Below are 53,504 nucleotides of genomic sequence, written 5' to 3' on the forward strand. Positions count from 1 at the left end.
TGTCTGGTTCCTCTGCCTTTTCTAAAACCAGCTTGAACATCTGGTAGTTCACGGTTCACATATTGCTGAAGCCTGGCTTGGAGAATTTTGAGCATTACTTTACCAGCGTGTGAGATGAGTGCAATTGTGAGGTAATTTGAGCATTCTTTGGCATTGCCTTTCTTTGGGATTGGAATGAAAACTGACCTTTCCCAGTCCTGTGGCCACTGCTGAGTTTTCCAAATTTGCTGGCATATTAAGTGTAGCACTTTCACAGCATCATCTTTTACAGACTTAGTTAACTATTCTTAAATTTTTAAAGTAGTTTTTTTGGTGGGCTGTGCCACTCAGCTTGCAGGATACTTTTTAAGAATTTATTTATTGATTATTTTTGGTGGCACTGGGTCTTCATTGCTGCACATGGGCTTCCTCTAGCTGTGGTGAGCCAGGGGCTACTCTTCATCAGGGTGCATGGGCTTCTGATTGCAATGGCTTCTCTTGTTAAGAGCACAAGCTCTAGGGCATGCAGGCTTCAGTAGTGTGGCTCTCGGGCTCTAGAGAGTGGGCTCAGTAGTCAAAGGCATGAGGAATCTTCCTGGACCAGGGATCGAACCTGTGTCACCTGCCTTGGCAGGCAAATTCCTATCTTCCTTCTCTGCCACCAGGGAAATCCTCCTTAAAATTTTAAACTGCAATTAAAGTGCTGGTTTGGCTGATGCTTATGAATTCTTCAAATATCTTCAAGAGCGGATCAGAAACAAAAATGATAACTGAAAGTAATGAAGTTTAAATTTCAGTGCTCTTTGCTTGCATGGCCTCTTCCAAGGCCATTCTTTTGCCTGTATGCCTTTTTAATAACTTATTATGCATTTTTTTCTTAAGTAGGGCCACACAAATTGTTTCAGCTGCGGGCCACACAAAATCTGGAGCTTCTTGCCCCCCGCTTTCTTGGACCATTGCTTTCTTTTGTTATCATCCTATGGTTTCTGTAATATTATTTGTATTCCTCTCTGGGTTTTCAAAAATCCAATCAGACTGGAAAGAAAAAGAAATGTCATCTTAGTCCAGTTGAGGTAATTAGATCTGGGTCTTCAATCAACTGACTCTTGGTCAGTCTTAAGATTTGCTTGTGTGGTCCAAGGGGATTGTCACCAGGGCACTGATGATCAAGCTGAGCTCCCTTTTTATAATGTCCATAAGAGTTTTAAAATCATACCTTTCTCTAAGGTTTTCATTGTTTGTAATGTGATATTGTCCCTCAAAGTCATGAGCTTTCAGTCTCACTTGAATGGCCTTATATAAACTGCTGTCCTGTCTCATGAGCTTCCCATGTGGCTCAGTGGTAAAGAATCTGCCTGCCAAAGCAAGAGGTGCAGGGGACATGGGTTCAATCCCTGGGTTGGGAAGATCCCCTGCAGGAGGAAATGGCAACCCACTCCAGTATTTTTGCCTGGAAAATCCCATGGATAGAGGAGTCTGGCAGGCTAGTCCATAGGATTGCAAAGAGTTGGACACCACTGAGCGAACATGCACGCACACATGTCCTGTTTGATACATTGATGGGTATTTTTGCAAGTCATGTATTCCTACTGATATATTATTTTGTGATATTAGTAGGGCCACCTGAAGTCTTCACTTCTGAGAGGAGGAGGAATCGAGTCTTTGGGGTTAGCAGGACTCTAAGATGGTTGGCTAATTAGCTCTTGGAGTCCCTTCTTGATTATTGTGTGTGAGCAATCCAGCCTGTCAGCCTATCTTGTTCTTCACACAATTCCCATTGTTTGGGGCTATTTGACTCCTCTCAGGTCAGTGAATTTCTTCTATACCCAAGTGGGAACGGTACTTATATATATTTTATAAATAGGCAGTTAGTTAATGCTTCTTTTAAGCAAAGTATCCATGTGTTTTTCTTATGAAAGAAAAAAAATTAAACATATCCTGTACTAGTCACTATTCTTGTGTGTTTGAACTAACTTTTTGTGCTCTTTTTCTACTTGGAAAGAGGAACTAAAGAGCCTCTTGATGAGGATGAAAGACGAGAGTGAAAAAGCTGGCTTAAAAATTCAACATTCAAAAAACTAAGATTATGGCATCTAATTCCATCACTTCATGGCAAATAGAAGAAGGGAATGTGGAAACAGTGGTAGATTTTCTTTTCTTGGGCTCCAAAATCACTGCAGACAGTGACTGCAGCCATGAAATTAAAAGACACTTACTCCTTGGAAGGAAAGCTGTAACAAATCTAGACAGCTATATTAAAAAGTAGAAACATCACTTTGCCTACAAAGATCCATATAATCAAAGGTATGGTTTTTCCATTAGTCATGTATGGATGTGAGAGTTGGACCATAAATAAGGCTGAACGCTGAAGAATTGATGCTTTCAAATTGTGGTGTTTGAGAAGACTTTTGAGAGTCCCTTCAACTGCAAGGAGATCAAACCAGTCAATCTTAAAGAAAATCAACCCTGCGTATTCATTAGAAGGACTGATGCTGAAGCTGGAGCTCCAATACTTTGGCCACCTGATGGGAAGAGCTGACTCATTGGGAAAGACCCTGATGATGGGAAAGACTAAGGGCAGGAGGGGAAGGGGGCAACAGAGGATGAGATGGTTGGATGGCATCAGCGACTCAATGGACATGATTTTGAACAAACTCCGGAAGACAGTGAAGGGAAGCTTAGCGTGCTGCAGTCCATGGGGTTGTAAAGTTGTACACGACTTAATGACTAAACAACAACAACATGAACTCATGGCCTTTCACAGATGCAACTTGCTCCAATAATTGTGATAATAACAATAGGAAAATAATTATCATGTTATTATTAATGCTGCAGTTGTCACACCTTGGCCAATTAGAGGTTGGTGCCTTAGACATAGCAGCGCTGCTGATGCTCCTTAAAACCTTCTGGTGTTCTGGCAGCAGGAGGACATTCCACCTCATCCAGTCTGACATTTTTCTTTTCCCAAGACACAGACTCAGTTCTCCTCCTTTGCATGGAGAAGGATACAGAAGGACCCTGCTGTTAGAGCCTTCTTAGTAGTCACTCATGAATGGAAACATTTCTCTCTTCAAGTTAGGAGTTAACATTTATTTTTCCAGTATAACAGAGCATGTTGCTGTACCTTACATTTATTATGCTGACAAATACATTGTGGATAGTTTTTTTAAATGCCTTGGCGCCCCAAAAGGCATTAGATTGGGAAAGACATAGGACCTGGGTGTGCCTCTGGATTGGGAAGGCAGGATCAAATATCCTGCTTTAGTCACTTCATCAACAACCAAGTGAGGTAAGCGCTGTTGTCATCCCCGTTTTACAGATGAGGAAACAGCTTCCCCACCTGCTTTTATGTTGTAGACATATGAAGAAAATAGGGCTTGTGTGGCATGCTGAGCTAAACACATGGGTCTGGCAGGCACCAGAGGTGCAGGAGCTAAAGGGGCACTCATCCCAGTTTGCCCAGGACTTTCTGTTTTTTTGACTGCACAGCATGTGGGATCTTAATTCCCCAACCAGGGATGAAACCCGTGTCCCCTACATTGGGAGCATGGAGTCCTTTTTTTTTTTTTTTCATTTATTTTTATTAGTTGGAGGCTAATTACAATATTGTAGTGGTTTTTGCCATACGTTGACATGAATCAGCCATGGATTTACATGTGTTCCCCATCCTGAACCCCCCTCCCACCTCCCTCCCCATCCCATCCCTCTGGGTCTTCCCAGTGCACCAGCCATGAGCACTTGTCTCATGCATCCAACCTGGACTGGCGATCTGTTTCACACTTGATAATATACATATTTTGATGCTGTTCTCTCAGATCATCCCACCCTCGCCTTCTCCCATAGAGTCCAAAATTCTGTTCTATACATCTGTGTCTCTTTTTCTGTCTTGCATATAGGGTTATTGTTACCATCTTTCTAAATTCCATATATATGCATTAGTATACTGTATTGATGTTTATCTTTCTGGCTTACTTGACTCTGTATAATGGGGTCCAGTTTCATCCATCTCATCAGAACTGATTCAAATGTATTCTTTTTAATGGCTGAGTAATATTCCATGGTGTATATGTACCAGAGCGGGAGCATGGAGTCTTAACCACTGGACAGCCAGGGATGTCACAAGAATTTCCCATTTTTAAAACTAAAGGTCTCTTGTCTTGGAAAGCCCTCCGGTCTCAGTGAAACCAAGATGCTTAATCACGCTTCAGAGGTCTCTGATCAGCTTCTCTGTCTATACCAAACCCAGCCTGTCTGACTGACCTATGTGTGAATATCTCCTTGCTCCTGTGACCTGTTAGTGATGTACTGACGTGCCTGGATATTCCATGTGAGGCTCAGTAGTCAGCCTGAGGTTGCAGAGCTAGTAAAAAAAGAAACTGGATTGAACCCAGCTCTATGTGACTCCTGAGCCCAACTCTAATCATGAAGCTTTGTCCTTATTGCCCATTCCCTCACCCTTTCAGCTTTTCTTTACCCTAAGATGCTTAGTACTTTGATGGTCTAGTCACATTGAACAAACAGAGGGTAAAGGAGCTTATTCTGGTTTTTCTCAAACATAGTTGCAATTTTAAAGAGTACCCTGGGTTCATTGCAAAGCTATTTACAATAGACAAGAAATGGAAGCAACCTACATATTCACTGACAGATAGGTGGAGAAAGATGTCACACACACACAGACACACACACACACACACACACACCACAGTGGAATACTACTCAGCCGTAAAAAGAATGAAATAATGCCATTTGCAGCAACATGGATGGCCTAGAGGTTATCATACTAAGTGAAGTAAGTCAGACAGAGACAGACAAGTATCATGATATAGCTTATATATGGACCCTTAAAAAAAAGATACAAATGAACTAATTTACAAAACAGAAACAGACTCACATATCTAGAAAACTTATGGTTACCAAAGAGGAAAGGGCAGGGAAGGGCTAAATTAAGAGTTCCGATTAACATAAACACATTACTATATATAAAATAGATAATCAACAAGGACCTCCTGCATAGTGCAGGGAACTATGCTCAGTATTTTGTGATAAGCTATAAGGGAAGAGAATCTGAAAAGGAATATATGTATGTATAACTTAATCACTGTGCCATATACCTAAAACTAACACAACATGGTAAACCAACGCTACTTCAATTAAAAGAAGGAAAGCATCGAAGAGGATCTAGATACATAAAGAAATAGATTGCACTTATGGGCAGGAATATTCAATATCATAAAAATATCAAGTTGAGAAGAATTGGCCTATAGATTTTATGCAGTTCTAATAAATATTCTCAATAAGGTTAAAAAAAAAAGAGTTCCCTGAAAGAGGACACATGGACAGATGGGAGAGAGAGAGAGACCTACAAAGAGTAAACAGTGCCCAGTCTGCATGCCTTGTAAGAACTTTGAATTTTTCTCTGGAGCCACGGGGAGCCACTGAAGGTTTTGGAACAGACGAATTACATGATCTTGCTGGCAGACTGGGGAAGTATGGATAGGCTGGGAACTACCCAGGACTAGAAAAAGGGTGATCGGTTAGGAGGCTGGAGAAAACAACCAAGGTAGCAGTGATGTGGGCCTGAATCATGGCATGATTCAGAGAGACAGAGAAAACAGAAGTTATAGTAAAGGTGAAGGTTTAAAATGTCTTTAATTTATTAAATTTTATTCATCCAATCAGTCTTATTTACTCCACAGTTTATTCAACAAATATATATTTAGTGTCTATTAAGTGCCAAGAGGTATACTACTCCTGAACTGATGGTAGTTTTGAGGCTGGGTCACAAGGAGAAATAAATGAGGAACTCAACAGCCAGAGCAGGTTTCTTCAGTTCGTGTTTGGCTTTGTGAGTTTGTCAGTTGTGGCCAACTTCAGGATTTGCCTCTGGGATCTTTAAGCATCAACCATCATGGAAAACCCACTTTGAGAGGACACAAATCATAGTATAACTTGAGGCCTCTCAGGTTTCACCATTAGATATTCATTCTTTTGGATAATTCACTGCAGCTGCAAAGGGAAAAGTCAGTTAATTATTTTATGATCTTTTCACTCCCCTGCTCCAAAATCCTCAGTGGTTCCCCATGACCTATAGGACAAAGTTCAAGGTCCTTAGAATGGCATCCAAACTGGGCACCATCAGAGTTATAATTTTATGCTTATATGTATGAATCTTGTTATTGTTCATGTCTCTGCTTTAGAGTGACTGGGCTAGACATCTGCATTCACGGATTCTACTGGTTCCTTTCTTGAACTTCTTGGACTAAGCCTCTGTGGACTTGAACCCCAGGCCAACCACAGCTGCAGCCTGGGTTTCTAGGTGCCCTGCGGCCAAGAATGGACAAACATCCTGGTCACTGAAGGGCTGACCCCCTCATTCCTATCAGGGTATTTGTTTTATATGCATCACTGAAGTGATAGAACTAAAAGGCAACCGCAAACACATGAAGAATGCCTGCCCTTTTCAGTTTTCATAGCACACGGTTTTCTCTTAAGAGTGATAGGGATTTTCTGAAGATGACAGTTACCGAGACTCAAATAAGCACTTTGGGCAATTTGAAGTAGAGTGGCTGTTTTGTACTTAAGAAGGCAAGGTCCAAATGCTTCAAATTTCTCTGCCTCACTTACCTATTCCAGCAAACCCAAGTCCAGTGGGCCAGACTGAGCCCAGGGAGACACCGTTATTATTTAGGTAACTGGCTCTTGGCAGAGGGCTGAGTGGGGCCTGAAACCCTCTTGGCTTCGTTCTGAGCCCTATTGGGGTATCTTTTCCTTTTATTTTCCTGGCCATGCCACGTGGCTTGTGGGATCTCAGTTCCCCGACCAGGGATCGAGCCCAGGCCCCTGCAGTGGAAGCAAGGAGCCCTCATAACTGGACCACCGGGAAATCCTCAGGTACCTTTCTCTATTTGCGAAAAGAGACCTTATGGGTTAGTGGTGGTAATAGTGGCCAAAAAGTCGAGATACTTAAAAGAAGCCCCTGTGGACTTCCCTGGTGGTCCGCTGGTTGAGACTCCTTCTGCCAGTGCAGGGGACACGGGTTCGATCTCTGATCCAGGAAGATCCACATGTTGCTGAGCATCTAAGCCTGTTTGCCACAACTACTGAGCCTGTGCTCTAGAGCCCAGGAGCCGCAACAACTCGAGTCCACAAGCAGCAACTACTGAAGCCTGAGTGCCTAGAGCCTGTGTTTGGAAAGAAGAGAAGCCATCACATTGAGAAGCCTGTGCGCTGAAACTGGAGAGTAGCCCCAGCTTGCTGCAACTAGAGAAAAGCCCATGCACAGCAACAAATGCCCAGCACAGCCAAAAGTAAATAAACAAATAGATAAACAAACAAACAAAAAAAAGCCCCTGCCTCCAGCCAAAAGCTGAGTAAGATTCTAGTAGCCCTCAGAGGGGTTTACAAGGAGCAGCTAGGCTCTCTCAGAGATCTCCCCGTTGTTCCAATGTCAAGCCTGTGATAGCAAAATGAAAGTAATAGTCATTCAGTTGTGTCCATCTCTGCGACCCCATGGACTGTAGCCCGCCAGGCTCCTCTCTCCATGGAATTCTCCAGGCAAGAATATTGGAGTGGGTAGCCGTTTGCTTCTCCAGGGGACCTTCCTGACCCAGGGATCCAACCCAGGTCTCCTGAATTGCAGGCAGATTCTTTACCGTCTAAGCCACCAGAGAAGCCCAATTTCAAGCCTAGTTGTTGCCAACTCCCTGCTCAGCCCGCAGTGAGCTGCCTGCCCTAGACTCCTCCTTCCATGACGTTCTTCCTCACTAGTCTCACGGGTTACCTTCCCAGCGTATCTGGATGTGCCCTAGATACTGTCCATGTGCGTGTGCTCAGCCACTCAGGCGTGTCCGACTCTGTGACCTTCTGGCCCGTAGTTCGCCAGGCTCCTCTGTCCGTGGAATTCTCCAGACAAGAATACTGGAGTGAGTAACCCTTCTCATTCCCTTCTCCAGGGGATTTTCTCAACCCAGGGATTGAACCCATGTCTCCTGGTCTCCTGAATTGGCAGATGGGTTCTTTACCACTGAGTCATCTAGGAAGCCCAGATACTGTCCAGTGGTTATGAATTAGGCCATAGGCTCAGGTGTAAGAAAAGTCATTCTGCCTTATTTGTGTTAAATCAAAAGTAGTTGGTCCCTGAGCCTTCTTCTCTCTGCAGTGGCAGAAAATTCACCTTGGTGGTTATTTTGATGCCCTCCTCTTCCCTGGGGCCACCCAAAGCCTGAACACAAATGGGGCTTTAGTCTTTTTATTTTTTAATTAAAGTACAGTTGATTTACAACATTGTGTTAGTTTCAGGAGTACAACACAACTGTTTTATTTATTCATTTGCAGATTATATTCCATTATATGTTATTGTAAGATATTGGGTATAGTTCTCTGCACCAAACAGTAAATCCTTGTTGCTTATCTATTTTGTGCATAATAGTTTGTATCTGTTAATCCCATATTTCTAATTTGTCCTCCCCCTTCCCGCTCCCCTTTGGTAACCATAAATTTGTTTTCTATGTCTGTGAGTCTGTTTCTGTTTTGCATATAGATTCATTTGTACTGTTTTTAATTTTTTAATTTATTTATTATTTATTTATTTATTGTTTTTTAATTTTATTTTTACCCATTTGTTTTTATTAGTTGAAGGCTAATTACTTTACAATATTGTAGTGGTTTTTGCCATACATTGACATGAATCAGCCATGGATTTACATGTATTCCCCATCTCGATCCCCCCTCCTGCCTCCCTCCCCATCCCATCCCTCTGGGTCTTCCCAGTGCACCAGCCCCGAGCACTTGTCTCATGCATCCAACCTGGGCTGGTGATCTGTTTCACCCTTGATAATATACATGTTTCGATGCTGTTCTCTCAAAACATCCCACCCTCGCCTTCTCCCACAGAGTCCAATAGTCTGTTCTATACATCTGTGTCTCTTTTTCTGTTTTGCATATAGAGTTATCATTACCATCTTTCTAAATTCCATATATATGCGTTAGTGTACTGTATTGGTCTTTATCTTTCTGGCTTACTTGACTCTGTATAATGGGCTCCAATTTCATCCACCTCATTAGAACTGATTCAAATGAATTCTTTTTAATGGCTTAGTAATATTCCATGGTGTATATGTACCACAGCTTCCTTATCCATTCGTCTGCTGATGGGCATCTAGGTTGCTTCCATGTCCTGGCTATTATAAACAGTGCTGCGGTGAACATTGGGGTGCACGTGTCTCTTTCAGATCTGGTTTCCTTGGTGTGTATGCCCAGAAGTGGGATTGCTGGGTCATATGACAGTTATATTTCCAGTTTTTTAAGAAATCTCCACACTGTTCTCCGTAGCGGCTGTACTAGTTTGCATTCCCACCAACAGTGTAAGGGGGTTCCCTTTTCTCTACACCCTCTCCAGCAATCCCTATCAAGCTACCAATGGTATTCTTCACAGAACTAGAACAAATAATTTCACAATTTGTATGGAAATACAAAAAACCTACAATAGCCAAAGCAATCTTGAGAAAGAAGAATGGAACTGGAGGAATCAACCTGCCTGACTTCAGGCTCTACTACAAAGCCACAGTCATCAAGACAGTATGGTACTGGCACAAAGACAGAAATATAGATCAATGGAACAGAATAGAAAGCCCAGAGATAAATCCACGAACCTATGGACACCTTATCTTTGACAAAAGAGGCAAAGATATACAATGGAAAAAAGACAATCTCTTTAACAAGTGGTGCTGGGAAAACTGGTTAACCACTTGTAAAAGAATGAAACTAGAACACTTTCTAACACCATACACAAAAATAAACTCAAAATGGATTAAAGATCTAAATGTAAGACCAGAAACTATAAAACTCTTAGAGGAGAACAGGCAAAACGCTCTCTGACATAAATCACAGCAGGATCCTCTATGATCCACTTCCCAGAATATTGGAAATAAAAACGAAAATAAACAAATGGGACCTAATGAAAATTAAAAGCTTTTGCACAACAAAGGAAACTATAAGCAAGGTGAAAAGACAGCCCTCAGATTGGGAGAAAATAATAGCAAATGAAGCAACAGACAAAGGATTAATGTCAAAAATATACAAGCAACTCCTGCAGCTCAATTCCAGAAAAATAAATGACCCAATCAAAAAATGGGCCAAAGAACTAAACAGACATTTCTCCAAAGAAGACCTATAGATGGCTAACAAACACATGAAAAGATGCTCAACATCACTCATTATCAGAGAAATGCAGATCAAAACCACAATGAGGTACCATTACACGCCAGTCAGGATGGCTGCTATCCAAAAGTGTACAGTTTTTTAGACCCCACATATAAGTGATATCATGAAGTATTTGTCTTTTTCTGTCTGACTTACTTCACAGCATAATATTTTCTAGGTCTACACATGTTGCTGCAAATGGCAATATTTCATTATTTTTATGGCTGAATAATACTCTTGTAATATTCCATATATACATCATGTTTTCTTAAGCCAGTCATCCATTGATGGGCACTTGGCTAAAGCTTAGCAATGCTGAGCATCTTTTTATGTGCCTCCTGGCCATCTGTATGTCTTCTTTAGAGAAATGCAACCAGACCTCATTTTATTGCACTTCACTTTATTGCACTTTGCAGATACTGAGTTTTTCACAAATTGGTCTTTGGCAGCACTGTGTCAAGCAAGTCTACTGGTGCCATTTGTCCAACAGCATTTGTCACTTCATGTCTCTGTGTTATATTTTGATAATTTTCACAATACTTCAAGCATTTTCATTATCATTATATTTGTTATAGTGATCTGTGATAATAGGTGATCTTTGATAACGTTACTACTGCAATTGTTTTGGGGCGGCATGAGCCATGCTGATTTAAGACCGAGAACTTACCTACTCCATAAATGTGTGTGTTCTGACTGCTCCACTGACCAGCTGTTTCCCCAACTCTTTCCCTTTCCTCAGGCTTCCCTGTTCTCTGAGACATAATATTGATATGGGGCCAATTAGTAACCCCACATAGCATCACTGACTCAATGGACCTGAGTTTGAGCAAACTCTGGGAGATAGTGAAGGACAGGGAAGTCTGGTGAGCTGTAATCCATGGGGTCGCAAAGAGTTGGACACGACAGTGACTGGACAACAATAATAACCCTACCATGGCCTCTAAGTGTTCAAGTGAAGAGTCAATTGATGAGGCAGAGTTCATTGTTATCTTATTTTAAGAAATTGCCACAGCCATCCAAACTTCAGGAACCGCTACCCTGGTCAGTCAGCAGTCATCAACATGGAGGCAAGATCCTCTGCCAGCAAAAAAGATTACAACTCACTGAAGGCTCAAATGATGGTTATTTTTTTATGTTTTTTAATTTTTAGCAATAAGATATGTACATTTTTAAGGGAGTTCCCTTGTGGTCCCGTGGTTAAGACTCTGAGCTCCCAGACTTCCCTGGCGGCACAGAGGATAAGAATCTGACTGCCAGTGCAGGACACGTGGGTTCAGTCCCCGTCCAGGAAGATTCTTCATGCCTCGGAGCAACTAAGCCCGTGTGCCATAACTACTGAGCCCATGCAACAAGAGAAGCCACCGGAGTGAGAAGCCGGAGCACCACAATGAAGGGTAGCCCCTGCTTGCCGCAACTAAAGAAAGCCCAAGCAGAGCAATGAAGACCCAGTGCAGTCAAAAAAATAAAAAAGACTCTGAGCTCCCTATCCAGAGGGCATGGGTTCAACGGGAACTAAGATCCCAAGGCCACAAAAATTTAAGGTCTGTACATTTTAAAAACATAATTCTATTGCACACTAAATAGACCACAGTATAGTGTAAATGTAACTTTTACATGCACTGGGAAACTAAAAATTTCATGTGACTGCCTGTTTTGATATTCACTTTATTGTGGTGGTCTGAAACATAACCCTCAATATTCCTGAGGTATGCCTGTAGGTTGGCCTTCCTAGATGTCTCAGTGGTTAAAGACTCTGCCTGTCAATGCAGGAGCTGTAGAAGACCCAAGTCTGATCCATAGGTCAGGAATATCTCCTGGAGGAGGAAATGGCAACCCACTCCAATTTTCTTGCTGGATAATCCCATGAACAGAGGAGCCTGGCGTGTCAAGGTCCACGGGGTCTCAAAGAGTCAGATGTGCATGTGTGCTAAGTCGCTTCAGTCATGTCCGACTCTTTGCGACCTTATGGACTGAGGTATGCCAGGTCCTCTGTCCATGCGATTAGCTCAGCAAGAATACTGAAGAGGGTTGCAGTGCCCTCCTCCAGGGGATATTCCTGGCAGGTGGGTTCTTTACCACTAATGCCACCCGGGAAACCCAAAGAGTCAGACTGTCTGAGCAAATGAGCATGCAGGCATGCCTGCACATTAAGATTAAGCTGATGGGACAACTATACAGTTATGTGCCTTTTCTCTGCAATGTAACGGGTAGGATACAAGACCACATGAGATGTCATCTTGCCAAAAAAATAAAATCTAAATGTCATGAAAACTTTAGATCTAACTATCAGTTTATAAGAAATATGGAGAATGGAAGAGCAACTTAAATGACACCACCAAGAAGCAATCAGCCAAATACTCCAGAATGTGGGAAATTTCGCAAGACAAATGACCTAGTTCCTTAACAAGGAAAGACAAAAAGATGAGGAGGGGGGAAAGTCTAAAATTAAGAGAGATGTAAAGACACATAAACTACATGCAACGTGTGGGCTTGGAGGAAAACCAATTGTATTTGGTTAGCCAAAAAGTTCGTTCCAGTTTTTCCATAAGATTAAAAATATTTAAATTAAATTACAAAAAAGTACTTTGAGAAGATCAGGAGAGTATAAACACTGACCAAGTATCTCCCTGGGGGTATAGTTACTAGGAATTACTATTGAGATAGGCTGGGTCCTGGGACCCTCTACTGGAGTACTTGCACTTTCACCTGGGTAAATGCCTCCTTGAGTAACAGAATACAAAGAAACTATAAGTGACTAAAAACAACTGCAAGCATGAGCAGTTGGGCCAATTATGAACAATAAGATACAAACAGGCCACAAACTTCTGAGGTGCTGGGAGCAAAAGCTGGGTACTGTGCATGACCCCTGCACACAGCACCACCGAGGGGTGGGGAGACCGTCTAAGCTACCCCTCCCGTCCAACCATCTGCTTTATCCTCATCCCACTTAAAGAACCAGCCTGCCCTCCTGGGAGAGTGAGCCAGGGCACCGGTTTCTTGTTTTCATTCTGTCGTGATGCAGCACAAGTCCCAGTAAAGCCTTGCTTGAATCTCTCGTCAGGTCTCTCATCAATTTCTATTAAATTAAAAGACACTTGCTCCTTGGAGGAAAAGTTATGACAGACCTAGACAGCATATTAAAAAGCAGAGACATCACTTTACTGACAAAGGTCCATATAGTCAAAGCTATAGTATTTCCAGTAGTCATGTAAGAATGTGAGAGTTGAACCATAAAGAAGGCTGAGTGCTGAAGAATTGACTCTTTCAAATTGTGGTGCTGAAGAAGACTCTTGACTGCAAGGAGGTCAAACCAGTCAATCCTAAAGGAAATCAACACTGAATATTCATTGGAAGGACTGATGCTAAAGCTGAAGCTCCAATGCTTTGGCCACCTGATGTGAAGAGCCGACTCAATGAAAAAGACTCTGATGCTGGGAAAGATTGAGGGTGGGAGGAGAAGGGGACTACAGAGGATAAGATGGTTGGATGGCATCATCAACTCAATGGACATGAGTTTGAGCAAACTCAGAGAGATAGTGAAGGACAGGGAAGCCTGGCGTGCTTTTACTCCATGGAGTCGCAAAGAGTCGGACACGGCTTAATGACTGAACAATGAACAACAAAGGTGGGAGCGGGATTCAGGAAGGAGGGGACACATGTTTGTCTATGGCCGATTCATACTGATGTATGGCAAAAACCATCACAATATTGTAAAGCAATTATCCTCCAAATAAGATAAATAAATTAAAAAAAAGAAAAATGAGTCCAAGGAGGAGGGTCAGTAACACTTTTAATTGTTTTTAGATCCTCTATGCTGTTTTTAAAAAAATTCTTAAAAAAAAAGTTCTTATCTTTTAGAGATATATACTAAAGTGTTTATGGGCAAAATGATATGCTGTCTGGAATTTAAAAAGAATCCTTTGGGGTTGGGGTGGGGGTACAGATGAAGTAAGATTGGCTGTGAGTTCATAATTGCTCTTGTGGGAGGATGGGTACGGGGCTCCTTACATTGTTCTCTCTACTTCTGTTTATGTTGGCAAATTTTCACAATCAAAGAAGAGACGAAGCCGTGTCACCTCCTCCCAGGAGCCCTGTCACTTTCCTCAGAGGGTGAGCTCCCTCCTCTGGGCTTGTCAAGCCACCTTCACGCAGCACTGCGGTCCAGTGGCTTGCTTCTTCCTCTTGAGGGCAGAGTGGTGGCCTTGCGTCCCTCTATCTCCCCAGGACAGGGTTTCCGGCATAAATGAGCAGATGACTCTTGGTCTGGGTTCATTTGTGGTCAAGCAGCTCAATCTCCAACAAGCACTTAAGTTCCTTTGATGGCAAAGGCCAGACACTTTCTATGGTCTGTTTGTTCTCCTGGGGTGGGGCAGCGTGAAAACTCCGCAGTGGTTATTTGCCGGTCAATGACCTCAGCTGAGTGAGTTTCAAGGGAATCCAGGTGCTGACTGGACCGACTGACAGGCTCTGAGGAACTGGCAGAACTGGTGCTGCTTCTTACGTGAGAGTCCAAAGGCCTGGCAAGTCAACTCCTGGGGCAAACCCCGCGCACACCCCCCTGGGCACAGGAATAAAAGCTGGAGGAGCGAGATGCCCCCAGTGTCTGGGAATAGCCGGTGACTGGACGGGAAGTGCTGCTCTGACACGCGGCCACCAGCGCCTAGCTGGGAAGTCTGTGGCTCCAACAAAAGCTCGGGGAGAACCCGAAGGCTCCATCAGGCGAAACCCCAGGATGAGGCTGCCGGAGGTGCTGATTTTCCTGGCCTCCTGGGGAGTCGCCAGGGCTCCACCAGGTAGGCAGTGAGGACACCTGGGATGGCTCTGTTCTGTACTGTGAACTCAGAGTTGAGGGCGGCTGGAAGCTGCTCCGGGAGAGCTGAAAATGTTGCTAAAGATAGCAAGACAGGGCACTCAGCTGGGGAGGCCGGGTGAGAGAGTTAGTGGGTGGAGGGTGTGCTGTCTGAGCCTGGGATTGTTAAGTGGAGGTGACGGCTGGCCACGGGAGGAACATGCACATTGTTCAGAACTGTGGGTATCTAAGAGCCAGCCAGCTGGCAGAGGTAGAAGGTGACAGGCAGATTCAGGAATTCATTCAACAAATATTGGGGTCGAGTAGCTCTCAAATCCAGTATTTTATTGAAACTCTGTTGAGGCATCATTCGCTTTTTGATCTGTAACACATTTTAGAATTTCTTAACAGAGTTTACTGTTGTTCAGAAATCCGCAACTGGAGAAGGGAATGGCAACCCACTCCAGTATTCCTGTCTGGAGAATCCCATGAACAGAGGAGCTTGATGGCTGTAGACCATGGGGTCACAAAGAGTTGGACACGACTTTGAGACTAAACCACAACCACAGAAATCTGCAAGGGTTTCTTTTCTGCAAATGCCACCAGCAGATTATATTTTTGTGAACAACATGCACGCATGCACTACTTGGAGCCGCATCACTCGTGGTATAAATTTTACCCTGCTAGATTACTCCCATCTCTCTCTTAAAAGGACATTAGATAAGCAAATGATACAAAAGCTTTGTTGTTTTGTTTAAGACAGAGGCAAGCTTTCCTAAGCTTGAATTTATAGTTCTTCAAAACAAAAACAAGACATAAGAGCTAAAATGTCCAGGGCAATAAAAAATTATTTTAAACCAAAAAATGTATCATACACTATTCTAGGAACCAGGGATGTGGCAGAAAAGAAACAAAATCCCAGTGCTGGTGACGCATCCCTTCACCTCAGGAGAAACAGACTAAAAGACACATGAACAAAGAAATACATATTCCAGGACATAACAGGGGTTTTGGAGAATAACAAAGCAGAATAAAGGAGTAGAGAGGATGGGGGAGGGAGATACTTAAGGGTGGCAGAGAAGAACTGTAAAGTGACATTTGACTAGAGACCTAAGGCAGCATGGGAGAGAGCTATGTGGATGTCCAGAAGAACATTCCAGCAGCAGAAGACAGAAAGTTCACAGGCCCTGAGCTGGATACACAGGCCATGTGTGCGAGCAAAAGCATCAGGTCAGCATGGCTGGATCTGAGAGGATGGGGGGACGGTGGGGTAGAGGGATATGGATGTTGGGAGATCACGGGGGTGGGGCCAGGGGCTGGTGCCAGCGCATGTGTAAACTTGTAGACAATTTTAAGAATGCCAAGTGAGGGAATTCCCGGGCTGTTTGGTGGTTAGAACTCCACGCTTTCACTGCGTGGGTTCAATCCCTGGTCAGGGAACTAGGATCCCACAAGCTGTGAGGTGCAGCCAAAAAAAAAAAAAGTATATAAAAACGTGCAAACAAAGGAAAATAGTCAAGAAGAGCTAACGTTAGTTTTCTGAGTACTTACAATATACTGTGCTTATGCTTTGTGCTTGACATATGTTGTCCTTTTAAAACCCATTTGAAAAATGAAATGAAAACACCTCCTCTGATTTTAATAGTTCATGTAGTGGTGGTTCATGTAAGTCGTGTCCGACTCTTGTGACCCCATGGACTGTAGCCTGCCAGGCTCCTCTGTACATGGTATTCTCCAGGCAAGAATACTGGAGTGGGTTGCCACTTCCTTCTCCAGGGGATCTTCCCAACCCAGGAATTGAACCTGGGTCTGCTGCATTGCAGGCAGATTCTTTACCAACTGAGCTATGAGGGGAACCCATAGTCCCTGTAAAATAGGTACTATTACCGTTATATCCATTTTGCGGATGAGGAAAATGAGACTCAGAGGGGACACAAAACCCCCCAAGATCTCATAGCTGGGAAGTGACAAGACCAAGTTTGCACTCAGCCACCTTACCCACCACACCCTTTGATGGGTCCTCTTGGGATGGTGGGTACTACTTTTTCCCCCTTCTTTTCTTCAAACTTTTCTGGACTGTGAAGTGAAGTGAAGTCGCTCAGTCATGTCTGACTCTTTGTGACCCCATGGATTGTAGCCTACAAGGCTCCTCTGTCCATGGAATTTTCCAGGCAAGAGTACTGGAGTGGGTTGCCATTTCCTTCTCCAGGGGATCTTCCCAACCCAGGGATCAAACCTGGGTCTCCTGCATTGCAGGCAGACGCTTTAAGGTCTGAGCCACCAGGGAAGCTCTGGACTGTATACATCTATAATCTAAAACTGGAGTTAAATTTAGAAAGAATTCCACAGCACCTGTCAGTTTTTTTTCAGAATCTGAGTCTTCCTGAAGTGCAAACCTTTGAGACACCCAGTCAGATAGCCATCACCCTTGCTTTGCATAAAGCTGTGGGATTTCTACCTGCACCATCCTTAGCCAAGAACTTGGGTGGGGTGCCAACTTGCTGGTTTCATCTCCTCCCACACAAACCGGAGGCTACACGGCATTTATCCCTCAGCCTCTAACTGCAGACAAGCCCACAGGTTCTATCCATGGGAGGCAAACATTTCCCTGAAGAATGATGAGCCTGCCTCTTGGAGCTGCTGCGAGGAGATGGCAATCCACAGAGCTATCACAAGTGAAGTGAAGTGAAATGAAAGTCCCTCAGTCGTGTCTGACTCTTTGCAACCCCATGGACTGTATACTCCATGGAATTCTCCAGGCCAGAATACTGGAGTGGGTAGCCTTTCCCTTCTCCAGGGGATCTTCCCAACCCAGGGATGAAATCCAGGTCTCCCGCATTGCAGGTGGATTCTTTACCAGCTGAGCCACAAGGGAAGCCCAAGAATACTGGAGTGGGTAGCCTATCCTTTCTTCAGCGGGTTTACCAGCTAACACAAGGGGTCAGGTTTTAACAAGTTAACCCTTTGTGTTTTGGAGGGCAGTGGTTTACAGAGGAGTTATAACTGAAGTGTTTGGGATCATTGCTTAGCATCAAAACTGATAGCTTATTACTTTTATTGTTATTTAGTTGCTCAGTCATGTCCAACTCTTTATGACCCCCATGGACTGGGGCCTGCCAGGCTCCTCTGTCCATGGGATTCTCCAGGTGAGAATACTGGAGTGGGTTGCCATTTCCTTCTCCAATAGCTTATATGCAAATCTAAAAAAAAAAAAGTCCAAATGAACTTATTTACAAAACAAGAACAAACTCACAGACTTAGAGAATGTATTTATGGTTACCAGGGGAAAGGGTGGGGGGATAAATAGGGAGGTTGGGATTGACATGTACACACTGCTGTTTTTAAAACAGATAACCAGGGAACTTCCTTGGCAGCCCAGTGGTTAAGACTCTGTCCTTCCAATGCAGGGGTCATGAATTCGATCCGTGGTCAGAGAACGAAGATCTTGCATGGTGTAGTCAAAATATATACATATATTTTTTATTTCTTATTTTTATTTTATTATATATATATAACAAATATATAATATAATATATATAATAAAATAAAAATAAGAAATAAAATAGATAACCAGCAAGGACCTACTGTAAAACCAAAGCAGAAAAAAAAAAATCCCCACAAAGGACTGAAATTGGGACCAATATTGCTTTATGGTAGGTTGCACGCATAACAGGCAAGTCATGGAATCACAGGCAGTTAAAACTGGAATAGCCCTCAGATAACCTTTGTGTAATACACAAATCTTACGCTTCAGAAAAAAGAGGCTTCAGAAGAGAAGAAAACCTGAGGCCCAAGGAGCAGAGCAGTCCAGGGATTAGGCACGCAGCCTGGTTTGTCCACTGCATGGCCATCCACCCCTTTTCTACTAGTATCGTTATCCCCATTTTACAGAAATGAGGACACTGAGGCTCAGCTGAGGAAATCTCTTGTTTAAGTTGCCATTGCCTGTGTAGCCAGGATTCAAAACAAGATTTCTCTGATTTCAAATTTCATGCATGTCCTTTCAAAAATAATCCACTGCCTTAAGCCAGAAAACCTAGGTACCACCTTTTAATATCTATGTGACCTTGAGTCTCTATTTTACTACCTGTAAAATAAGGGTAATACTATAGGAGGAGAGATTAAATAAGGTGAGATCACGCACTTACACTGCAATGTGCTATAAAAGTTTGAGACCTTTTTTTAAAAAAAATATCTAAGGTCACATGGCTAGCTAGTGGCAAAGTGCACTGTGATCATTTCTTTTCAAGTACAGTATGAATCATAGGTCTGCCACTAACTAGCTCAGTTTCCTCATCTGTAAAATGGGTATGATAATAGAACGTATTTCATAATTTTGCTGTGAGGCTACATAAGCAGAGGGCTTGGCACAGCATCTGACCTTCAGTAGGTGCTAAATAAACGGCAGATGTTTTCCTGCCTTCCTCTTCTTGTCTCTGACCATAAACAAACTCATCTTTCAGACATTTTAAGACTATCTTAGACTCTAGGAATGATTTTTTCATCTCCTCCACCCCATCATGAATCAGTAAAAGGATCTCACATTATATATAATTTTTAATGACTTCTAAAAATAATTTTTAAAAATATATTAAGTATATTAATATTGTTTATTTATCTGGCTACCCAGCGTCTTAGTTGCAGCACAAGGGATCTACAATCTTTGTCATAGCATGCAGGATCTTTAGTTGTGGCAGGTGAACTCTTGGTTGTGGCACGTGGGGTCTCCTTCCTTGACTAAGGATTGAACCTTGACCGCCTGCATTGGGAGCTCAGAGTCTTAGCAAATTTTTAATGACATTTTAAAATATTGCATTTGAAATAGATTGTTGGTTTTGATGGCACAGATTTTTTTCCCCTGAATTTTGGAACCAATGCTTTTTTTTTTTTCCCCCAGTTCTCAGACATGGGCCTTACAGAGGGATTAGGCTCTGGGTTCTGTATCTGTTGTCCCCAGTGTACAAAGTTAGCCTGGTGACACCTTGGTGAAGAAGGAGGGCCAAGAGACTGGTTTGCCTGCTCAGGCACAGGGAGCAGAGTTGAACTCTCAGAATTAAAGCTAGAGGGTTAGCTGTGCCCACCAGCCCTCTCCTCAAGTAGAACCAGCCAGGAGAGCCCAGGATTTGTCTTCTCATTGTTCCTGGCCCTGGACCTTTACCTGCAGAGGACAGCAGCTGAGGGGATGCTGGAGGAGGCAGGAGAAGGACACAGCCACCGCTCTCATCCCGTCTCCCTTCTGTGGTGAAAGCAGAACTGCAGGATCCCCAGTGATCAAATTCGGAGTAATTGCTGCTTTGCATTGCTGAGGGCTTATGCATTCTCCCATATTCTCTCCTTTTAAACTTTACAATAACTGTAAAAGGTAGGGGGCGCTGTTGTCCCCATTTTACAGACGAAGAAATTGACACAGTTCACCCAGCTTGTGAGCACTGGAGCTGGAATTCCAACCAGGTCTGTGCCCTCAATCACTCATTGTACTTGAGGCCAAATTTATTTATAATCTCAATGATTAATGAATAATAGTGATAGCTAAGATTGGTGCCTTTTCTTAAAACTCAAGGATTTTGAGAATTCTTTCTTACTGTAAAAGATTCAAGCAGTATGGATATAGAAAGTTTCTTCATTTTCATGCGATTTCCCCAGGTGGGGTGTCTGAATGGTAGGTAGTGTTTGAAAAATCTCTGGTCCAAAGGATGAAGTGTTAAAGTGCCCACCTCCCCACACCCTACCAGTCTCACTTTGGTTCATGGGGGTAATTGCCAGGGACAGTGGTGTGTGGAGACTCTTCTGGACAAACCACTCCCCCCCCCCCCCTTTTTTTTTCTGGTGGAACACAGTGATTTATTTGAAAATATTATACATTTTTTTCAAATACAGTAATAGAGGGGGTTCAAGCAAGTCATATGGAGGGAGATGTTGAGGAGAGAGTGTAGGAGGAGAAGGAGGAAAAACATTATGGGAAGCCCACCAGAAAATATCAGGAAACAATATTGTGTGTCGTCAGAATTGAAGGTGGATAGGGGCTTTCCCCAGGGGGCGCTAGTGGTAAAGAACCCACCTGCCTATGCAGGAGACATAAGAGACGGGTTGGAGACCTGGGTTGGGAAGATGTGCTGGAGGAGGAAATGGCAACCCACTCCAGTATTCTTGCCTGGAGAATCCCATGGTCAGAGGAACCTGGCAGGCTACAGTTCATAGAGGTGCAAAGAGTCAGACACGTTCTGAAGCAACTTAGCAGCACGCAGGGACTTCCCCAGTTGTCCAGTGGTTAAAACTCTGCCTTCTAATGCAGAGGGCGTGGGTTCAATCCCTAGTCAGGGAACTAAGGTCTCACATGCTATGGAATGTGGCTGAAAATTTAAAAAAAAAAACTGAAAGCAGATAAACAGGGCCTCTCCCTGGTGAATGGAGCACTTGGAGAAATCCCCAACTGCCTCTGAAGGTGTCTAGGCTTTGACTGACTCCACCTTTCTTTCTCACCACGCTATTCTTTTTTTGAGAGCTGACCAATAATAATGTCAAGAAGCACTTTACTTTCTTCTTTTTAAAAAAATACTTAGTTTTTATCTATTTTGGCTTTCCTGGGTCTTTGTTGGCACGCATGGGCTCAGTAGTTGTGGCACGTGGGCTTAATTATGGTATGAGGGATCTTAGTTCTCCGGCCAGGGACTGAACTCGGGCCCCCTTAACATGGAGTCTCATCCACTGGACCACCAGGGGAGTCCCAAGGAGCACTTTTCTACCAGGGCCATAATCTGTTATTCAGGAGAGATGGCCCTTCCAGGCAAAGCCATACACTAGTCTTCCGATGACTGGCTTTGCTGCCTAAAGCATGAAGAGCGCTGAACATCCAATAGCTCACTGTCCTCACTTGGAGCTTATCCTCAAAGAGCTTGACTTCTAACCCATTTTAATTTGAGGCAAAAACATTAGGAGAGTTGATCCTAATATGCTAGCAACTGTGAACCCCAACTTTATGAAATGAAATATCATTTCTCAGCTACTTTGCCATGTTACTTAACAGTTGCCTTTGCCCATTTGCTGGAAACTCAACTGAAACCATCACTGACCACCCCCTGCAATAGCTCAGTGTCCTCTCAGACAATGATGGGATGCTTTTGCTGCACTTGGACCAAGCCTAGGTACAAAATAATCCCAGAAATGCCCTTTTTACCCTGTATTGGAAACACCATGTAACAAAGAAACCATGAGTGTGGTGTCAAGTGCCAATTTCTCCAGCTGCTGAGACCACAAATCTGAAGTCCTGTGTTTTTTCATCATTAGATCATTAGTGACTACAGGGATGGCTCTGAGACTGATTTTTTTTTTTTTAATTATTAAAAAGTAAAGAGACTTCCCTGGTAGTCCAGTGGTGAAGAATCCGCCTTGCTATGCAGAGAACATGGGTTTGATCCCTGGTCAGGGAACTAGGATCCCACATACCTCAGAGTAACTAAACCCATGTGCCACAACTAAGACCTGATGTGGTCAAATAAATATTTTTAAAAAGATCTCCTGGAAAAAAAAAATACGTAGAGAAGGAAGTTTTTATTTTAGTAGGATTTTGTCTAAAATGGGGTCTGAATGACACAATGACACAGGTGCACCTGTATCTGGCTGGTGTCAGTGGGTTTCTATATTTCATGAGCAAGACCAGGCAAGGAGGTTAACTGAAGATGTTAATTGACAGCTTCCAAGGTTGCTTCCTATAGCTATATCCTGAGCACCACACACTGCCTCTTCTAAAATTAGTCTCTTAAACAACTATTTAATTCCTCTGCTTCCCAGGGCAACCAACCAAGACCACAGTGAAAGTAACAAGAAAATACCTCTGAGAGTAAAGCTCTTACAGTCACATAAATAAAAACGTTAATTCACCATTGTATTTATTTGTCAGACAATTGTAAGTCACTGCAGGGGACAAGTGAAGCATCGTTATCTCTGTCCCCTGGGAACTTAAAATCTAACTGGGAGGAAAAGCACACACCAATTGTAATTTAAATATCTTCCCTGATTTAAAAAAAAAAAGGAAAAATAGAAAAAAGTATAAAAAAGAAAATCATTAACTTTTTCATCGAGTTCCTTATAAATATTTCTCTTCATTTTTATGTGCTTTTAAAAATAAAATGACTGCCACACTACATATATAGTTTTGTATTCTGCTACTTTGACTTAATTTTACTTACCAGGAGAAGCAGAAAAGGAAGTCTTTATCCCCCCCTCCAATGTTACAGCATATATGATAGATAAAGGGTTAATATTATACAGACACGGGCTCTTACAAATGAAGAAAAATAATGGAACACCTCAATAGAAATAAAGAATCCACCGGCAATGCAGGAGACCCTGGGTTCGATCCCTGGGTTGAGAAGATCCCCTGGAGAAGGGAAAGGCTACCCACTCCAGTATTCTGGCCTGGAGAATTCCATGGATAGCCCAGTGAGGTCGCAAGGAGTCAAACGTGACTGACTGACATTCACTTTCTTTCTTTCAATAGAAATGGGCAAAGAACCCACAAGTAGAGAAGTCACCAAAAAAGAAATACAAGTGACCAATAAACAACAACAAAATACAAGTGGCCAATTTTAAATAAATATTTAAACTATTCAAATTCACTAGAAATTCAAGAAATGCAAAATAACTAATGAGGTCTCATTTTTCACCAACCAAATTGGCAAACATTTCATATAATATCCATTTCTTCAGTGGGATATCTAGTACATGAATAAAAGCCTTGAGATATTCACATCTTTCTCTACTGGAGTTTTTATCCTTAAGGGAAAAAGCAATATAACCTACAGGCTAGCACAGGGAACTCCCTTCAGCCCTCTGCAATGACCCACATGGGATAAGAATCAAAGTAGACACATGTATATGCACAACTGATTCACTTCGTTGTCTAGCAGAAACAAACACAACACTGTAAATCAACTTATACTCCAAAAAATGTTTTTAAAAAGTAAAGAAGTAAAAAAGCATTGTAATTTACAATAGGTAAAAAAAACAAAACTGAAAGCAATATAAATATTATGTAGCATTGATTCATTTGAATTCAGTCACTCAGTCGTGTCCAACTCTATGCAATCCCAAGGACTGCAGCACGCCAGGCTTCCCTGTACATCACCAACACCTGGAACTTGCTCAAACTCATGTCCATCGAGTCGGTAAGGCCATCTAACGATCTCATCCTCTGTCATCCCCTTCTCCTCCTGCCTTCAATCTTGCCCAGCATCAGGACATTTTCCAATGAGTCAGTTCTTCGAATTAGGTGGCCAAAGTACTGGAGTTTCGGCTTCAGCATCAGTCCATCAGTAGCATTGATTAAATTACTGTATATTCATCAGTGGACTTCCCTGATAGCTCAGTTGGTAAAGAATCCACCTGCAATGCAGGAGACTCCAGTTAGATTCCTGGTTTGGGAAGATCCGCTGGAGAAGGATAGGCTACCCAATCCAATATTCTTGAGATTCCCTTGTGGTTCAGCTGGTAAAGAATCCGCCTGCAATACAGGAGACCTGGGTTTGATTGCTGGGTTGGGAAGAACCCCTGGAGAAGGGAAAAGCTATCCACTGCAGTATTCTGGCCTGGAGAATTCCATGGACTATAAGAGTGGACACCATTGAGTTTCACATGAATAAAGTATGTACAGAAATTAAACATCATATTTTCCTTTTTTTAAATTTTTATTGAAGTATGATTGATCTACAATGTTGTGCCAATCACAGGTGTGAATCTGGGAAAAAGTGAAACTGCTATGCAAACACATAAATCCACTCCTTTTGAGATTTCCCTACCACACAGGCCATCACAGAGCACTGAGTAGAGTTCCTTGTGCTACACAATAGGTCCTTATTAGTATCTATTTTATATACGGTAGTGTGTGTGTCAATTCCCAGTCTTCCAGTTTATCCCTCCCCCTCTCATTACCTCCCCCCAACCATTAAGTTTATTTTCTACCTCTGCAAATCTATTTCTGTTTTGTAGATAAATTCATTTGTAGCCCCCCCTTTTTTTTTAGATTCCACATGTAAGTGATATCATATGATATCTGTCTTTCTCTATCTGACTTCACTCAGTATGAGAATCTCTGTGTGTTAGTCCCTCGGTTGTGTCCCACTCTTAGCAGCCCCAAGGGGCTTAGCCCACCAGGCTCCTCCGTCCATAGGATTTTTCGGGCAAGAATACTGGAGTGGGTTGCCATTTCCTTCTCCAATGAGAATCTCTAGGCCCATCCATGTTGCTGCAAGTGGCATTGTTTTGTTCTTTTTAATGGCTGAGTAATATTCCATTGTATATATATACCACATCTTCTTTATCCAGTCCTCTGTCGGTGGACACTTAGGTTGCTTCTATGTCCTGGCCATTGTGAATAGTGCTGCAATAAACATGGGAGTGCATGTGTCTTTTCAAATTATCTTCTTTTCTGGGTATATGCCCAGGAGTGGGACTGCTGGATCACATAATAGTTCTATTTTCAGTTTTTTAAGGAACTTCCATACTCTACTCCATAGTGGCTGTACCAGTTTGCATTCCCACCAACAATGTATGAGCGTTTCATTTTCTCCACATCCCCTCCAGCATTTATTGTTTGTAGACTTTTTAATGATGGCCCTTCTGACTGGTGTGACCAGTTTTTATTTGCGTTTCTCTAGTAATTAGTGATGTTGAGCATCTTTTCATGTGCTTCGTACAGGCCCTTTCTTGTTCACTGTCTTATTTGATGGTTACAGAGAAGTAGGCTGGATGTCAAACACCCTCAGTCCAACTGGCCTGCTCAGGGTCCTCAGCCTGGATTGTTGTTCAGTCACTCAGTCGTCTCCAACTCTTTGCAACCCCATGGGCTGCAGCACTCCAGGCTTGCCTGTCTTTCACCACATCTCGGAGCTTGCTCAAACTCATGTCCATTGAGTCAGTGATGCCATCCAACCATCTCATCCTTTGCCATCCCCTTCTCCTTCTGCCTTCTGTCTTTCCCAGAATCAGGGTCTTTCTAATGAGCCTGCTCTTTGCATCAAGTGGCCAAAGTATGGGAGCTTCAGCTTCAACATCAGTCCTTCTAATGAATATTCAGGACTGATTTCCTTTAGGATTGACTGGTTTGATCTACTTGCAGTTCAAGGGGCCCCGGATGAGAAACCCAGTAACCTGCCTCCCTCTTCAGGGTCCTTGTGCCCACCTTCTTTTCCATGACATGATAATTAGACCTCAATTCCTTGCAGTCTGTGACTAATTCCACAGAAGCCTGTGGCTCCTGTCTCTTACGGGTAGCCTAGATATATTATGAAAGCATTCTGGGATCAAGCACTCTGACACTGTAGACAGGTTAAATGTCCAACAAGCAAGTCAACAAGATAATTTCATGTGTGAGAGTGCTCTGAAAAAATGGGGGAGTCATTTGGAGTCACCCAGCTAGAGACCAGTTGGGTGGGAAGAAGTGGAACTTGAGCAGAGGCAGTCAGAGAAGTCTTATCTGAGGAGATGATTCTCCAGCTGAGACCTCAATGAAGAAGAGAAGGCAGCGTGCAATGACCCAAGAGGACTGGGGAAAGCGGCAGAGGAGTCAGGAAAGAGGGCCCGTGAAGAGAGAGAGTGGGCTGGGTTGGCCAAGGAGAAGAGGAGGGGTCTATGGTTGGCCTCCACAGTGAGGAGACTGGAGCCTAAGGTGGAGCCCGTTTCTGAATCTCTGGCCCTCTCTGCCATTCTTTCCACCCTCCTGACCTCTCCCAAAGTCAAGCCTTTGAGGCCGTGGGCATAAAGGCAAGCATCTACACACACACACACGTACGCATGCACATGCACACGCACATTCACGTATGCACACAGAGGTCACAGGAAGCACAAAGGAGCCTGGAAGGAGTTCCAGTTCTACACTGACTAGTCCGGAACTTGCCGGAAGAGCCAAACCAACAGCTGACTCTTGAGCCACAGACAAGGAGTTTCTGAAGTGAAGAAACACTCGTTGAGAACTTTGAGGGCTGACATCAAAGGGGAAGAACTGCTCCGTGTTTGTGGTTAGCTGAGAAAGTGCCTGCTTGAGGCAAAGGGATGACCTCTGTGTGGTCTGCAGAGGAAGCAAGGGGCCTGCGTGCCAGAGAGAAGGGAAAAGCTTCTCAAGCTTCCGTAGCCAGCCCGGCCGGCCTGACTGAAAGCAGGTGTGACCCACTTACCACCCCCGGCAGGAAAGCCCCCCAACTCTGCCCATTTTCTTGATGAAATGAGGTGGTTGCTTTCTTTTCTCTGCCTTAGGATGTTGCCCCTGTAGGAGTAATTTCAAATATGTTAGTGATCACAATTCATGTGAAAAATTTTAATTCCCCCCGTTATAAACAAAGACTGTCAGTTAGAGTAAAATCTTAAAATGCAGGCATAGACGATCTACAAAAAGAGTTAAAATAAAAGACATTGGTTTTACCCCTTTAGCAATCACATTTTCCTGGGAGTGATTAGGGAGCCAGAGGACTTCCCCTGATCCCCAGCATTTACCTTGTGATCTCAAGCATGTTGACCTCTGAACCTTCGTTTGCTTACCACCAAAATGGAAAGGGGATAATGATCAATCCCTTCAGGGCTGTGAGGAGGATGATTATATAATGACTGTGGGAGGGACCACGGTTTGTTTAATCAGTCGCGTGCACTTTGGTATGAACAAGTCTCTGATTCTTTCTGGAGACCAGGTTTAGATCAGGAGAGGTGGGCCAAAGCTCAGAAGCATCCGGGAGTGAGATCAGGGTCCAGACTTTACCTTTGGCCTTAGAGTCACTGGGGGAGGGGGGAGGGAGGGTGGAAAGAGTCGAGAACTGGCTAGCCAACCCTGAAAGCAATAGAAGGCAGACTCCCAGGCCCAGGCCCATTTTACCGGGATGGGTGGGTGTTGACTATTGGCGCTGAGTGACACAAGAAGTGGAGGAGGAGGTGAGAGCAATGGTGGAAAGTGAGGAAATTCTGGAAACAGGAATTAGGGGAGAGGCCAAACCTGTTCAACCTCTCCTTCAATGGGCATCACTGAAACCACTTACACCAAGCCCTGTGCTAGGTGCAGATGAGAAAGCCACTCCAAAGCCCAATTCTTTAGATTCCCTTCTTTGTGTTACACCTAGAGATTTTTGGCATTTCACCTCACATCCAGAGTCACTAACAAGTAGGCCCACAATGAGAAATTCAAGCCAGTCTGAAACGACATTCCACCTTTTCTGGTCTAGTACTCATAAACACCATTTCCACACATTTTTGTTGTTCAGTCGCTGAGTCGTGTCCGACTCTTTGTGACCCCATGGACTGCAGCACGCCAGGCTTCCCTGTCCATCACTATCTCTGGGAGCCTGCTCAAACTCATGTCCATTGAGCCGGTGATGCCATCCAACCATCTCATCCTCTGTTGTTCCCTTCTCCTCCTGCCTTCAATCTTTCCCAGCATCAGGGTCTTTTCTAATAAGTCAGCTCTTTGTATCAGGTGGCCATAGTATTGAAGCTTCAGTTTCGGCATTAGTCCTTCCCATGAATATTCAGGGTTGATTTCCTTTAGGATTGACTGGTTTAATATCCTTGCAGTCCAAGAGTCTTCTCCAACACCACAGTTCAAACACATCAATTCTTCAGTGCTCAGCCTTCTTTCTTTTTTTATTTCCACACATATTCCCCAGCTTTTTGCTGGTATTAATTAGCAAGAACTTATGATGCCTTTGGTATGTAAGCCTTCTCCCAGATTTTTGTATATATTTCCTTAGAGCATAACATTTAGCTCTAGTTATTGGCTCAGAGAGGTGAAGCAGCTCACCCAGAGTCACACAGCTAGTATGTGGTTCCAGAGCCTGGGTGCTTAACTCATCTTTGCTTTAAAACAAGCACTCTGCATATAACTCCTAAAGGATTCCTGAAGGTCACAGAGTCCAATCCCTGCTGCTGCTGCTGGGAACACTGAAGTGGGGAGACAGAAAGTGTCTTGTCAAAGGTCAGAGGTCAGGGACAGAACCAAGCCTATTTTCTGCTCTGCTCAGCGCCTCCCTGGGCAAAGCCTGGCCCTGGATTCGGAGAAAACTTCCTTTCACCTGCATAAACTCCCCTCTCCTACCCCAGGGTTCCCCGATCCCTCCCCAGCCAGGCTCAGGGAGGAGCCCATGTTAGCGGGGTCTCCTTGCCCCTGCAGGGAAGTTCTGGCACATCTCTGACCTGCACCTGGACCCAAACTACAAGGTGTCTGAAGACCCTCTCCAGGTGTGCCCGTCTGCGGGCTCCCAGCCGGTACCCAACGCAGGCCCCTGGGGCGACTACCTCTGCGATTCTCCCTGGATCCTCATCAACTCCTCCATCTACGCCATGAAGGAGATCGAGCCAGAGCCAGACTTCATCCTCTGGACCGGGTGAGAGCCGTCACCGCAGCTACCTTCCCCTGGCCACTGCGAGTGCCCCCTGCCCTCCTGGCACCTGCCCCAAACCATCTCCCTTGGTCCTCACAACAGCCCTGTTGCAGAGAGGATGAACCTGAAACTCAAAGCTTGTCCGTGGGAGCCTGGGCCTGGCTGATTTCAGGGTCTGTGCCCTTGACCTCGTGTCTCCCAGACTCAGCAGAACTTGGCACACACTGAGGCTGGGGACACGGTCATGGCATGTTTGGGCATGTGGGGAATCCTTGGATTTCAAGTCGGGGGATGAACTCTGGTGGCACTCCCACCAGAGTTTAGGGGCTGCAAGCCCCAGAGATCCAAATGCAGGGAGAAGAGACAGTTAGAAGAGGTGAATGTGGGCCAGCACTGGGACCAAGTGTCCTGGCCAGCTGTGGGCCACCCCTGGTTGCCTGGCCTTGGGGGTCCTCCCTGGTCAGAGCTTGGCCTGCATAGAGAGAGCTTGAGCGGCAATTTCAGTTCAGCCATAGCGATGCCATTTCTGCTACTCCTCCAAGGATACTGCTGTAAGTCCTCCAACTTCCCTCAGCACTCGTGGTCCCCCCCTTCACTCACTCGATCCTTCTCTCCCTCTCTTGGTAGATCAGCCTGCCCTGTGCTTACCCATGTGCAGACATGGGGGAACAGAGATAATAGGGACCCTGACCCTCCTTCAGGGAGCTCAAGGTCTCCTGGGTGATACAGACGAGGTCACTGACCATGATATCCCAGCGAGGGGAGAGGGGCACTGAGCGGGTGGGGGAGTTTCACAGGGCCCCTGACTTCCTCTGGTGAAATTGGGAGGACTTCCTGTAGGAAGTGGTGAGCCAGAGAGCGGGTGAGGAGGGTTGGCTGGAGCTCTGGCTTCCTGCGCCCTCTTCTAGCCTCTATAGACACTTCCATAAGGTGGAGCAAACCCACGACGGCCCTAGCTGTCTCTCACTGTGACATGAGAGTGACCGGAATGACCCTCACATGGACAGAAATGGGTGGAGTAAGCCTGGACCCTTAAGAAATGTGACTGTATCTCAGAGAAGCCTGGGCAGCCCTGGTTTCCCGGGGCTCAGGAATCAATCCAAGGAGAAAGTGAATTTTAGGCCATGACTCTGGCCCCTGCTCCCTGAGAAGGGGCCCTTGGAGAAATGAGTAACATTCTAAAAGGCATGATCCCTCTGAGAAATTCACCATCCTTTAACAGAAAAGCATGATTTTTCTGGGAAATCTCTGGGACTTGCAGAGGTTATGACATTGGATGAGAGGACCTCTAGGGCCTCTTTTTAATTCTTCAGTTTCTAAGAAATTTGGCCTCTCCTGGGAGAATAGCAATCCCTTGGGGAATAACCTGCAGCAATTGGATATGTTTTCTGTCACACAGAATTAAATCCTCCAGACTAGGGGAAAATGGAATTTTGTTCCGATGTCTTTGGATTCCTGGCCTGTCCTCAGGGAGGACAGGGCTCCAAGGCCCCTCTTGCTGTCCTAATGAGGGTATCAGAGACATTGTAGGATGTAATGGATATAAGCATAGACTCTGGAGCCGGGCTGACTGGTTCAAACCCTGGCTCCACCACTGTCTGGCTGTATACTCTTAGGCAGGATTCTTCACTTTTCGGTGCCTTGGTTTCTTTATCTGTCAAATGGGATAACAATAGCAGCTCCACTGTAGGGTTATTATGAAGAATAAATGAGTGGATATGGGTCCAACGCACGGCAAGTACCCGGCACAAAGTAAGCCAGTGTGGACTACCAGTAGTGGTCTCCGTGTGATTCAGCTAGTTAACTTCCCCAGGGAGTCTTGGGGCACAGCTGTTTTACCCCGCAGTCCAGCAGAGTCCTCAGGCTTTAGATTGTGGGGGCTCCTATCACCCCCCAAACCTCCCTTCCTCCTTCTTTCCCCAAGCGTCCCTTCCCTCTTCTTCCTCCTTCTTGCTGCACCTTTCTAAGATTGATCCAGGAATTTAGGTCTGTCAAATAGGGGGTGGGGTGGGGGCTAAATGGTCCTGGGGCAGGCCCTGGACCTGCCAGAGTACATCCGGATGCTTTATTATGAAGCCAGATCTAAACCTGCCAGAGTACATCCGGATGCTTTATTATGAAGGCAGATCCAAACTCCTTAGAACCCTTGGGTCAAGGAATGAACTTAGATAGGCTTTTCCACCCCACCGAGTCGATGATGCCATCCAACCGTCTCATCCTCTGTTGCCTTCTTCTCCTTTGGCCTTCAATCTTTCCCAGCATCAGGATTTTTTTCAGTGAGTCGGCTCATCGCATCAGGTGACCAAAGTACTGGAGCTTCAGCTGCAGCATCAGTCCTTCCAATGAATATTCAGGACTGATTTCCTTTAGGATGGACTGGTTTGATCTTGCTGTCCAAGGGACTCTCTCAAGAGTCTTCTCCAACACCACAGATCAAAAGTATCAATTCTTTGACACTCGGCCTTCTTTATGGTCCAACTCTTACATCAGTACATGACTAAACCATAGCTCTGAGTATACAGACCTTTGCCAGTAAAGTGAAGTCTCTGCTTTTTAATATTCTGTGTAGGTTTGTCATAGCTTTTCTTCATAGGAGCTGTCATCTTTTAACTTCGTGGCTGCAGCCAATCTGCGCAGTGATTTTGGAACCCTCTGCTGAAGTCCCACAGATACTCTGTTTGAAGTTCCATATTGTCCCTATTTTACAGATGAGCTCGTGGAAGCTCAGAGAGGTTAAACAACTAGCCCAGGGACCCACAGCAGGTTAATGGCAGAGCCAGGGCTTGAACTCCGTCCGGTGTGACTCCCAACACCAGCCCAGTGCCTCCTTCTCAGCAGCTGTCTGAGGCCCAGTCTGCAGCTGGGTCCGGGTAGAGCTGCTTTCTCACGGTGGAGCGGTCCCTTCTTTTCCTCGTGCCACTTCCCGAGCTGCTGGTGTTTTGCAGTGATGACACACCACACGTGCCCAACGAGAGGCTGAGTGAGGTGGCCGTGCTGCAAATTGTGGAGCAGCTGACTCAGCTCATCAGGGAGGCCTTTCCAGGTAAGACTGTGCCCTGGGTCCCCATAAAGTTCTCTGACACCCAGGCAGTGCCTGGCACAGTGGGAAGAAAACAGCACCAAAGTGCAAAGGAATGACCTTCCCCCATGATGACGATGGCTGTTGGCCAGGTCCCGCACCAGGCACTTCTCAGCAATCAGGTCTTACCTTCCAGGAACACTGTAAGGAACATGAATGAGAGCTTGTCCGCTTGTGAATACACACAGAATCCTATTAATGGTGTTAAAAACCAAATTCAACTGAGTAAATCTGAAGATCTATTTGACTTTATTCAAGGATTCATGACTCAGGCAGCATCCCACTTAGAAAACAGAAAGGAGCTCCAGGGACTTCCCTGGCAATCCAGTGGTTAAGACTCTGTGCTTCCAATGCAGGGGCGCAGGTTCGATCCCTGGTTGGGGAAGTAAGATCCCACATGTTGTGTGGTACAGCCAAAAAGAGGAAAAAGATTAAAAAAAAAAAAAAAAAAAAAGGAAAGGGGCTCCAAGGAGCTGTACAAATGGAAGCTTTTACAGACAGAAGAGGGTGGAAAAAGGAAGATTCTAGCAAAAAGGGATTGTTTCGGGCAAGGTTACCTTCCTTTAGGAGAAAGGTGGGATCTGTCAAACAGATTTCCTCACTAATGCCCCCTATGTTAATTCCATATTGACTGTTTAAAGGTCACATTCTAGGGAGAGGCTGAAACATCAGTTAGGTTAGGTATTAACTTGGTTAACACTTGGTTCGTTGACCTAGGGTTTAGCACAAGTAACTCCATTTCGGACCTGTTTCTTTTTTATTAATGGAAATGCCTGACATTTCACTGGTTTCTGTCCTGCCTGTATAACACCAGACTTATAACCCCTTCTCAAGGCGTCTACAGTTACTTTTAAGCATCGTCCCTGGGTAAGTCTCACGTGGGCTTGCACACAGCCTTTGCGTCCTCCTATGGCCCTGGAATTGCCATCTACTCTTCTCAAACCGTCTTGGCTGCTGGGACTTCCGGGAGATGCAGATTTCCAGCCAAAGTGCTGTTTCCTGGTGCATCCAAGGCCTTCAGAGTCTGGGTGAGCAGCCAGGACTGCGAGTGATTATGGCTGCAGCCCCACAGGACATGATGGGGAGACGGTGGTGGGGGACCCCATCTAATGGTCCTTAAAAATGGCTTTAAGCAGGCTGTGCCAAACACAAGATCCTGGGCTCGGATTCAGGCTCTCAGCCTGCCAGCAGGAGACCTGTGAAAGCAGATCCCTAGGTCCCAACCCCTCCCCTACCCCAGTCGCCCTGGGGTTTTGGTACAGCTGTTTCCTCTGAAGGTCTTCATCATGGGTCTCTCAGGACCCAGATACAGAATAGTGATAACAAAAATAGGTAATAGTAGCAAGAACGATTATATGTTTCTACGTGTGTATGTGCTAAGTCGCTTTAGTCACGTCCGATTCTTTGCGACCCCATGGACTGTAGCCCCCCAGGCACCTCTGTCCATGGGGATTCTCCAGCCAAGAATACTGGAGTGGGTTGCCATGCTCTCCTCCAGGGGATCTTCCTGACCCAAGGACCAAGCCCACGTTTCTCAAACCCGTGTTTCTCAAACCTGCGTTTCTCATAGTCTCCTGCATTGGCAGGCGGGTTCTTTACCACTAGCGCCACCTTGGAAGTCCTGTATCTATGTAGAAGTGAAGTGAAGTGAAGTGAAGTGGCTCAGCTGTCAACTCTTTGCTACCCCATGGACTGTAGCCCACCAGGCTCCTCTGTCCATGGGATTCTCAGGCAAGAATACTGGAGTGGGTTGCCATTTCCTTCTCCAGGGAATCTTCCTGACCCAGGGATCATACCCAGGTCTCCCGTATTGCAGGCAGGCGCTTTAACCTCTGAGCCACCAGGGAAGCCCAAAGTGAAAGTGAAAGTCACTCAGTCGTGTCTGAATCTTGGCGACCCCATGGGCTATACAGTCCATAGAATTCTCCAGGCCAGAATACTGGAGTGGGTAGCCTTTCCTTTCTCTAGGGGATCTTCCCGACCCAGGGATCAAACCCAGATCTCCCGCATTGCAGGCGGATTCTTTGCCAGCTGAGCCACAAGGGAAGCCCTGTATCTATGTATCAAGTGCTGAATGTCAGGCACTCCTCTGAGAATATTGTATATATGCCTTAGCTTCTTCACTGTCAGGATAATCCTAGAGAGAGGTATTATTACTGCCTCAGTTTTACTGAAGACAAATGTGATCCTTGTGGCCAAGGAAACAGGCAAGTTCTGGGATGCAAATCCTGGTTTGAGGATACCTCATACCTACCACTCCCACTGCCACTCCAGGAGGGGACCCCCACCCCCACCCCAATTCCCACATCTGTCCTTGAGGTAACCTCCTTCCCTCAATGTAAATCAATTTGTGCAGAGAAGCTGACTGGACACTTCCAGTCTACGTACCTCAACCTAACCAACTCAGACATGCTTGGACTAGTTAATCTTCTAGCAGAAATCACTGGGGCTTCGGTGGTTCAGATGGTAAAAACAAAATCTGCGTGCAATGCAGGAGACCCAGGTTCGATCCCTGGGTCAGGAAGATCCCCTGGAGAAGAGAACGGCAACCCACTGCAGTACTCTTGCCTGGAGAATTCCATGGACAGAGGATTCTGGTAGGCTGCAGTCCATGGGGTTGCAAAGAGTTGGACATGATTGAGCGACTAACACACGGCACACAGGCTCAAACCAGGGCACTCTCCCCCATGGTAACTATAGGTATTATTCCCGGTGTATAGATAACAAATCCATGGGTCAAAGCTAGTCAGTTCCTAGGGAGGGGTTCAAATTCAGATCTTACTCTGAGCGCTCTTTTCTCTGCTCCACATGCGGCTTCAGGAATAAAAGTGAAATAATGGAGAAGAAAATGCTTTATTATTATGATTTAACATACAAGTGTAAAGGATAAGATTTTATAGTTCATAACATGCTTGCACATGTATTGAATTTCCTAAATCCATTGACTGTAAGATGTTTCATGGTTTTATGTATCGCTAAGAAAAAAAAACGCTGTCCTAAAGTATGACACAGCGCGCTCTCTTGGCCTCAATGGTAAGACACGGCCCACTTGTAGAGACGTTAAAATGAGAACAAATTGGAAGAGGTGAAACAAGGCCTTATCTTATTTGAGAATGGTAGCAACATGGGTCAAGCAGAACACTCCCTGTTATAAAGATAAATAAGCTGAAGCAACCAGTAGGAGAGGAGGAAGAGGCTGAAATTTGAGATTTTGGTTCCATGTCGTGAGTTCTTGTCACGCACACCTGGGTTCCTCATCAGAGTTGCTGTGAACACTGGCCCCTGCCTCTCCACTGTGGCCGATGGTGAACATGGGTGTGCAAGGCAAACTGATTCAGGTCCCAATTCAGGCTCTGCCACGCTCCAGGTGGGCCAGTCAGTGTTCTCCCTGTGCAAAATAAGGAAGATAATGGTATCTGCCCTGAGGGCTGTTGTGAGGATTAAATAAGGTAACTCATTCATTCAGTCAGTCAACAAATGTGTCTACTATGGGTGAGACAGCATTCTAGGGATAGGGGACTTGGTCATGAACATGATGCCAGGTGGTGCCCGCATGGAGTTTATGCTTGTAAGGAGCTTCTAGAAGTGCCCAACACATAGACACAGCAAAAAACCTATTAGCCCAAAACTAGGTTTGACTCTTGGTAGGTGTCAAGCCTTCCCTGGTGGCTCAGAGGTTAAAGCATCTGCCTGCAAAGCAGGAGACCTGGGTTCGATCCCTGAGTCAGGAAGATCCCCTGGAGGAGGAAATGGCAACCCACTCCAGTACTCTTGCCTGGAGAATCCCATGGAGGGAGGAGCCTGGTAGGCTACAGTCCACAGGGTCGCAAAGAGTCAGACATGACTGAGTGACTTCACTTTCACTTTTTTCTTCTCTTCCCTGATAACAGTGTCTGTCCTTTTGTTCCCTTAAGATCTTTATTACTGAGATCTCTTCAAGGGCAAGTCTTGTGGCCAGGCTTAGATCCCAAAATGGCTTAGGGCAAAAATAGCTTCTCTTAGGTCAAGAAAGCCAAGTCCGGTCCTGTTTCTCTGGAGACCCCCACCTCATCTGATTATAAACTGGGAGAGGGTCTCTCCCTTCTCATCTGTCTTTTGGATTCCAGGGATCTGTTTTCTCTTCAATGAATTCTTATGTCTGCTTGCATCTATATTACAGAGGAGGTTTTCTCCCCAGGCAGTTATAGTCATGACTTCTGGCTTTGTGCACAATTCTTCATGGGAATTTTATGACCTCCTCCTTTGGCAAAGCTCAGCGTTCCCAGATTTTATTTGTCTGTGTTAGGTCTTAGTTGCAGCATGTGGGATCTTTGATCGTCATCGCAGAATGTGGGAACTTAAGTTGCAGCATGAAGGATTTTTCAGTTGCGGTATGTGAAATCTAGGTCCCTGACTAGAGATCGAACCTCAGCCTTCTGCATTGGGAGCGTGGAATCTTAGCCACTGGACCACCAGGAAAGTCCCCCATATATTTCTATATTTCTGTTTTTCCTCCCAGATACTAAAGTCTACGCTGCTTTGGGAAATCATGACTTTCACCCCAAAAACCAATTACCCGCAGGGAGCAACAATATCTACAACCAGGTAGCGGAGCTGTGGCGACCCTGGCTCAGTAACGAATCCATCACTTCCTTCAAAGAAGGTACTAACATCATTGCTACTATAAGGAGCCCTTTATACCAAAGTCTGATCTAATTTCATTTTCACAACATCCCCATGAAATAGGAACTGATTTTATCTCCATTTTATAGATTAGGAGACTGAGGCTTGAATATACCAAGCGTCTGGCCAAGGTCACCTAGCTGAGAGGATGTAGTGGGAATTCCTAACAATGTGCTCTCACAGCCTTGAGAAATTTCACAGAAATAGCACCTGGAAAAATAGCATACATTAAGAAACTATATTGATGATTATTTTTCATGTCTTTCTTAGAATTATAGCCTTGTTAAAAACCCCAGGGCCAGACCCAGAAGGGATTGTGACTGGGATCATAAAAGCATGGACCTTGGAACGCTGGGTCACCATCAGGCATGAACGCTGCCTATGTACTTGTTAATTGTTCCCAAGACTAGCCCAGAAGGGAATGAATGGCCCAGGGTAAACACAAGGAGATCTGGACTATGTCAATGTAGTCCATGATATTTAGGAGTATGTAACTGATATTGGAGACGGAAATGGCAACCCACTCTAGTACTCTTGCCTGGAAAATCCCATGGACGGATGGAGAAGCCTGGTAGGTTACAGTTCATGGGCTCACAAAGAATCAGACACGACTGAGTGACTTCACTTTCTTTCACTTTCAACTGATATGGCATGTGTCGAGAAAGATAAGATCTGAGAAAGTCTTGGAGTCTGCAGTTAGGAATAAAAGCTGGACTCAGAGTGGACTCTGCACCTCAGTCCAATAGAGGCTGCAGGTCCCCTGACCCATTGCCCCAGATTTCGTGTTCTGTCTTCATTCTTGTCGCTCCCGGACCATTACGGCAACAAGAAGAGGCAACCTCAGGAGCAGGATCCGGGGCTGATCCCAATGCTCATCTTCTCAACCACACAGCACTAATCAGAATCAGAAGTGAATATTCCTCGAGCATTTTCTGTGTGCCTGGCACTGCCCTCAGTCCACTGCTAGATTCCTCACAACAACCTTTGGAGGGGCAGTGACCTTCAGTTCAAGCCAGGTTTCTGAACCTTGCCACTGTTGACATATGGGGCAGGGTAATTCTTTGTGTGTGTGTGGGGGGTGTCCTGTACACTGTAGGGTGTTCAGCAGAATTGCTGGCCTTTATCCACTAGTTGCAAGTAACATCTCCCATTGTGAAAACCAAAAATGTCTCCAGATATTGCCAAGTGTTCCCCTGGGGACAAAATCACCAGTTTGAGAATCACTGATTTGGGGGACACAGCATCCCAAGGGGACCCGACCTCCTCTCATTTTTTCCCTCAGTAGCACAGAAGCCCATTGATTTAATCCACTGCTCCTGGGGCAGAGCTAAGTGCAGAAGGGCTGACAGTGAATCCAGAGGGATAAACACACCTCCATGTTATTCCCATTCTATGGAGGAGGAAACTGAGGCATCAAGACCTTAAGGAACTTTCCCCAAGTGGCACAGGTAGTAAGGGATAGAACCAGGACTTGAACCCAGGCAGCCTGGCTCCAGAGCCTTTGGTCCTACCCATGATGCTTATCCTGTGGGAAAGATGGGAAGGGGGGATGCCAAGGAAGGAGAAGATGGGCAAGTGAAGAAACAGGGGACAGAGGTGTGTCTGCTTGGAGGCAAGAGACCCCTTCAGATCCCCCATGGCTGTGACGTCCTAGGTGCCTTCTATTCTGAGAAACTGCCGGGGCTGAGCGGGGCTGGTCGAATCGTGGTCCTCAACACCAACCTGTACTATAGCAACAATGAGCAGACGGCTGGCATGGCTGACCCCGGCCAGCAGTTCCAGTGGCTGGACGACGTGCTGACCAGTGCATCCCAGGCTGGGGAAATGGTAAGGGCTCCCTGCTCCTTCTCCTCCCTCCCGGGGGTCTCTTCCTGAACGAGTCCCCCACTTCGGCACAGACTCACACCCACTCACTCAAGATGCTCATGTCACAGAGGGTCCTTCATCAGCTTGGCACCTGAGAGGGCTTCTTCCATCCTCACAATGGCCTGTGAGGCTGGGATCCGTTGTGCGGTGAGGCTCCCGGTGGGGCAGTGACGGTCTCAAGTCTCACAGTGAGTGGTGGGGCTGAGATCCCCTGGAGTAGGAAATGGCTCCCCACTCCAGTATTCCTGCCTGGAGAATTCCATGGACAGAGGAGCCTGGCGGGCTACAGTCCATGGGGTCGCAAAGAGTTGGACACGCCTGAGAGACTGTAACTCACTCACTGAGACTGGAACCTGAGGCTCCAGAAGCCAAGTCCAGCCCAGCTGCAGCCACAGTGCGGGCTAGACCTCAGAGATATGCCTTGCCCTTGAGGTGTATCCATCTCGTCCGCTGTGAGGTGTGTCCCTCTAGTCTGCTGGGCTGGTAGCCCCCGACGACTGGCCTTCTGTCTCATTTGCCTGAGTCCCAACTCTGGCCAGTGTATCCCGGCAGGATCTCATGGCTGGTGCTTCTGAGTCCTCACTAAACATCAGATAAGCTGCTAGGTGCTTTATATGGATATATGAACTCTCAAAACCGCACCAGTTAGGTAGCTCTCCTGATGAGAAAACTGAAGCTCAGAGAGGTGATACACATCTGGTATCCAACGGTGGTTTGTCTCCAAAGCTCACACTCTTCACTGCCCTCCTTACCAGCCACCACGGCCCCACCCCACCATTCTGCCTCTCGCAATGGGGCCAAGGGCCCAGGCACTGTCATTACAGCTGAGTGACTCAAAGAATGTAAGATGTGAACACATGTTTCCACTACACAGCAGAGGTTATAAACCATGTAAGGAAGTTTTGGTTACAGTGCCTGAGCTCTCCAACAGGAGAAGACTCATCTGAAGAATCAGGAAGATTTCATGAGAAGGGTTTTGAAGCATGGGTAGGATTTACAGAGGGCTCCCCAGTCGGCTCCTGGAGAAGGAAATGGCAACCCACTCCAGTATTCTGCCCTGAAGAATTCCATGGACTGTATAGTCCATGGCATTGCAAAGAGTCAGACATGACTACGCAACTTTCACTTTCACTTTCCCAGATGGCTCAATGGTAAAGAATCCGCCTGCCAATGCAGGAGACACAGGTTGGATCCCTGGGTCGGGAAGGTCCCCTAGAGGAGGAAATAGCAACCTACTCAAGTATTCTTGCCTGGGCAATCCCACGGACAGAGAAGCCTGGCAGACTACACAGTCTATGGGGTCACAAAGAGCCGGACACGACTGAGCGACTAAACAGTAACAACAGAATTTACAGAAGTGAACAGAAGAAGGGTGGTCCAGGTGGCAGGCATAGTATGGACAAAGGCACAGAGGTGGGAAGCCTGCGGTACCTTCACTGCTGTGTGCAGAGAGATGCTGGGATCACCTGGGAGAGGGAAAGGGGAGGAGGTACCTTGGAGCCTGTTGTTTGCTTTTAGGGAGATGGGCAGACTGTGAGAGGTGGAGATGAGCTGGGGAAAGCAGCTCTGAGCCCCCGCTGGGTACCCATTCTTCATAGGTGTACATCATCGGCCACGTGCCCCCGGGCTTCTTTGAGAAGACACGGAACAAAGCGTGGTTTCGGGAGGGCTTCAATGAGGAGTACCTGAAGGTGGTCCGGAGGCATCATGGAGTCATCGCCGGGCAGTTCTTCGGGCACCACCACACCGACAGCTTTCGGATGTTCTATGACAGTGCAGGTACCCACCCTGGAGGGCAATGGCCAGCCCACTTCCCTCCCTCTGTCACCAAACTCTCGTTCCCGCTGTCTCTCTCCTGGAAGGTGCCCCCATCAGTGTCATGTTCCTTACACCTGGCGTCACCCCGTGGAAAACCACGTTACCTGGAGTGGTCAACGGCGCCAACAATCCAGGCATCCGGGTGTTTGAATATGACCGAGCTACGCTGAGCCTGCAGGTCAGGAGCCTTGGGTCTGCTTGGGCCACAGGAGGAGGGGGAGGGACCTGAATGAATCACCACCTTCCCCAGCTAATCCACCCGAGCCTCAGGAAGGTCAAGTTACTTGCACCTTTTGAGAGCTCAGCATTAGAACCCTGGAGCTACCTCCAAATCTTGCCACCAGGTCAGGTCAATTCTCCCCCAAATCTCCCTTTGCCCCAATCATGGTCAGGGCCTGCTGCTTGGTCTCCCTGCCTCCCGCCAGCCCCGCCGGAGCTCATCTGGTACAGCTGAGCAGAAGGGATTAATCTTTCTTAAGCACTTCTTGTCTCTCTCCTGCTCAAAAACCTTCAGTGGCTCCCCAGTGCCCCCCAGACAAGTTGTATCTCTTTGACCTGGCAGTCACAGTCTCACAGTGTGACCGCAGGCCCACTGTCCATGTCTTCCCTACACTGACTGGGCTGCAGCCAAGCAGGCCCCTACCCATCGAGCAATCGCACACCTCCTGGGATGTGCTGGTGACTACAGAAATGACAAAGGAGCACGATTCCTTAATGTCGTCAACAAAATGTGTTAGCACCTGCCACGTGCCAGGCCCTGTGCTAAGCTCAGGGGACACAGAAGGGAACAAAAGGCACCGCTCTCCCGGAGCCGACATCCTTACCGGAGGGAGGCAGGCAATAAACAAACATAGTAAAGTTAAGTGTGGCGCGAAATCAGTGCTAAGGAGAAAAGAGAGGGGAGGCAGTGGGTGACAGTTCCAGGGCACGTGCATATGTGTGGTGTCAGATAGATGGGGTGAGGAAGTGTCACTGATAGGGTGACATCTGAACTCTGAGTCAAATCAGGGAGTGAGCCACGTGAGTGTCTGTGGAATGAGGAGGAAGGAACGTACTGGGTGTGTTGGGCGGGGAGGGGCAAGAAGGCCTGCGGGGTCACAGTGGAGGTCATGTCACTTAGGCTGTGAGTAAGACTCTCGAATTTTTAAAAAAATCACTATTCTGGGTGAAGAACAGGATGTAGGGGGCAAGGGTGGAAACAGGGGGATCAGTGAGGAGGTGACTACAACCACTGAGAGGTAACAGTGGTATGAGCCACGGTGGCTGCAGCAGGTCATGAGGAGAGCTAGATCCTGGATGGATTTATTTTTAAAAGTATTAATTTTATTATTTGGCTACGTCAGGTCTTAGTTGTGGCATGCAGGATCTCTAGTTGGGGCATGGAAGAAACTCTCAGCTGCAGCATGTAGGATCTAGTTCCCTGACCAGGGATTGAACCCAGGGACCCTTAATTGGGAGCACGGAGTCTTAGCCACTGGACCACCAAGGAAGTCCTGGGTGTATTTTGAAGGCAGAGTGGACAGGATTTGCTGGTGGACTGGATGAGGGGTGGAAGAGAAAGTGAGGAGGCAACAAGAGCTCCAAGGCTTTGGCTGGAGAACCTAGAAGGATGAGGTTGCCACTTACTGAAACGGGATCACTGTGGGAGGAGCAGGTTTTGGAGGGAAGATCAGAAACTTGGTTTTTCTGTTAACTTTGGGATGTCTATACGGCATCCAAGTGAAAATGCCAAGGGAGGAGGCAGCTGAATGCTCAAATAGGAGTTCCAGAAAGAGGTGGGTGCAGAGATTTAACCTTGGTGTTGAGAAAGACCATTTAAAACCAGGGACTGCCTGAGATACTAGGTCCTTCACTCTAGAGGAGAAGCAGGCTGAGGATTTTTAAGAGTATGGTCTGTTGTCCACATGGGCACTTGGCCCGCAGGTGGGTGTGAAATGAAATAATGTAGATGCCTAGCAGAAAGTTGCCATCCATACATGGCAGTCCCTCTTACCTTACCTCTCCTGACCTGAAGCAGATCCTCAAACTTAGGTGGAAAGTATTGGACAGATAACCCTTCCACATTCTAGTGCAGAAAATGCATCTGAGTTCTAGATGTCTTGGGTGCATCCCAAGCCCCCATCAAAACACAATTCTACAACCTCTCTCAGCCAGGCATTTCATTTCATTACTTTTAGATTGCGTTTTATCTGTTCTTTCTGCAAATACTTACTGAGAATCTTCTGTGCACCCAGGAATTTGCTTGAACAGAAAATACACAGGCCATGGAGTAAACAACCTGAGTTCCAATCCTGCTCAGGGACCTGTGAGACCCTGGCCAAATGAATTAACCTCTTTAGGACTCAGTTTCCTCATCTGTGAAATGGGGATGATAATGCAGTTACCTCAGGAGTCTGGACCAGATGATGTCAGCCAAGCTGACTAAGAGTGGTCCTGATTACGGCTGTTAGAATCCGGGATCAAATGCAAGATGGAGGGTTGGGGGCGGAAGCGGACAGATGCTCACGGCCCGCCCGCCTCGCGGCCCCCTCTGCAGGACATGGTGACCTACTTCTTGAACCTGAGCCAGGCGAACGCGCTGGGCGCGCCAAGCTGGGACCTCGAGTACCGGGTGACCGAGGCCTACGGGGTTCCGGACGCAGGTGCCCGCTCCATGCATGCGGCGCTGGGCCGCATCGCCAGCGACCAGGGTGTGTTGCAGCGTTACTACGTCTACAACTCGGTCAGTTACGACACGCGGGCCTGCGACGAAGCGTGCCGCGCCGAGCACGTGTGCGCGCTGCGCGAGGTGGCCTTCGACGGGTACGCGGCCTGCCTGCGCGCCCCCGGCGTCGCGCCCGCGCCCTGCCTTGCGCTCCTGCCCGCGGCGCTGCTGGGCTTGCGCGCGCTGCTCGTGTCCTGACCTTGGGGGAACAAACGGCCGACGCGCTTGGTAAAATGGAGGCAGCATCACCCCCGAGAGCTGGACTCTTCCACCCTTTCCCCTCCCCGCGACAGCAGAATGAACTGGGACTGGGCGGCCGATCAGGAAATGAAGCCCCGAGGGTCCCACCAGCAGCACATTTCTTTCACGTTTCATGTTTTATCCAAAACACTCTGCTCGTCATGCGTGTTATTAATTTATAAATCATGTTTATAAAAGTAACTCCCTTGCCCCATTATTGAACATCCTCCCCTCCTCCTATTCGGATAATCCGAGTAAAATGAGATGCCAGGAAGGTGCGCCTGGTTGACCCTCGGTCTCTCCTGACACATGGCCCGGCCTTGAGGTATACAGTGAGGGATCGGATCGGGCTTTGGCGTTTGGTTTTGCAACAGTGCGGACGTGAGACAGCGCAGTTCTAACCCGGGCGCTCATCTGCGGGCCATATTCTCCGCCTTGGGCCTCCAGGGTAAAACAAGCCTGCTGCATTGCACCTCGGACGGTGCGTCTTCGGGCCTAGCGGTCCTTGGGGCCCTCTGGGTTCAGCGGGGCTTGCGGGGTTCAGTGGGGGCGGGGGGGGGGAACCCTAGGCAGGCTGCCTGGCCAGAGAGCACTGAGCCGCGGGGTCTGCGGGCCTCGCTCCTCCCCGGACGGGGCGGGGCGGGGAAGTCCCGCCCAGCGGTCCGGTCCTGGGCGGCCCCGAGGGCTGTTCACGCCTCCTTCCTGCCACTGCGCCTCTGGGCCGGGTGCGACTCTGGGCCGGGAGGGCGGGCCTGAGCCCAGACGAATAGAGTGGGGAGAGGCTCGCGGGTCATGCCCTGGTCGCCCCGCGCCGTGCTCTTAAGGGACCTAGTCCTTGGAATATTGGGCACCCTCGCCTTCCTGATCGACCTGGGCGCCGATGTGTGGGCCGCGAGCCAGTATGTGCTCAGCGGTCGCTACCTGTGGGCCGCGCTGGTGCTGGCGCTGTTGGGCCTCGCCTCGGTCGCGCTGCAGCTCTTCAGCTGGGTCTGGCTGCGCTCCGACGTCTCCATCCCTCTCGCGCCGAAGCCCCCTGGCCGGTACCTGGCGCTGTTGCATCTCCTCCAGCTGGGCTACCTGTACAGGTGAGCGCCCCGCCCCTGGGGAGAGAGAGGGGGTAACGGAGGTCACGTCACCTCCTGCTGCTGGGCTGACTCTGGGACACGGGGGGAGGAGAGGAAAGGACTGCGACCCAGGAGAGGAAACTAAGCCCCTCCTAGTTTAGAGGGCGCCTCTCCCACCAGGTGAACTCCTGGCCCCTGATGAAGGATCAGTCCGGCTGACGGCCCTCAGAGCTCATCACTCGAGCTTCCTGACACAAGTGAAGAAACGGGGACCCAGAGAGGAAACTGAGGCACACGACCTGGAGTCAGGCCCTTTGGGATCCACTCCTGGCTTTACCACCTGTGGCCTCCTTCCAGGCTTTTTCTGAGCCTCAGTTCCCTCCTCTCTTAAAAGGAGGTTGTCATCCGGAGGTGGGTGTGGCGGGCAAACCCCGCTGTGAAGGGCGCAGCTCCTGGTCGGGGCGGACTCTGTTCTATTGGCAGCGGGTCCCAGCAGTTCTTTTTAGCTGTGGGCGGAGCCCCTAGTTTCCCCTCCAGGTGTCAGTTTACTCCGTGTACCCGAGGCTCCCAGTGTAAGGACCAAGTGGAACGAGACCTGTGAATTGCGCCCGTGCAGGGTGAGCAGCAGCGTCAGCTCACCTCCCGACCAGCTAGCTGGGTCACCTTGCAGTCTGAGCAGCCCTGACCCCAGGGCAGCGCTTGGTCCCTCGCGGCCAGTGTCCCTCGCCTTACCTTCCCCAGCTGCCTTCTCCATGAGCACTTGCTCCCCACCCCACCCCCTCACCCCCAGGACCCAGCAAGAGGGCAGAGATGGGGTCTGACTCATGCATGTTCCTGGAGCTAGACAGGGCTGGATGCGGGGGTTCCGGGGGGGCGGGGGGGGGGCGGGTGCGGGGGAAGCCTGTAAAATCTGTGTGGGCTGTGCTTCTTTTCAGAAGTGGCAGGACCATCCGGAGATGGGGAAAGTGAAACGAAGGGGTCAGAGTCATGCGACAAAGTCAGGACACCATGTGATCTGGGTTGGGATGGGCTGGACGGAGCCAGGACCCACTCTGGAATCCATGGTTATAGATTCTTTCCCGATCTTGCCTTGAGTCTCCAGGAGTGGGCGGGAGGAGCTTTGAATGTTGCGGTTTCGCCTGAGGGACTGGCCAGGCATCAATAACACCCCGGATGAACACGAAGGGGCACAGATATTATAGTCCTGGCAGCCTGCAATGAGCCCTGAATCGATAACTGCATCATGTATCTTCTATTTTTGCTGAGCATGAGTTGGACAGACTGTATTGAGCTTTACTTGAGAAAACAGGGTCTCTGTGCCAGCCTGTGACTAGGCCTCTGCCTCTGCCAGGGCACTGGGGAACAACCCCCAACCTGGGTGTGCCTGTCTGTTCTCTTAGCATGTTGTCAAGACCATCCAGGGGAAGCGAGGGTAAATGTCTAATGAATGAATTCGAGATGAGTGAGTGGGTTCGCCTCCCAAGAGCCAACTGAGATCGGTTCTGGGCAGGCGAGATCCTGGTGCATCCTCCACTCTTTCCGTAGGCCAATGGGTCACTCAGGTCTGTCTGTCCAACCTCTGGACCGTCTCTCTCGTTTAAAATTTTTTTATTTATTTTTGGCTGTGCTGGGCCTTCCTTGCTGTGTGGGTTTTCTCTAGTTGCAGCGAGCAGGGACTGATCTTTGTTGCGGTGCACAGTCTTCTCATTGCAGTGGCTTCTCTTGTGGAGCATGGGCTCTAGGCAAACAGGCTTCAGTAATTGCAGGGCATGGGCTTAGTTGCCCCAAGGCATGTGGCATTTTCCCTGGGACCAGCTATCGAATCTGTATCCCCTGCATTGGCAGGCAGATTCTTAGCCCCTGGACCACCAGGGAAGACCTCTCTGGACCCTCTTAACTCTGCCCCATCTCTGCTTCCATCACTCTGGGCAGGCCTCTCCCATGGATTCCTGGGTGCTCTTTCTATAGCACAGTAGGACCTGTCTTGTCTGTGCTCAGAAACTCTCCATGGCTCCCCTTCCCCACAGGATCCTAAGAAATTCTTAGGCTTGCTGAAATTTGAGAAGGATCACTTTAGGCACTTTCATAGTACATCTTTCAAATTCAGACAGCTTGGAGTCCAAATCCTGTTTCCACTGCTCATTCGCTCTTTGGTCCTGTTTACCCATCTGTAAAACGGGGATGTTGTAAAGGAGGAAGTGGGACAAGGTTAGTGATGAGCTTGGAATGGTGCCTACTGCAGGAGCAGGAGCAGTAATCTATCCCCATTTCACAGATGAAGAAACAAGTTCAGTGAGGTTAAGTCACTTGCCCAAGGTCCCATTGTGTGTACATGATAAACCAGGATTGGAGCCCGTCTGCATCTGCTCAGTGGGGAGGGAAGGAAGAATGCCACTGGACGCTAACCGGGCCCCTTGGGGCATCACGTGTGCTGCCTAGATGCGTGCAGGGGCTGCAGCAGGGGCTGCTGGTGTGGCGGCAGGAGGTCCCCTCCGAGTTCGACCTGGCCTACGCCGACTTCCTCTCCCTGGACATCAGCATGCTGCGACTCTTCGAGACCTTCCTGGAGACGACGCCGCAGCTCACCCTGGTGCTGGCCATCATACTGCAGAGCGGCAGCGCCGAGTACTACCAGTGTGAGTGTCGGGCCCAAGGCCAGCCATCCCCGCGCCACACCTTCATGACTTGGGAAAGTTGCCCACGAATGTCAGAAAGGTTTTCTCTTTTTCATAAATGCTGTTTAGAAAACAGAGGAATGTCCTTTAGCAAGGCAGGTCTGGGGTCCAATCCAAAGTCATGCTCCAGCCTTGAGTTTGGACAAAGAGGACTCTACCTCTCTGAGCTGTTGTTCTCATCTGTAAAATGGACATAGTCGATGATCCTTCCTCATAAAGTGAATGAAAAGTTTTTAAGTGAAGTGATGCATATAGGGCCTAGTGCCTAATAAGTCTACAATATAATTTTTACTAGTTTGAACATAACAGATAAAGTATGCTGGGTGCCTAATGTCTAATAAGGAATCTGTTAATCAACAGAGAAATTGTTGAGCACCTTTGTACACTTAAGTCTCTATGGAGCACCTCTGTGCCTGTCCCTGTGATAGGGACGCCACAGTGAATAAGCAGACAGAAAAAGCCCCTGGCCTGCCAGGACCACAGACTGTGAAGCATGCAGTTACATTAAAGCCAATGGAGTGATCTGAAAAGGAGGAAGGCAGGTGGCTTCATAAACCACAGGAGAGGTTTGTGCAATGAGCAACTTTGAGCGGGCTTTAGGGAAGTGAGTTGCCCAAGGTCACACGCCAGCTGGCAGCCAAGTTAGGACTCCAGCTCACATCTGATTCAAGATCTCCGCTTTCCCGTCTCCACCCTGGCACACCTGCTGCTATACCTGGCACAGCCTCCTGGGGAACCAGTCCCAGCTCTGCCACCCTTCGCTGCGGGATTGGAGAGTCTTTCCCTCTCTGGCCTCAGTTTCCACGGTCATACAAGTTGGGGAGTTGGACTCCATCTTCAAGGGTCCTTTCCGTTTGCTCATCTGATTCTGCAGTATTAATTGGGGGAAAACAAAACCGTAGTAGCAGCTGTCACGATTGAGCCCCTGCTGGTAGTAGCACCGTGCAAAGTGCTATGTCATCACTGTTACAGCCCACAGCACCCTCTAGGTGGGTGCTGCATTTATCTCCATTTTACATGAGAGCAAAGAGGAGCCGAAAGGTGAAGTGATTCGCCCTGGGACACACAGCATTCATTGGGCATATACTGTCAGCCCTCTCTGTGGGTTCTGCACCCGCAGATTCAGAGGGCCGACCCTATAACCCCATTTTATATTAGGGACTTGAGCACCCATGGATTTTGGGAACCAATCCCCTGTGGATTCTGAGGGGTGGCTATGTTTTTGTCTATTTGAGGCCAGCGGGTATCCAGGACCGGGGCTAAGTGGAGACCATCTGCCCTGTGTGTATGGACCGGTGCGGATGGGAAACTGAGAGAAGAAATGGATTTTCCCAACTTTTGTTTAGCAAACATTTCTTCAGCTGCTGCTATATGCCAGCTACTAGGCTGCTGAGGGATCCCTGGGGGGCAGAATCTGTTTCCTACTCTGAAGGAGCTCAGAGATAAGGAACTAAGACTCCAGACAGAGAGGGGGTGTTAGAGGACCTGCACGGTGGAGTGGGGTGGGATGGCGTCAGGATGGGTGACTCTAGGGGATATTCAAGCCAGAAGTTGCAGGGTAAGGAGGAGTAGGCCAGAGGAAACAGGGTGGGTCTACCTAATAACCAAGGGCACAGCTTGTCAGGTCAGAGAATGCAGCACGTGGGGCAGCTGGAGGAACATCAGGCCTGCAGAGACCCTGAGTGTGGGGTAGTTAGGCCACAGAGCTCATTCCAGGCTGGGAGTGGGTTCCTGACCCACAGCAGGTTCCCAGAGAACATCTGTTGTCCAAATGAGGTAGGAAGGGGGCAGGGAGGAAGCTGTCTAGAGATGCTTCCAGCCCTCCTTGGAGGGCCTCGTGCTTCTAGTCTAGGATGGGCAACCTGGAGGTGGGAGGCGGATGTCTTGGAAAATCAAAACCAGGGCCCAATCCGAGGGTGGAACGGAGGGGAGTGGGGGCTGTTCCAGCCGCATAGCAGGGACATCCCTCCTGGCCCCCAGGAGGCGGCTTCAGCTAAAGGCTGGTCGTCACCCTGTGGGATTTCCCGCTTCCCTTTCTGAGGTTAAGGAAAGGGGAACTGGACTGCTGGGGTTCAAATTCAAGAAAGGCATGGACTCTACAAGGAAAGGAAGGATTTCAAAATGTGCTCAGGGTGGGGCCAAGGCCCAGGGGGTACCCGATGCTGGGCGATGGGTGCTGGTGAGAGTGTTAAGTCACACAGTCTCATCCTTGAAAAATGTAACAGGGGTAGCACTTGAAAGGTCTGTGGTGAAGGACAGCCTCCACGTGGATGGAAGCTCTGGTAGGGTTGGTGAACTAACTGTGCTCCAGATGTACTTTTCAACAAACTGGGAGCTCTGATCCCCACCGCAGCGTGGCTACAATGCCTCCGCAGTACCACCGCCTCGGGGGAGCGCCTGCGGGCTGCCTGCAGGGCTCACCCGTCTACTCTTCTTCACAGGGGTCAGCATCTGTACGTCCTTTGTGGGTATCTCGTGGGCACTGCTCGACTACCACCGGGCCTTGCGCACCTGCCTCCCCTCCAAGCCTCTCCTGGGACTGGGCGCCTCCGTGATCTACTTCCTGTGGAACCTGCTGCTGCTTTGGCCCCGGGTGCTGGTCGTGGCCCTCTTCTCAGCCCTCTTCCCCCGCTACGTGGCCCTGCACTTCTTGGGTCTGTGGCTGGTGTTCCTCTTCTGGGTCTGGCTGCAGGGTACGGACTTCATGCCAGGTCCCCACTCTGAGTGGCTGTACCGGGCGACCGTGGCCACCATCCTGTATTTCTCCTGGTTCAATGTGGCGGAGGGCCACACCCGAGGCCGTGCCACCATCCACCTGGTGTTCCTGCTGCACGACAGCCTTCTCCTGGTGGTGGCCTGGGCGACTCAGAGCACCTGGCTGCCCAGCGGGCACCTGCTGCAGAGCCTGCTGCCCGCAGCCGGGGTCTGCTTCCTTCTGGGGCTGGCTCTGCGGCTGGCCTACTACTGCTGGCTGCACCCTAGCCGCCGCTGGGAGCCCGACCAGGTGGACGGGACCAGGGGTCTCCGCTCCCTTGAGGAGCGTCAGCTCCCGCAGAACAGACGCATGGCCCAGCTGGCTAAGAACTTTTTCCCCAAGGCGAGGGATGAAGCTGTTTTGCCATGGAAGGGAGAGGTGAATGGTGTCCTTTGAGGCAGGGTCAGACCCAGCCAGGGGGACTCAAGGCCAGATGGAATTGGTTGGTAGGATGAAGATAAGCTACTAATGCTGCTATGGGCCTCGATTCACTCAATGAGCCCTGGATGCCTGATCTGTTCCAGGTACTGGAGACCAGAGTTGAGTTAAGACAGAGGCCCGCCATCAAGGAGGAGAACTAGATGAGAAGGGCTGGGCCCTGCTGGGTCGAGGGCTCCAGTTATCTATGAAACACTTTGGGAGGAAAGAAGAGCCTCCACTGCACTCTTCCTCCACCCACATGTGCCAAAGCATCCCAGTGTGGCACTTTTACCTCCTCGGCTACCTCTGAAATAACTGGTGGAGGTGCTGTTTCACCCTTGGTTGCCCTGCCCGGGGCTGAAAGGCCCCAGAACCTCCAGGATGTATTCTTTGGAATTGTCCCCCTCCAGTCATTCAATTCATTCAGCAGATGCTTACCAAAGGCCTTCTATGCGCCAGGAGCATCATTCTGTTCTTGGCAGATCAGCTGCCATCCCAGTTTCAGCTCTTAGCCTCTCCAGCTGCCCCAGAGCAGGCTTTCATGCTAGAAGCCAGGGGTGCGCAGTTGCCTGGGGTGCAGCTGGCCTAGCCTCTGCCCCTGCTCTCAAGGGGCAACCTTTCAGCCAAGTGCCTTGTGAACCTGCGGTCTGGGCCATGGCTCAGCCTGTTGAGTATTTTTTTATACTTCAGGCGGTGTTCTTTTCTACCTCAGGGTCTGTGCGGGAGGAAGAGGTTTATGTTTCTATGTCTCCGTGAGACACATGTATGGTGTTTTTGTTAAACAGTGTTATTAGATTATTATTAAAACCTCATGGTATCTTCCAGCCTTATTGTGTCATTGAATCTACTGCCAAGTTCAAAGCTGCCTGGAAAAAAGGGGTCAGGGACACATAATCCACCTCTCAAAGTTGGCAAAGCCCCTGGGACCAGAGAAGCGGGCTGGCTGAGCCAAGACTTCTCCACCTTGTTTTCTGAGCATCAAGAGCTGGTGAGCCAGTGTGGGGATGACCACTCAGGTGAGCGTCAGAACCCAGATCTGGGCTGACCCTAGGTGTGCTCTTAACCAGCTCTGCTGCTGGGCCTGGGGGAGTAGCCACAATACTTGGTACCAGGAAGTGAATACAGGAGCACAGATGAAGAAAGGCCTTTTTGCTGGGAGCTCAGTGGGAGCATGGTAGTGGTGACAGGGGATGTGGATATGGGCTATAGTGTTGGGGAGGTGGAACTTTTTGCTATTCTGGGAGGTCTGTGGTTTGGAGAAACAAGGAGCAGGAAAAGGGCGCTGGAGACAGAAGGAAAGGTTCATCACCACTGGGAGGGGACCCAGGAGAGTCTTTATTCATTCATCTGGTGGAGACACACTAAACAGAGCAAGTGTGTATCAGCTAGTGTAAAGTGCTGAAAGAAAAATAAGGTCGGGGAAGTGTGTGTTAGGGGTGGGAGTTATTGATATAATTCTATATAGAATGGCTGGGAAGGCCTCCCTGAGAAACTGATGAGCCCTAAAGGAGGTGAGGGTGGGCGCCATGCACATGTGCTCCATCCTGGACGCCAAGTCAGCAGTGCCTGGATAAAGCAGGGCTTGTAGCAGTCATGTTGGCCTAGGGCCAAGGCTGACAGAGATGAGGGCTAGAAGCCGAGGGGCTCTGGGAAGATGATGCTGGTGCTTTCCACATTCACAGAACGGTAGAGGCAGAAAGCATCTCCAGGATCACTCAGTTCAATGATTTCCAGACATTTGAATTTCATGAACCAGTAAAATGGCCAACACGTTTGCCAAGTTAATTTTGATAAAAAAGGGTAGTAAGGACTTCTCTGGTGGTCCTGTGGCTAAGACTCCGTGCTCCCAAAGCAGAGGGCCTGCCTGGGTTTGATCTGTGGTCAGGGATCTAGACTCCACATGCCGCAATGAAAATCAAAGATCCCTCATGCTGCAACCAAGACCTGGCACAGCCAAATAAATAAGAAATAATAAAATATTTTAAAAATACCATGTATTATGTATATATGAATATATATACACATATATAAAAGGGCAGTAAAAACTACCACCATCTATTATCTGTATCATCTTATGAAACGATACGTAACTTCAAAAAAAGATCATTCTTTTAATTGAATATATTTAAACACACACACAAAAGCAAAACTACTTTTCTTCTCAATTCATAGGGAACATCAAGGGTTGAGACCTCAAGAGGGCAGACTTGACCTTTAGAAATCCCTGGTCTTAGTGGCCAACCTAGCCACAAACATAAGAGGTTCTTAAGAAGTCCACTCAAACGAATACTTGCTATCAATTATACGTCAGTAAAATAGAAATACTTGCTACATTTATTTTCTCTGCTTCTTCCTGTGATATGTGGAAAAGACTAGGCTCGGGGAGATCATCTCGGCTAAGCTCTCATCTACATAGACTCCCTTTAGATGAAACTGTCAAATGAAGGTAATAGGTCTGTAGCTTAAAAAGCTGTGGAGTCAAGTAGTTTCATTTGTAACTAAGTTTACAGAATCAAGAATTTTTAAAAGATGACACTGATATTACTTGCAATTAAAAATTTCTTTTGAAGACTATTTTTTTTAATGTTAAGAAACTTATTTTTGAATAAAGAAGCTCTTGATTTGCTCATTTTAACTTGCCACGGGAAAGGTTCTTGAGAAATGTGCAGATATTACACCTTTTGGAAGAGGAGGAGATATTTTACTCTTTGGGCTCAAAAGGTAATTGATACTCTGATGTACTTCTGACCAATGAACCAGTTTGCTTCAACTACACAATGTGGCTCAAAATATGCACCTTCTCAGCAAAAGATTTAATGCCCCAGTATACAAGGCAACCTCCTCTTCTCTGGGGGAATTTATTTGGGGAAAAATATTATCTTACAGTCTGACATAGATG

The 53,504-nt window shown here is 47.3% G+C and overlaps 2 protein-coding genes across 2 annotated transcripts; both read left to right on the forward strand.

Moving 5' to 3' along the window:
* The first annotated feature begins 14,736 nt into the window (after positions 1-14,736).
* SMPDL3B (sphingomyelin phosphodiesterase acid like 3B) lies at positions 14,737-43,840 on the forward strand. Its single transcript, XM_061148346.1, has 8 exons — positions 14,737-14,972; positions 29,112-29,325; positions 32,268-32,365; positions 36,900-37,043; positions 38,718-38,890; positions 40,528-40,708; positions 40,792-40,925; positions 43,284-43,840. Exons 1-8 carry the CDS (start codon positions 14,912-14,914, stop codon positions 43,647-43,649), a joined length of 1,371 nt encoding a protein of 456 aa, XP_061004329.1. The 5' UTR covers positions 14,737-14,911; the 3' UTR covers positions 43,650-43,840.
* A 565-nt stretch (positions 43,841-44,405) lies between these two features.
* On the forward strand, positions 44,406-51,550 carry XKR8 (XK related 8). The gene is made up of 3 exons (XM_061148345.1): positions 44,406-44,776; positions 47,195-47,391; positions 49,872-51,550. Exons 1-3 carry the CDS (start codon positions 44,484-44,486, stop codon positions 50,579-50,581), a joined length of 1,200 nt encoding a protein of 399 aa, XP_061004328.1. The 5' UTR covers positions 44,406-44,483; the 3' UTR covers positions 50,582-51,550.
* Positions 51,551-53,504: the final 1,954 nt, after the last annotated feature.

This window comes from Dama dama, chromosome 8, assembly GCF_033118175.1.
Source record: "Dama dama isolate Ldn47 chromosome 8, ASM3311817v1, whole genome shotgun sequence".
Lineage (NCBI taxonomy): Eukaryota > Metazoa > Chordata > Mammalia > Artiodactyla > Cervidae > Dama > Dama dama.

What these genes read in the sequence shown, in the direction of transcription:
- XKR8 (XM_061148345.1), top strand. Translation starts at nt 44,484, where the DNA reads ATGCCCTGGTCGCCCCGCGCCGTGCTCTTAAGGGACCTAGTCCTTGGA. An exon ending in CAGCTGGGCTACCTGTACAG is followed by an intron (nt 44,777 to 47,194) that starts GTGAGCGCCCCG and finishes TGTGCTGCCTAG; the next exon opens with ATGCGTGCAGGGGCTGCAGC. An exon ending in CAGCGCCGAGTACTACCAGT is followed by an intron (nt 47,392 to 49,871) that starts GTGAGTGTCGGG and finishes TCTTCTTCACAG; the next exon opens with GGGTCAGCATCTGTACGTCC.
- SMPDL3B (XM_061148346.1), top strand. Translation starts at nt 14,912, where the DNA reads ATGAGGCTGCCGGAGGTGCTGATTTTCCTGGCCTCCTGGGGAGTCGCC. An exon ending in CATCACTTCCTTCAAAGAAG is followed by an intron (nt 37,044 to 38,717) that starts GTACTAACATCA and finishes GTGACGTCCTAG; the next exon opens with GTGCCTTCTATTCTGAGAAA. An exon ending in GAGCTACGCTGAGCCTGCAG is followed by an intron (nt 40,926 to 43,283) that starts GTCAGGAGCCTT and finishes CCCCCTCTGCAG; the next exon opens with GACATGGTGACCTACTTCTT.